We start from the raw sequence: 72,089 nt of genomic DNA, 5'->3' as shown, positions 1-72,089 counted from the left end.
ATTTTTAAAAAATCAACTATAATGATCACATTATCCTTTTATTAAAGTTCATTCACTTATCAGTCTACATTGGTCATCTCTTAAAACTATATCACCATTTTTGTTAGGAAATTATTTAGCATACCTGAAAGAGAGCAGAATGAAGGCACCAAATTTGAAAGGGGTAGGCAGACATGAGGAAGATTTTAAACAAAATTGAGGGTGGCAAAAAAAATGAGGCTTCCAGAAAAAAAAGAAAAATCCTCAAACTGCCATGAAAACACAAAATAGACTATTTGCATAACTATCATTGCCCTGAATCATCAAAAGAATTTTATTTATTTTTAATATCTTCAACTCATCTGGGGAACAATGAATTGCAATATTTAAATTTCCTATCAAAGTAATTTAGTAGGTGAATCACTTTGAAAATGGCTAAAAATATTTTCATGTGTGAGATTTCACTGAAAATGAAATGTCATTACATCAAAAGAAAGCAAAAATAAGTGATTACCATTTGCATGGGTAGACGCTCTCCTAAAACATAGATGACCATATGTGATATGGTTTTCTATAAGAAGGTACTGCTTTGATTCTCTACCAAATTTTTCCTGTGTTTGGTGACCTACAATTCTACTGCCTTTAAAGCTTTGTAAAACAGCCATTCTGAAAGAAAAGTGCCTGCTCCTCCCATTGAGAAATATAATGCATATCCACGAAAAGTATCTGGTTGTTTATACCATCAGCTATTCAAGAATGTGAGAGTCCATGCAGTTTACCAAGAGCTTACAAGTTACCCATAGATTTGTCAGTGTGTACATGATTAAGATACATGCAAACATAATTACATGTGAGCCTAATTAGAATTAAAATGAAAATTTGAGTTTAGCGTCTTTGACTTAACATAGATGAACAAATTTATAACAACAATCCTTCTTATAAATCTCTACTTTAAAAATACATAACTATGTAAAGTAGATATTGATCTGTTATTTTCTTCCAGTGAAAATATGGTATTTAATAAAAATTTACCTAAACTAACCTGCTGAGTGCTACAGAATATAGAATACAGTTGTTGAAGAAATCCTGGGATTCTCAATTTGGGGATGTAATTTTATTCAATGGACATAACTAAATAATATTGGCTAGACATCAGAATCTCAAATGCCATTGCAGCTGGACCTTTGGACTCTGATAAAGCTGGCATTTTAGCCAAGAGAACAGGGTTCATAAAGTTCAATCTTCTGGGTTGAGAATGAGATCCATCTTTTCCAGTGATTCAAATACAATGGAAAGGAGATCTTCCAATGTTTATTAACTTATCTCAAGCAAATGTTACAAAACATCTGTATGACTTTCATCTGAATAAAATATTTGTTCATTTCACATCCTATCCCCTATGATTGAACAATGACAGAGGATTCTTGTTTGGGGACAAAAAAAGAGGCTGAAAGCAGGACTGCACTCCTTGGTGTAGATTCTGTATAAGAGTTCGCAGATCATTTACCCCTGAATTTGTTTCCTCATCAATAAGAAGAGTAGTTGTTAAGACAAAGTCTATATCAACATCTCCAAGTTTTAAACCACTGTGTGACTTTGAAGAATTATTTTATTGTTTTTTTATTAATTTATAATATAGTTTCTGAATTTGCTCTCTGATTGACTTGAATTCTCCCCAAAGGAGCGAGTAGTCTCAACCAGAGATATAAATGGGAAAGCAGCTGAGAGCATGTGCTGCTCAAGATGAGGGGGAAAAGCAGGTTTGTTCCTGGCTGTCACAGAACTGATCACATTCAAAACAAAATGCAGAAACTTTAGCTTTTATTTCAAGAAGCAGAGAGATCAAGAGATTTCTGAGGTGCCTACAGTGACACTGGAAAAATTATCAAAATTTTTTTTAGCATTTTGCAGACCATGAACAGCATGACATTATGATTTATGATTTAAGAAGGAGCTGTTTCTGCTGTTGGGACATCTATGGCAGTAAGCTGCTCTGAAAAGCACTGAGAACAAAAGGAGAAAGAATTGAATGTTGTCAGCTTGGCCAGGCTTGTGGACCTTCCACCTCTAAATAATCCCAACAGTGTCTTGAACATTATAGTGATAGTTAAGAGCCCAGTCACAACTCAAGATTGATAATTGAGCATCAGGGTTGCAACTGTGCCTTTGCTAGAACATAATTTAAATAATAAAAGCCTTCAAACCAAAAAAGAACTTACAGGTAGCCTAATGTAACCAATTTTAGGGCAGCAGGACATTATAATACTGGGCTCTGCAAGAATTGTTTCACTCACTTGTGGTTCTGAAAGGAATACTAACACTGAAATGCAGATAATGGGAAATTAAATTATCCATGGTACATATGGACAAAAAATAAGCAAATGAGTATATGTGGAATTGTACAATAGTTGGTCTTTTTTGCAATGTATGTTTTGGAGTCATATGAAAAAAATAAGTGAATACAATCTAAAAAAATAAATGAATATAATAACATAGTGCTACAAGTTTTAAAGCCACTCTATAGCCAGAATAGTCAGAATTGAATGACTTTCCTACTTAACAGTTGGGTGACTTTAGGAAAATGATGTTACCTGTGACTTAATATCCTCAACTATAAATCTTATCGGATAGGATTTATTTTGAGAATAAAATGAGTCACTAAAAGTTGAAAAAAATTAAATGACCAGTACATGTGAAGTATGGTGCATTATCTTGAAGAACCAAATATTAATTACAGCATTAAAATACACAATTCAAACACCTTATAAGACTTGTATGACCTGGTGAGAAATTGATATTCACTTACCTTAAGGTTTTTTCTATCAGAAACCAGAATCCTGTATTATATGTAAGTGTTGCAATGGGGCTTAGAAATATACAATTAATTCCCAAAGAGTTACAAAATCTCCCAAGATTTGGCTTCACATGCAATAACACAATTAACAAAAATAAATAAATAAATAAGTTAGAGCACCACATGATCTCAAAAACATTTTGTTACCCAAAGGATTGATCTATGTTAATAGATATCAATCATAAAATAGATTTTGTTCTTCAGTAACACTTTAGAACTTACAAAGTGTTTTACCAAGCACTGTGTCCTTCCTAACAATTTTTTTGGGGGTCTGAGCCTCTATTCTAGTTGATCTCAGACAGCTCCAAAGGATTTGTAGTCTTGGGAAAGTTCCCATTTTTTTCCCTATTTCAGACACTATCTGTCTGTCATTAAATTAGTAAGGGAACACAGGGTCTTAATTACAGTTATTACTGGAACAAATTCCTATGAAGAATGACTTTAGTATTGTAATTAGTTTAGGAAACTTCAAGTCTCAACTTTCTCCTTTGTTACCTAATACAAGATAATTTACATATTTCAGTAGTATAATGATGTGAATAAATCGTTGGACTTTTCAAACACCTCATTTCATTGAGATATAAGTGCTATTCATTAATTGAGATGGGATCTTCCTATGTTGCCCAGGCTGCACATGAACTTGCAATTCTCATGTTTCCATCTCCCTAGCAACTAGGATTACAGGCTGCACTGCCATCTCCAGATTTTACAAGTGAAATTTTAACAATTCAAGGGAGCTATTTCTACTACATACAAGTATTCACATAAGTTACAAATAATCTCTTTTTTTAGTTTCACTAGAATTTACATGTAAAAATATCACAAGCATTTTTTGGGGAAGAAGGATTTCAAACTAACAATTTGATTTTTTTATTGATTATAAGTTTATTCAGAACATTTTCAACCAGTTTTTTATTTATATAGATTTATATATGTTTATATATATATGTAATATTATTATATATTACATATATATAATATATATTTGGTGAAATATAGCACATTTTAGAGCAAGAACTCACCTTCACCCCAGGGAGAAGAAATAAAAATATTTCATGTAGTGACAAACTTAATGAAGTCATGATCCCTAAGCCAGCACTATAGAAAGTACTTAATAAGATTTTACACAGAGACCAGATCAAAAACAAAATCCCAGATCTCTGAAATGGTAAATATTCTACCCCTTTCCCTCTTCCCTCTCTCTCTCTCTTTCTCTCTCTCTCTCTCATCTCCTTCTTCTACTCTACTGATCTAGCTTATATTCTCCTTATATTCTCCTTATATTATCCTTCCCTGCAACCTTATTTCCCTTATTTCACTCTAGCTTCCACACAGAAGAAAAAATATTGGGGTATTAATTTTCTGAGTCTGGCTTATTTCACATAGCATGATTTTCTCCATTTCCATCCATTTACCACAAATGTTATTATTTCATTTTTCTGTTTGAAACTCCACATGTATGTATTTCTTTAAGACTGTTTAAAACTTTACATGTATACCATGTGTTCTTGATCCATTCATCTATTCATGGGCATCTGAGTTGATTCCATAAGTTAACTATTGTAACTTGTGCTATTATAAATATTAAAGTATACATATCATGGTATATATATTTATTTTAGTTCTTTTGGATAAATACCAAAGAGTGGTAAAGCTAGATCAAATGAAAGTACCATTCCTGATTTTTTGATGAGCCTCTTCACTGCTTTCCTAGTGATTGTACTAATTTGCAGTCCACCAGCAATGCATGAGTGTACCTTTTTCCCCACATTCTCTCCAGCATTTATTATTGTCCATATTCTTGATAATTACCATTCTGATTGGAGTAAGATAAGATCTTAGTGTAGCTTTGATTTGCATTTTCTTGATAGCTAGAGAAGCTGAACATTTTCTTCATGTTTGTTGGTCATTTGCATTTCTCCTTTTAAGAAATTTCTATTTAGTTCTTTATCCCATATGTTAATTGAGTTATTTGGGTTTTTCCCATTGGGTTTTTTTTTTTGGTTCTTTGTATATTCTGGATATTAATCCCCTATCAGAGGAGTGGCTGGCAAAGATATTTTTCCATTCTGTAGACTCTCTCTTCATTTTCTTATTTATTTTCTTTGATGTGCAGAAGTTTTTCATTTGATGGCATCACAATTATTGATCCTTGGTTCTATTTCTGGAGCTTTAGGGGACTTGTTGTGGAAATCAGTGTCTGTACCAGTATAACATAGTGTTGGCCCCATGTTTTCTTCTAACAGTTGCAAGTTTTCTTGTCTAATTTCTAAGTATTTGATTCATTTTGATATAACTTTTGTGCAGGGTGAATGATATAGATCTAATTTTATTCTTCAACAAATGTATATCTAGTTTTCTCTATGCCATTTGTTAACATGGACAATAATAAATGCTGGGGAGGATGTGGGGAAAAGAGGTACACTCATGCATTTCTGGTGGGGCTGCATTTGTTGTCTTTTGTGCAATAAATTTTTTTGCCCCCTTTATCAAGTATCAGTTGTCTGTAAGTATTTGGATTTGTCTCAGTGTCTTCAATTCTATACCACTGGTCTTCATATCAATACTGATACCAGTACCATGCTGTTTTTGTTACTATAGCTTTGTAATAAATTTTCAGTTTTGATATTTTGATGCCTCTCCTGCATCATTCTTCTTGATTAGAATTGCTTTGGCTATTCTAGGTCTCTCATTCTTCGAAATGAATTTAAGCCCTTCTATGCCTAGTTATGTGAATAATTTAATGAGTATTTTGATGATGATTGCCTTGAATGTGTATGTGGCTTTTGGTAGCATGGTCATTTTTACAATATTAAATTTGCCTGTTCAAGAACTTGGGAGGTCTTTCCATCTTCTAAGGACTTCTTCAATTTCCTTCTGCAATGACCAAAAGTTTTCATTGTATAGTTCTTTCACTTCCTTGCTTGGATTTATTTCCAGATTCTTTTTTCGAGGTTATTGTGAAAGGGATGGATTTCCTGTTTTCCTTCTCAACTGAATTGCTTTTATAATATAGAAACCCTATAGATTTATGAGTGTTGATCTCGTATTCTACTAATTTGTCAAATTTATTTATAAGCTGTAGAAATCTTCTGGCTCTGGATTAATGGAAAATTTGTATTTCATCTGATTAAGGTGAGGATCTACTATAAGGAAATCCCAAAAACATCAACAGAATTATCTAGCTCTAAACTGTCTTTGTACAAATTCAATTTTTCTCCTCAAGAAAATACTTTTCTCCTCAGAGGTTTTTCTAAAGCAAATTTGACATTTTTATTCCTTAAGCTGTGGATCCAGGGGTTCAGGATAGACTCAACATTTGTATAAGAGTGAGGCCACTTTTCTCTGGCCCATATACTCTACATCAGAAGGTTGGAGGTACATCTAGTCATTATAAGGGAACACAAGCACGGAAGGCTTAAGCCCTTCCTTCTATGGTCGTGAGGTGGAAGGTTATGGAAATGATAAAAGCACAGGAAATTAAAGTGGTTCTGGTAGACACAAAAATGATCATGCCAACAAGAACAAGATCTACAATCTCAATTAGGTAATAATGCAGTAAAGCTGGACGATAGGGAGCATGTCACAGAGATTATTGACACTTTTGGCATCACAGGTCTCAATATCTAAAGTATGGACTTGGGAACCCTAAAAATCTCATCATTTGTGTCCAAAACACAAAGAAAGTTCAGATATGTGGGTATAATATAGTATTTTTATAGCAGTGATTAGCAAATAGCAAAAGCAATCATATACCATTGCTGTCAATATTATAGTATTTAATAATGAACAAAAAAAGGACAAAATAGACCTGAGTCAGGCACCCTATATAGAAGACGCTATTTTTTTTGTAGTACAAAGATCATTAGTATTTGGAGGGTGCGATATAACAGTGGAAGTATATATCCACAAAAGATAGATTAAAGATAAAATATAGGGTTGTGAAGGTGAAAATTTAATGAACTTAGCATAATTAAGACCAGATTGGCCACCATAATAATCAGATATATATAGAACTAGAAATAAAAGTGGGAGCTAAGAGTTCTGGCCTGTTAGTTAAACCCTCCAGGATAAACTCTGTCATTAATTTCTATCTGTCATTCTTCTGTAGGAGTTGATTTATGGAGAGCCAGTTACAGGAAAACTGTAAGTTCTATGTTATACAGCTGATCTCTGGAACTTACTCATTCTGTATAGTAGTAACTTTTTCCTTATTAAACAAGATCCACATCACCCACTTCGCTCACCCTCTTGTAGCCACCATTTTATTGTCTACTTCTATACATTTAACTATTTTAGATGCCTCATAAAAGTGGAATCATGCAATATTTATCCTTCTTCAACTGACTTATTTTACTTAGCATAGTGACTTCCATGTCCATCCATGTGATGAATAGGTTTTCCTTTCTTTGTAAGGCTGAATTATACTCCATTTTTGGTATGTGTTACATTTTGTTTATCTACTTCTCTGTGGTTGGACGCTAGGATTACTTCTACCTTGTGGCCATTGTGAATCATGCTGTAATTAACATGGGAATTTAAATTTCTCTTTAAGATTGTGGTCTTAGTTATTTTGAATATATTCCAAGAAGCAGGATTGCCGAATCATGTGGCACCTTTATTTTTAATATTTTTACAAGCTTCCTTGCAGTTTTCCATATTTTATATCTAGCAAAGGCCTATGTCATTCAAATCCCTACCCAGGCATTGTCATGCTGTGCTCTGAGAATACAAAGCATATCTTAGCTTTGAGACAGAAATTTACAAGTGAATTGTAAATTGTAGATTTGATCAGTCACATTGGATGGGACTACTATGATAGACAACAAGACATAGTCTCTCACTTCACTTTCCTCATATGTTATTCTCACAACCCATTTCTCTTCTTCATACATCACCTTATCAGTTGGGTGGTGTCAAGATCTGCTTTAGCAAGTAGCTACTTGATGTCATGTTTAATCGATGGAAAGAGACACTTAACAAGGAAAACAAACCAATAATAAGAATCTACTATAAATTAAACAAGATAGGCAAATATGTACTCACATGATCAAGTTCCTGATTAGATAGTAAGAGTAGCATGAGTTACCAATAAAATATGTACAGTTTGAAATAAATATTCAGTAGTTTTATTGTTTACAAAAATATTGAATCCCGTATCTGTATTTTAATTTTTTGATTTTTAAAATTTAAAATTTTTTAAACTTTATATTTTTCTCTCTTAAATTCTATATGCAGAAGAACTTAAAACATTTTAAGGGGCATAGCTTTGAAAAGGTTGAGCAACAACGGCTACCTGGAAAACTCTGGGAAGGCCAGGATAACATAGCTTCTTTTTTTACCTTTATATCACAGTACCTATCCCCTCAGACATTACTACAGAGACACACAGCAAGAGGTCCTGCAGGACAGTGCAGCACATTTCTAATCCCAACTGTTCCAGAAACTGAGGCAGGAAGACCTTAAGTTTAAAGCAAGACTGGGCATCTCAGTGAAACCTTGCCTCAAAATAAATAAACAAAAAGGTCAGTGCTTGCCTAGCATGTGGGAAACCCTTGGTTTAATCCTAAGTAAAGCAAGTCCTGAAGAACTTATTTTTGACTAAATAAATGATACATTTTGGAATGCTAAATTTATTGAGATTTTTTTTCCTGAATCTTCTTTTGTAAGTATACTGATGATTTAATTGTTCCTTATGTTTATTTTGGGGTAAAGTATTCTTTTTCTATTTTATGTAGGTAGAGAGTCATAGTCATAAATTTCAGGAATAAATATGCAGCCAGGTTACATCTTGTGACAGCTCAGGTTCACTAAATAAGAGGGGGAAAAAATGAACACCTTTGAAATACGAACTATGCATCAGGAAATAATAGGGTTTCAAAATATTTGGCGACAGATGGGCAAATGGAGCAGTATGCTGTTTCACACCCAGTTCGTAATTGCATACTTTGGTTTACTATCCTCTGAAAACTATAGTCGGTCTAATTAGATTCCCCATGATTCACAACCCCCTTGCCACCATAGCAGAGCCATAATTCATCAGCATATAAACACAAGGCATCCCACAAGATAAGACTTCTTTGTGTCCTAAAGGAAATAAATACTTTATGGATTTATTAAAACTTTTTGTTTCCTTTGGGAATTTTTGAAGGTTTTTCTCTAAATGATACCAGATATAGAGAAAATTCATTTTCAATCACCACTTCCAAAGGGATTTCATCTGTAAGGAATTATACACAGATTGTAAAATTGCTACTTCTAGTTCTCAAAAGAAACAAGTTCAAGAACTACTCTATTTTTTACTTCCAATGAACAATCTCTTTTGATCAGATTTTTTAGTTGTTTTATTTTTAATTTTCAAAATACCTAGAAGAGAAGTTCCTGAATATTTTCAAATATTAGTGATCAGTCATCTGAGGTTAGAGATGTATCAATTAGGCTGATTTGATTATTACAAATAATAAACATGTATCTTTTTTGAAATTATTTTCTTTCCTGAATTCTTCCTCTGTCTCTCTTTTGATGTTTGAAAGATACTACTGTGGTTGGGTGAAAGCCAGAGAAGCAGGAAAAACATTCTATGTTTAAGAGGCATCTATGTGAAGTGCTCTCTGAAGGGTTATGGAAAATAATATTCCTACAAGACAGCCCCCAGGAGACACAGAAAGACAGTATGGCTCAGGAGGAGGCAGGGGAACTAGCCAAACTTTAAACCTCTCCCAGTAAATGCTTTTCCAGAAACAATGGGTCCTGAAGGCAGGAAGTAGATACTTAAATGCTGAGCCCTGGACTTTTACCCTTCCCCATTGCTGATGAGTCCTGGAAAGAGAAAAGCAAATAGTGAGGCTCTGGGTAACAGTGGGTACCAGAGAAAGTGGATAAGAAGTGAACACAGAGTTCTGAGCTTTTCTTGGTGACAATGAGTTTCAAACTTTATACAACTGCCTTCCTGAGTTAAAATTTTAACCTACACAACTAGGTCCCAGACTGTCCAAACTACATGTCCACAGTCTCCAATGATTAATTCACCCTCATTGTAAACTATAAAACAGACTCCTTCTATAACCCAAGGGCCATTTCATACCCAGAAGATGAGCCCTTCCAGTGCCTGATTGATTGATCCTGCTGTGGAATAAAGAAAAGCTTGCTGATCTGTCTGAGATCTGCTTCCACCCCAGTTATTTGTGTTTTCATAATGGTGCCAAAACCATGTTGGTTATGTTTGCCTTCGCTCTCATGTTAAATAAGATATCAGCGTCTGTTCCTTAATTTTCAGGACTAATATATTCTTTTTTTTTTTTTTTTTTTTGGCAATGCACCAAAAACAGAAAAGAAGCTCACAGTTACTTGGATCATAAGAGACTAATAGACTAAAATGAGTAGTAATTTAACATTTTTATTGAGAAATATAGCTGACATGCTATAGAATTCATGCTATAAATGGTGATAATAATGCAACCCAGAGAAGTAAAATAAATATCCAAGTCCACTCACAGATAATTAGGCTGCAGATGGACTTCGGGTTCAGATTATACAGCATTTTTTTCCCACTGTAGAAAATAATGTTCTCCCTGCCATGATTCCCTTATTCCCCACCCCCTTTTTTCAGTTTGCTGTTGACTGGAAAATGAAATGTAAAATTTAGCATTTAGAATAATCATGCAAAAATGGCTAATGTTGCTCTGAAATAAAGTACCGGTGTGTTATACCAAACACTAGTTATAATATCATGAAGTTGCTTTAAGTGCTTTAGTACATAGTCCATTGAACACTGACTGATGTCTTTTGTGCACTGAGCTTATTTTAGATATTTGAACACAGTCTTTATATCTGAAGTGGCTGGGGAAATGCATAATAGCTAAGTATTTTATTTTATGATATGTTGCTTATATAATTTTTTATTTTTACTTTTATCAAATATATTTTTCTCACAAAATAGAAAATTCTCTTGGAGACATAATTATTAGGTGTGACATGCTGGGAAAATGTTGAGACGTGTGTGGGTGTGCGTGTATGAGAGAGTAGGAGACAGAGACAATCCAAATACATGGTTAAACAATTAAATTTACATTTTATAGTTACATTTTGTCAATGCACAAAATGGATTTAAAATAAACTTTTATTAACTATAACCAGTAATTAGAAAACATTTACTGCCAACCAATATCACACAAACATGGAAAATCATTTAAGTAATTTAGGAAAAACAAACATTGCATCATGAAAAAGTCCCAAATTAATTTCTTATTGAGTTGTATTATTACTATATGAATGGAATTTAAGTTGCACAGAGATACAGTTCTACCTTCAGCTTCCTGACTCTATTCCTCTCTTCATTCACACTCCATGAATTCTCAGTGACTTGCTTACTATTTTTGAGAAGCCAAGAGTCCCTTTGCTAAATGAACATCCTCCTGAAAATCAATTTCTTAGATTTCTCTTATAATTGAATAAATTGAATCAAATTATAAATATAATATGTATTAACTGCTTGTTTTGTCAGGGATTTGATACCCTGCTAGGTTATAGAGATAAAATAGTGAATGGGATACATTCTACCCATAGACTAGTAGGGAACACATTCAAGAGAAAATGGAATTTTGGATCTGGCTTTGCTCATATAAGGAAGAAAGGCTCATGGGAGTTTAGTGATCATATCTGGAAATATCTGGAAACTGCTCAAGATAGGAGTTCCTGTAACAGTAGCACCAAGTGCTGGGCAAAAGGGTGTGAGCAGTGATAAGTAGCATGAGAAGGATGAAGGTGACACCCACCTGGGGTCTAAACAATTAGGTAGGAGGTGATGCCTTCACTGTGATGATGATAGTGGGAAAAGCAGGGAGCCAGGCAATATTGGGGCTGCTGCTGTGATAAAGGTTAATTTTGATGTTTTGAGTTCAGGTGCATATGGAGAATTCAAATGCAAATATGAGGCAATTAAATGCATAATCTGAAGTTCATATGTTAATTCTGAGGTTATCTAGGAAGGGATTCTTTATATAATCAGAATATTTGAATCTGCAATAAATTAGTAAACCTATTTTTAAAATGCATGGAAATTATCTCTAAAATATAAGTGGGAAACAGTAGGGGAGAAGACAGAGCAAGAGTAAGAAAAGGAAGAAGGAAAGGAGATAAAGAGAGAATAAGGTCCCAGTGTTGAGCTACATATTAAATTGCATTAACTTTTTTTTTCTAACAATCCTATGAAATAAAATGATGTCCTTATATTTCAGAGGTTTCAATCCAGGCTTTCTGATTCCAAATCCAATGCTATTTCGGTTATGCTTCATTTCTTTGGATATGAAAAAGCTCTAGGGTTATGTGGGAGTGAGAGAGTGACCACCATAGGGACAAAGGTCCAGTGCCTCCTGGGCCTAAAGGATAGGATCTGTGTTTTCTTTGCTCTCCCGCCTTAACTTATAGCCTGTTAGTATTAAAAGCTTGCCATGACTGTCCCAGGACAAACTACACAAAGGATAAAAATTATTGAGGAGACATCAAAAGGGAAAATTCCCAGGTCTTCAAGAGCTCCTTGCCCAGGTTTGTGTTCTCTTCCATTTCCCACCCTGTGTTCTCTTCCCAGGTACAACTCATCCTAATCACAAGATAGAGATGTTGCTACAGAACGCAGCATCCCTATGAAAAGCCAACATTTGGATCCAGAATGACCAACCTTGGTCCATGAAACTTCCTGAGTTCAAGTGCCCTCAAGGAAAAAAAAATCTTTAAAATATATCTAAAGCTAATTAACATAACCTAGTCCCCCCTCTCCCAAGAATATCCCTTTTACCTGGATAAAACCAACTCTCTCCTCTTGATGAGGGAGACAACCTAACACTCCCATGTGGGTGCTGTGTCTCTCTTCTTTAGGAGCAGCCCTGAGAAAAGCCTGCCCTGTAGGTTCTCACCTGACTTGTTTTTAATAAGTACTGCCATCACTCAAAGTCCTTGTATCTATCCTAGAAAAAGGGATGATTTAAAGGGAAATCTGGTTTCTCCCATAGTAAGTAATACTGCTCAGAGCTCAAGAAAATATTTTCCTGCTCAAGGTTTTTTTCAGGGCAACCTTGACCTCCTTGTTCCTGAAGCTGTAGATGAGAGGATTGAGCATGGGTACCACAATGGTGTAGAACACGGTAGACACCTTCCCCTGGTCCATGGACAAAAGAGAAGAAGGATGGAGGTACATGAACGCCCCTGACCCAAAGAAAACAGACACCACAATTATATGAGAACTACAAGTGCTGAAGGCCTTGGATCTTCCTTCAGTGGAACGAATGCGAAGAATGCTGGTGAGGATGAATGTGTAAGAGACAGCGATGGTGACAGTGGGCACAGCAACATCAAAGCCCACAACAATAAACACCACCAGTTCATTGATGTGAGTGCTGGTGCAGGAGAGCTCTAGGAGGGGAAAGATCTCACACATATAGTGGTTGATGGTGTTGGCCTTACAGAAGGTCAACTTCAGCATGCACCCTGTATGGGCCCAAGCACCTATGAAGGCTCCCACATATATGACCACAGCCAGTTGAGTGCAGAACTGAGGGGACATAGTAACCATGTACAGAAGGGGTTTACAGATGGCCACGTAGCGATCATAGGCCATGGCCGTCAACACATAGCACTCTGCACTGACGAAGAGGCAGTAGAAAAAGAGTTGAGTCATGCATCCTGCATAGGAGATGGTGTTCCTTTCTGACACGAAGTTTACCAACAGCTTTGGGGTAATGACAGAAGAGTAACAGAGATCAATACAGGAAAGATTGAAGAGGAAGTAGTACATGGGAGTGTGAAGGTGAGAATTCAGTCCAATTAGAGTAAACAAGCCCAGGTTTCCTGCCACTGTGACCACATAGATTCCCAAGAAGATAAAGAAAAGGGGGAGCTGGATCCCTGAATATTCTGTTAAACCCACCAGGATAAACTCAGTGACGAAGGAACTGTTTCCAATGTCCATTCTCTTCCAGCAGGTTCTGAAAGATAGGAGAGCAGAGTCTCAGTTGATATAGACCCAGATTTGCTAAAGCAATGCCAAGCCCATTCCTTCTGCAGCCAGGGAGTCCAAAGACTCTGCTGAGGTTCAGCTATTTGAGAGAAAGTGGAATACTATGTAGGTTGGAGACCGTGCACACTACATCTATGGCAGAGTTAGGGGAACAGAGACTCACAGCCGTTCATAAGGGTTCCTGAGTATGCACAGCAACAAAGTCAGTAAATCTGTCATGGAACCTGGGTCTCCTTCGTAAGAAAATCTCTATGAGACAGAAAGGTTGGAGGCATGGCAAACACTGTCATCTCAGCACCATTTGTGATCTCTACTTACCTCCCACACAGACACTTTCATCACCAGCACCTCAGACCAGAACTGAGAAAAGCAGAAACTGCCATGGAAAAGCCAGTCCCGGCAGCCCATGACTTTAATCCCAGCCACTTAGGGCGCTTAGTCAGGAGGACAGCAAGCTTAAAGCCAGCCTTAGTGTCACTAAGGCAACTTAGTGACACCCTGTCTCAAAATAAAAATAAAAAGAGCTCAAAATAAAAATAAAACGTTCAGTGGTAGAGTGCCCCTAGCTTCAATCTCCAGGACTGAAAAAAGGAAAGATGATAAAGAAACTGAAGATAAAGGAAAAAACGAAGGAAGGAGGGAAGATAGGTAGGGAGGGAAGGGAGGAAGCCAGCCGCGGAAGGCTGTAAAACAGAAGATTCAATTCTCACCTTCTAGAGGCAACCAAACTGTCCTTGTGGTCTCCTCTCCACTGTTGTTTTCCAAACAGAAATGGCTCCCCTGTAGAGGTAATAGATCTGAACTAAAGCCTTTCTCTTCCTCCTGTGTGGAAAGGCTCAGGGCATTTATGAATCTATCTTTGACTTTCTCTGAAAGTTAGTCAGAGGAAGATCATAATTTTTTATTATATTTTTTCCACTGGTAATTATTAGACTACAAAATATCATAAGTGCACACTTTTTTTCTTCAACATAATAACTGGTAGTGTTGTGTAAATTATTTTATTTTGAGCAAAGGTCTTTGGGATTTGATACTGAGGCTTTCCCAGGAGCCCCTCCATTATTCAAATCCTTTAGGAAAGGTGGATTTAAGAACTTGTTTATACAGTGAAGATGCTTTTACCGCAGTGTCTTTGAAGGTGATATTCAACTCTATTTTTACACTAGGGATTGTACAATCCCCAGGGTAGATGAGGTAGAAAATTTTCCACTCCTTTCCACTTTTTTCTTATGCTTTGATATAATTGCTAACCAAGCTAATGGCATTTAAAAATACCTCTCACAACTATTCCAGGTGCATACACATCCTCCCACACATATAATTTTATGTTGACATATAATGAGCATATAATGACTGTATAATACATAATGCTGAATATTATCAAATCACCTTCTTTTCCTTTTTCTTAGGACTGCTTTTCCCTTGTCAGCTTCTCTTGTATCCCCCAGTCATTCTTGTCTTTAACCTAAGACACACATTCCCAGATTTTCTTAGTAGTTTATATAATCAAATGCATTTATTGGGACTTTGCATTTAAATTATAAAGTGCATACTTTTTTCTATCTAATGCTTTTGTTATTTAAAAACACTTCATTGAAATACCTATCATCTTCTGGGTTGTGGATATAGCATAACTTGCCCTCCCAGTCCATATTAATGGATTTACTTTTTCTAGTTTACACAAAAAACAATCCTCAGATAATCATCATTGTACACACATTGTGATATCCCAGTTCTTTTATTTCAGTGGGATAAATTCCCAGGATGTCTTTCAGTTTCCTATCAGATGGGTTTTACAAAGGTAATATCATATCGCCACATGCAAAGTATAAAACTCCTTTTTCTTCTCTCAGCACTCCTACCAGCAAAAATGACATTGGTGTTTATTAAATGGGACAGTCTGATGGGTATAAAGTGAAATACCACTGTTACTTTAAGTTGTGTTCCCCTTTCTATTACTCATTTGAATATCTTTTCATTAACTTGTAATCCTTTTGCATTGTTTTTTGGTGACTTGCAGGTTTATGTCCTTACCCAATCCCCATGGGGTTGTTCTCTGTCTTCGTATCCAACAGAACAATATAATGGAGGTTAATCTTGTTATCTATCATCTGCATTTGAACTGTATTTTTCCTAACCTATTGATTTATATAATATTTCTTTTGGTAAGCAAAAGTTTTAAAGCTTTATGTTCAAATATCTTCTTCAATATATGTAAGTCGCAACCTTAACTTGACAGATCATTGTCTCTTACTTGCATTACTACCAGGCCCTCATAACTAAATTATTTCTGCACTCATTGCCCCCTACAATTTTCTCCCAGAACAGCAGCCATGACTCTTTCAGAAACACCAGTCAGATTGTGGTTTAATCTCCTATACTCCATTTCACTTAGAGAAAAAGCCCAAGTTTCACAAATGTCCACAGGATTCAATATGAACTTGTCCCTGTCTCTATCTCCTCTCTCTCCCTCACTACTTTCATTTACTACGAGTCCTTATTATATTTCCAACATGTACAATGCATCACCAGACCTGTGGGGACAAGAGCATAGAGTACTGCATGCATGGCATACGTTAAGGGCATCAGAGTGACAGGCCACTCCCCTTGTGCTAGGCGTGTGAGTGGCAAACCACTTACCTCCGTGAAGCACAGCTCTGGGTATGAGGCCACATATTGCAGTCTCTGTGCTTGCTCCATGGCCTGCTCCTTGATTGGTCGCTAGAAATTGTTTTGGTGGCTACCTGTAATCTGCTTAGCTACTGTCCAAGTATATATACATGGTAACTGCACAATAAAATCAGACCTGCTTCCTGGTCTTGATTAGCGACTCTGCAGCCACGCTCTCCTCTACCCTGTTCTGTGGACCTCCTCGCTGGACGAGAGAGAACCCATGCACAGTCCCAGTTCTACTTCTTGTAAATTGTGATTTGGAACAAGTCATGAACATCTCTGAGCATTAGACCCATCATGTGTGAAGTAGGAACTAAGATTCCCTTCCCTATTCACCTCCTAGTTCTTCCCTTAAGATCACAGAGTCTGGCAGAGAGTACAGAGGAAAGTGTTCATGACACTCCTCCTGTGGGCAATGGTAACATTTGACTGTGTCTCTACACTGACGTTGAAGTTGGCTAAATCTACTCTATGACTGAGACTTTAAACAGAACAGCTTCATACTCTCGGAGAAAGACAGAGGCTCTGCCCTCAGAGAGTAAAACTTCCTCATACTGGTAAGATTTTAAAGTTTAAAGCAACATACTTTATGCAAAAAAGCACAAAAAATAAACCACTTCCTTCATCTAGTGCTCAGCTTAATTAAGAGTGAAGTATCCCAATGCTAGAGACCAAAACCAGCTGTGCCAGACTTATGGAAATAATCTGTCAGTCCCTAAGATGGGCATTATGCCAATATAATAATTTTTCAGAGTAATTTTGGCTAAAGACCATTTGGAATTTATCCCACAGAGGATGTACCTCTACACTATGGCATTCTGGGAATTTGCCTATATATCTTTCTCTTACTGTGCCACATTTATGTTGGTGACATATAGCACATTGTCACAAAATGCTATCCACTTAATTATTGCAAAATGTTTGCTTGAGAGAAATATGTGTGTTTATATAAATAGGTGAATAATTCAATCAAACATTTCCTCTTGCTAGATTGAGCAAGTACATCCTGATGAGCCCTATCTCTCTGGAATTAAAAATTAGGAATCATCTCCCCAAATGTGCTGGCAGAAGGAAGAACTGGGATCCTGTACCATTTAACTGATATCAAGCAATGTTAAGCAATCCTTTCATAAAACCTAAATCTTGAAGTCATTGCATGTGTGTATGTGTATGTGTATTTGTGTACAGAAATTCAGTATAGAAGTGGGTAGAGAGAGGGGTTCAATAAGATTGGGTTTGAAGAAGTAAAAGATCTAGAGCTCAAAGCCCATTTTATTTCTGACTTCATTAGCCTTCAACCAAAATTAATCCTGAGCAGATTGTTTAGGGGAAACTTACAGTAATAAATTCAGGGTATCATCAGGAAACTTTCTTTCTGATCTTCAACTAAAAGGACTATTTTCTGTTATAGACCAAAACATATACGCTTTTTCTCTAATGTAGAGAATATTCCTTTTCTAGTACATTGGTACAGGTGAATCTTATAGTTTCCAGTTTAACATTCAGCTGTGAGAACTTCAGTCAAATTTTATTTTTCTCATAATTTTTTTAGCATCATCACATAATGAAAAACAAAAGATAACTCTATGTAGTGCAGGTAAATATCCAGACTTGGTTGCCTTCTTTTGGAAAAAAATCCAAATAAATGGAGCTTAAATTGCTAACTAAAGCAACTAAATTGCCTCTTTTCAAACTTTGCTGCCCTTAAATTTACAAAGTGTATTTAAGCTTTTAAAATTAATTTTATAAGAAAATAGAAAATATGGGACTAAATTACAAAGAAAGTTTATATTAGGTATGGAAAATGACTAACTCCAAAATAGTGTGGCCTGGGAACAGAGAGTTAGGGAGAAGTTAAATCATTGATAACATTGATCCTTTGCCAATATATTCTTTCCCAGTGAGGAGACAGACAATCCCTAGAATGGAAGTAAAAATCACACAGTAGCAAGACAATCCCTGGGGATGATATATCCATCAAAGCCTAGAAGAGCCATCTCTGGGAAGAAGCCAAAGCAGTAATCCTTCCCAAAATAAATTCTTTCCCAGTGACAGTACAATAGGACCCTAGAGGGAAAGAGATAAATACTGACCGTTGTCCCTCCATCTGGCCCACCGACCACTGACCTGAGACCATCCATCTGGCCCAGTAAAAACAGACGTATAGCCCAAACGGACACTCTCATTCATCAAGTCACCTCTCAGTGTAACCTATATAAAACAGACTCTCCCTTTGGCCATTGACTCATTTTTCACCAGGAAAGCGGGTCCTTCAGAGGCGTGAATCCACTGCTGAATAAAGGCTCTGCTGATTCATGAAGTTTGCACCCGGCTTGGTCTTTTGTACTAACAGTTTATCTTTTTTAAAAAATGAAACAGACTTTGTTTTCTGAGGTTTTTCAAATGAAGGATTAGTGATCTGGTTTAATCTATTCTTGGTCAGTTCAAACAATAATCAAAGGGTTGGACACATCTCTCCAATTCTACAAAGAGTACCAAATAACACAGATATTATTTTATTATTCAACTACACTTTTTTTCAGTAAGATAAACAATTTTATTAAGAGGGACTATAAGTAAAAGAAAAAAAATAAAAGGAAGCATCCAACCAAGTTCAAATATTTCATACAGGTAGAAATTATTGGGTAAGAATTAAGCAGTTACTGTTGGAGACATCAAGTGAGGAATTGATATCAATCTTATAGAGACCAGGACTGGGCTCTTGTTCCTCAGTGTTGAAGAATAAACACCTGAGAAACACTGAGGCAAGTATAGAGAGTAAGTTTTATTTTAAAAAGTGAGAGACAGACTCCCCTGAAAAGAAGGGGACCTGAAAGACAAAAGCCTATGGGAGGGAATACAACTTTCTTTCTTTATATACATATGTATATATTTGATATCTTTTTTGGAAGACAGAACTGATTAAACACTGAATTTTTGATATATTAACATATTCTCTCTTGACAGTTCAGTTTTTAGTCTAAAGTTTTTCTTTGCTATCTCTTATTTAGTTTCTTCTCAGTACAGTGCATATGGTTTCAGAACTCCTGAATACAGTATATTAGATAAGAAAATGGAAATGCACCATTGTAGAGGATAATCCATGTTTAAGAGATAATTATAATTGTATAAACTGAAATTAGGAATGGGCCCGGGAAATTCCACAACTACTTATGATATTTTACAAGACTCTCTTTTTCACCTTTTATTTTTATTTTTACTAATATGTATCAATTGTACATATTAATGGAATTCAGTGTACTATTCCCACACATATCTTAGCATCCATTGATTAAATCCAGCTTCCCTTTATCCACCTTTCCCTGAACCTGTAGAGATCACTATTCTACCTTTATTTCTACCTTCATGTCAATATTTTAAGTTCTACATAAAGAGAGAACATACAATACTTGTCTTTCAGTGTCTGCCTTATTTCATTTAACATAATGTCCTCCATGTTCATCCATTTTGCTGCGAATTGCAGGATTGCATTCTTTTTTGTAGCTGAATAATATTCCATTGTGTGTACATACCACATTTATTCATTTATCCATTATTGGGCACCCAAAAGATTCACTAGTGGGCTCTCTTCAGGAGCACTCATATACCAACACCTACTCCCTCTTGTAAAGTATTACTACAGAAAATAAAGCCTTTAAATGGAAATTAGGAAATATTAAGAGCTATCTAATCTAACTACTTCTCTCCAAGTCCCTGAATAAACATGGAAAAGCACAAATAAAATAACCAATCTAGCCAGGTGTGGTGGTGCACACCTGTAATCCCAGCGGCTCAGAAGGCTTAGACAGGAGGATCACGAGTTCAGCTTGCTAAGCAATTCAATGAGACCCTGTCTCTAAATAAAATATAAAATAGAGCTGGGGATGTAGCCCAGTGGTGGGGTTTCCCTGAATTCAATCCCCGGTACCAACCTCTCCCCCAAAAAATTATAAAAAAATAAAACCTCCAATCCATAATTTATGTGATTAGTGTTTTCAGTGTCCACCTCTCATCAAAAATATGTGGCCACAGTTGAGTGTTTTTCTTTCCTCAAAGTGTGCACTGTTTCAAGTTTCTGAACAGATGAAAAATACGGAGGTTCTGTGGTAAAAGGTAATAAATAATAATATTTCTGAACATCACAACTCAGAAACACCCACTAACAATTCCCACAATGTGGTAGCAGATGTATTCAAATAAAAGCAGCGCACCAGTCTAGGCTGTATACATAAGAAAAATGGCTTGTCTCTGACAATTTGCCACACCATAAATTCTCTACACATTTTAGAACATAACTCATAGCAAAGTATATAGGAACATTGGAGTCTTTGTGGCAAAGCCTTCTTACAAATTTCAGTTGTTCAAAACTAAAAATTATCTTCTGTACCAAAACTACTAAGGTGTGAAAAATAAACCTATATTAACTCTGTATAAATTAAGAAATACAGATGTGTGATCTAAGTAAGTCCTTGTTGTAGATGGAAATCTCATTTAAAAATTAATGTTTCATGGAATTTGCAGGGAAATGGATGGCATTAGAGCAGATTATGCTAAGTGAAGCTAGCCAATCCCTAAAAAAAAAAAAAAAACAAATGCCAAATGTCTTCTTTGATATAAGGGAAACAACTAAGAACAGAGCAGGAAGGAAGAGCATGAGGAGAAGATTAACATTAAACAGGGACGAGAGGTGGGAGGAAAAGGGAGAGAGAAGGGAAATTGCGTGGAAATGGAAGGAGACCCTCATTGTTATAAAAATTACATATAAGAGGAAGTGAGGGGAAAGGGAAAAAATAAGAGAGAGAAATGAATTACAGTAGATGGGGTAGTGAGAGAAGATGGGAGGGGAGGAGAGGGGAGGGGGGATAGGAAGGGGATAGGAAAGGCAACAGAATACAACAGACACTAGTATGGCAGTATGTAAAAAAGTGGATGTGTAACCGATGTGATTCTGCAATCTGTATACAGGGTAAAAATGGGAGTTCATAACTCACTTGAATCAAATGTATGAAATATGATATGTCAAGAACTATGCAATGTTTTGAACAACTAATAATAAAAATTTAAAAAATAGCCTCAAAAACAATAATAAAATAAAATACTTGGAAATCAACCTAAAAAAAAATTAATGTTTCAGTGGTCATCTAGATCACCATCTCTTTCTGATGGGAATTTTTGAGATAGCCAATATTTGAACTTTGAAATTTGCTCTAGAGAATATGCCAAATGAAAGCTTTGAAGAGAAGATTGCAAAATCGGATTGAAATCCTTAATATATCTTAGTATAATTTTTATAACTGCATAAAGTTCCAATGATAATGTGGTAATTATTTTGCACTCTTATTTCATTTCCCATTAACTCAACTATGAGAGTCTAGAAGAATGTTAAGAGCTAAGAGAAGCAATTGTTTCAAGCAGTAGTTCAGGAGAGAAAATGTTAAAAGATTTTTCTCCCCTTTCCAGTCCATTTTCAATTTTCTTGCAGGATCACAATCCTATAAGAAGTAACATGAAAGCATTCAATGCCATCTCCACCTTTGCTTTTAACCCTTAAAAAAGATTCATAAAAAAGTGATGTTTTAAAGAACTTATATAAATGATATGTGGAAAAAAAGTGTGAGTGCATAGAGACAAATCAATCACATTTAAATACATGACAGATATAAAAAATAAACGTATTTTTCAAATGAACTAGAATTGGAAATTGAAAACAAACCCTCACATTATGGTCACTTGATTTTCAACAATAATATGATGATGATTCAAGGAGAGAAAATAAGCTTCTTAACAAACAATGCCATAACAACTAGAAGGCCACATTCAAAAAATAAATTGCCCCTCTGCAATGCAGTATGGAGTTTCCTCCAAAAAGTAGGAATGGAACTACCATTTGACACAGTTATCCCAAGGGATTTAAAATCAGCATACTACAGTGATGCAGCCACATCAATGTTTATAGCAGCTCAATTTACAATAACTAAGCTATGGAACCAACTTAGATGCCCATCAACAGATGAATGGATAAAGAAATTATGGTGTATATATGCGATGGAATATTACTCAGCCATAAAGAAAAATAACTTTATGACATTTTTCAGTAAATGGATGGATCTGGAAACGATCATGCTAAGTGAAATAAGCCAATCCCCAAAAATCAAAGTAGAATATTTTAGTTAATATGTGGAAGCTAAATCATAATAAAGGTGAGGAAGGAAAAAAGATAATACAGAGCACTAGATAAAAGGGAATAAAAGGAAGTGAGTGAGGATAGAAATAGGAAAGACAGTAGAATAATCTAACATAATCTTCCTATGTACACATATGAAAACACCTAATTGAATCCCACCATCATGCCCACCCACAAGAATTGGGGTCCTAATTAGAATAAGATATATCCCATTCTTGTAAAATTTTATCAAAATCGATGCTACTGTCATGTATAACTAAGAAGAACCAATAAAAAAAGTAAAATAAAATAGGCAAACAATTTGAACACTCATTTCTCCAAAGAAGACATGCAAAAGGCCAAAAGACACTGTGAGGGAGCTAAAAATCATTAACAATCATGTAAATACAAATCAAAACCATAAAATTACCTCAGACTCACTAAGATAGCTATAATTAAAAAGACATTTAAATACCAAATGTTAGTGAGGGTGTTAAAAAAATTGGAATGCTCATACGGTACTGCAAAAATGTCAAGTCACTGCAGCCACTTTGAAAAACTGTATGGAGTTTTATCAGAGGTTAACTAGAGAATTACTGTGTGCCTCAGCATTCTTCTCTGAGATACAAGCCTAAGAAAAATGAAAACATATCTCCCCACATAAAAACCTGAACTTGAATGTTTATAATATTATTTATAATAGCCAAGAAATAGAAAAGTCCAAATGCCCATCAACTGATGAATGGGTAAGTTGAATCTGTTATATTCACACGATAAATGTCATGCAGCCAAACCATTAAGAATGAAGCACATTTAGATTTAACAAAGTGGATGAGTCTTGAACATCTGCCATGGAAGAAAGGCCAGTCACAAAGAATGGGTCTCATATTAATTTTACATGAAATGTCCAAGAGAGGCAAATCTATGGATAGAAAGGAGACCCGTGGTTGAAATTTGTGAACTTTATGTCAATAAAGATATTATCATCAAGAAAAAAAAGAAGTTTTTCTATAGTTTTAAGTTTGAAATAATAAGTAAGTTAGAAAACACTTGAAGTATGTAAAATATAAAGACAATATGTTAAAATGTGTGTAATATAGATAAATACAGTGCTTATTGGCAATTAATGGCACTTAAGTGCTTATGACTTTTTTAAAAAGAGAGGCCTCAAATCAAAGACTTCGCCATATTATAAAATTATATAAGAAAAATCAAAGTAAACATAAACAGAAAAAATTGTCTACAGATAACAGAAAAAGTAGTAAAATATATATAATCAGTTATATATATTTAATATATAATCAGTTAATCTAAAAAGTTGCTTTGAGATCAATAAAAATGATGGTTCTCTAAACAGACTGGTTAGGCCAAAAAAATGGAGACACAAATTATCAATAAAAACTAGCAAGAAAAATGCCACATGATCTCACATACTGAATATAAAAAATGGTAAAGTTAAAAAAGCATAGGGTAGCATCATGGTTACAAGAAACTAAAGAGCTGTTGAGATATGTTAGTCAAAGTGTACAAAACTTCAGTTAGAGGAGTAAATTTAAGAGGCCTAGTGGAAAACATGGTACTCTCTTCATGACAACGTATTATTAAAGATTGCTAAGAATACATTTCAAGTATTTTCATCACAAAAAATGGTAAATATGTGATTTTATGTTATAATCATAATAGAATTTATAACATATTTTAGTAATACCACAGAATTTAAGGTCAACATTGATTTTTGATTAACAATTAAGAATAGGAAATTGAAAGTTTTAAAAAGTACTACTATTTAAAACAGCACCAAAAAAATCAAAAACCTTTAAGCATAAGCAATAAAATATGTACATATGAATTAAACAGACAAATTAAACAGGTGGAAGACATATAAAAATAAATAGACTATTTTTATGAATTGGAAGCTTCATGATAGGACGCCCATCATTTCTAAACTGATGTATATATTTAATGGCTTTATTTACATGGCAATCTTCACTTCAGAGCTAATAGCAATAATTGCACTATTCAGGTTTCTGTGACTTGTAAATTTTTACTGTATAAATTATAACTGTTTTAGCCTAGGAAACTCAGAGTTCAAAATCAATAATTACTTTTAGACAAATGCATCAAAATAAAATATTTTCCTTAACTTTATTAAGAACTATGATTTCTTCTGCTCTAATATATGAATTTAATGTTACAAAATTCAATATTTTTGCCAGATAAAATGCATGATTTTATTCACATTTTAAGTAAAAATAAAAAGGAAAAAAGATAAATAAATTGCTCAGTATAACAGAAGAGAGTCCAGAAAAAGGCTATCTTCAGATAACAAAAAATTTGATCATAAATATAAAAAATAGTTGTTAGATATTAGCAAAACAAAAAACATTACTCTGAGAAAAAACAATATTTATAATATGTGGTGAGAAAACAAACATTGGGAAGTATATTTAATGAGCATTTATCTAATAAGTAACTAGTCTTGTATATATAATAAAAATTTAAAACTCAAAAATAAGTACATAAACAGTGAACTAAATAAATGAGAATGTGATGTGAACAGACACATCTGCAAAGAAGATACATGAATGAAAAGCAATTCAGGAACAACAGAAAATCTGAACAGACTAAAAAGTCAACAAGCTTTCTTTCATCTGTAGAGAAAAGCGGGGACACAAGGAAATCTTCTGCTACCAAGCTTACACAGTCAATTACAAGGAGTCCTGACTTACATGAGTGGAAAATGATGAGCAGAAAACATGCTGGCATCTGTTTCCAGTGCAGACTCAGCATGAACAATTAAGAGATTTAAAATCTCTTAGGGATTGAGTTACAGAATGCCCCAACACCTCTGTGAAGTTTATATCCAAGAGATCAATCATGTTCTTACAGTAAATATCAAAAAGTCACACTGACCTTTAGCAATGCAGGGAGAGGGAAAAGCAATTCTACAATTTTGTACTTTGCTCTTCTAACAGGTTCTGCTTCAGGATGAAACTGTTTTACCCAAAATTATTATTAATAATTTTAATAATGTGTGACTGTTACTAAAGCCTAACTCACCAGAGTGAAGGAAAATTGCAGGCTGTAGTCAACTCTAGCCATCTTGCTCCACCAAAGGGGAGTAGGAGTAGCCCATGCCTGTCTCACTATAGCCACGCCCCTGTGAACCACTTCCTCTAGCCTCACCACACCTGCCTCCAGTTACCATCCAGTTAATCGCATCAGAGATCTATTCACTGATTAGTTTAAGGCTATAACCCAATGATTTCTCCTCCAAAACTTCTTGCATCATCACACACGAGATTTTGGGGGACATCACATCTAAACCATAACAAACATCTACAAAACAAAGGCAAACAGATCATCTATGCCAAATTTCAAAATGTGTAAGTATTGAGTAGAATTTATAAAAATGGCGTAATAATAAAAATATTTAGGTATCTTAGAAAATGTGTAAACTGTTATTCAATTTAATAGACTGAGAATTTTTAGAGTAATCAGTTTTTGCATGTTTCCCAAAAGAAAAATAATTCAACATCCTACTCAAAAAAAAAAAAAGATATTGTTACAATTTGGCTTATTTCCTCAAAAGTTTCTTTCAAAATTTAAATTCCCTATTGTAGCAAATCATCTCACAATCATACTGACCCCAAATGCCTACATTTTCTCAATGAAAAGACACATCAAATCATTTTCCTTAAACAAATGAACAATGAAAAGGTAATTAACTATTCTAAAAGAAACTCATGTTAAACTGAAACAAAGCATAGCCAACTTGAAAAGGAGGAATTTATTGTCATATCCTATGTTTACTAAAACCAAAAAAAAAAAAAAAAGGTAAAGTATTGTAGAAAAGTTGTAGACATGAAATCAGAAGGCCAAGTGTTAAATCTGGAGTTTTTCTTTAAGATGTCACGTAACTTTAAGTAAATCATTAAGTAAATCACTCTGAGGTTCGATTTAGCATTCATGCAATAAATACATACTGATGTTCTGTTATATGTTGTATTAACTTAACAAATAAATAAGAAAACTCTTCATCAAAAGAATGCATAGTGTTTCCACATGCAAAATGTGCACTAGTTGACCATCTGTAGGACCTTATATTTCTGGTATTGAAAGGAGATCTTTCCCAGAGGAATAAATAATTATGATAATAGAAACATGCTGCCTGATGCATGCTTCCAATGGCAAGTGAAAAGGTCCACCTCCCACAATGACATGATGTAACCCTTGCATTACTTGATCTGACATTATTACATCATTGACATCTTTACATAAGAAAAAAATAGTTGAAAATAATATTTAAAAAGCACAAATTTCTTCCCTAAAGTAGTTATTCAGGGAAAAAAGTGAGAATAAAGGAATTATGCAAATGCTATGAAAAGGAAGACATTCTTTATAAAAAGTGGAAATAAATTATTGAGAGAAAACTCAAAATTTTTTCACCATGGTAAGACTATAATGGGATAACCTGCCCCATGTATGCCTTGTCCAGTCACTTGCCGTCTCCCAGTGTGGACCTCTGGACTGCTCCAATGCTGAATACCCATAACTGTCCAAGCCCTACCTGAAAGAGAACATGGATTTTGGATTACTTCTCCCAACTTCACTCCTGCTCCAGCAGGAAGCTGCTTGGAAATGTTATCTCCCATTTGTCCATAGAAATAGAATGTAGGAATTGACAGCGGGAAAATGTAACAGTGGTCCACTTTGTGCTTTGAATATAGCCCTTGCTGCTCTGCCACTGCAACTTATTTTTAAAATGGGCATGTATCTTTCTCTTCCTCTCTCCCTGTTCCTCCTTAATCTCTCCCCTCCCTAATCTCAGGGGAACAGGATTACCTTTCTTCCCCATTTTAGGCAGATTTTTCTGTTCTTTAATACACATCCACCATGGGAACAAAGTAATCCAGACCTTGGAAATGGTACCATAAGATCTCAGAAATGACAAAAACTCCCAAATTACCAAGTGAATTACAACTCCAACAGAAAACATGTGGAATATGGCCTTTGAATCACCTCTTTAAAGCCTACTGTTCCTGTTCATGGGGAGAATCAAAGCTTTTAGGTCAGAAGTCCTTTGTGTTTCTCCTTTGCTAGCCAAAAAAAGAAAAGGATGAAAAAAGAAAGTAATGGGATAAGAAGTCTACCATTAAAATTTTTGTAATTCAGTATAATGAACTATTGTAAAACTACATGCAGACAAAGATGGTGTTTCTGGTCATCAATTTCTCCTCATCAGGGTTTTCTTCAGGGCAACTTGAACATCTTTGTTCCTCAAGCTGTAGATCAAAGGGTTCATCAAAGGAACTGTATTGGTGTAAAAGACAGAAGAGATTTTGCCCTCATCCATTGACCCAGCAGAAGAAGGCTTAAGATACATAAATGCGCCTGATCCAAAGAACAGAGAGACAGCAGTTATGTGGGAACTGCAGGTGCTGAAGGCTTTGGACCTGCCCTCAGTGGAGCTTATTCGGAGGATGCTGGAAATGATAAAGCCATAGGAAATAATGATGGTGAGACTGGGCGCAATGATGTTGATGCCCACCACAATGAAAACCTCCAGCTCATTGATGTAGGTGCTGGTGCAGGAGAGCTGCATCACAGGCAGGATGTCACAGAAATAGTGGTTGATGATGTTCACATCACAGAAGGTCAGTCTCAGCATGCATCCAGTGTGGGCCATGGCACCAGAAAATGCCATCAAGTAAGAACCAAGCATTAGGTTGAAACACACCTTAGGGGACATGGATAAGTTGTACAAAAGTGGATTACAGATGGCTACATAGCGGTCATAGGCCATTGATGTCAGCACATAGCACTCAGAAATAGAAAAAAAACTGAAAAAGTAAAGCTGGGTCATACATCCTCTGTAGGAGATAATATTCTTCTTTAATACAAAGTTCATCAGCATTTTGGGTGTAAAGACAGAAGAGTAACAGAGGTCAATGAAGGACAAGTTAAAGAGGAAAAAGTACATGGGGGTGTGAAGATGTGAATTCAGCCCAATTAGAGTTATCAAACTCAAGTTTCCCAACACAGTGACCATATATATTATTAGAAAGAGGATGAATAGGGGGACTTGGAGGTCTGGCTGGTCTGTAAGCCCCACCAGAATAAACTCAGTCACAAAAGAGCCATTTCCATGAGCCATTCTTCTTTATAGGAATCTGTGGATACAGGGAAAATGGGTTACATGAGAGGACAACCTAACTCTTTCCAGAATGTTTTTTACACAATTTGGGACATCACTGGAATTGACTGAAACTAGCCTAAGGTGGATGCACAGAATCAGCCTTTATTACTATCATGACGCTGAATGACACTTTCTTCCCCTTATTAGAATCTGAACAAAGTCAATATAGCAGAAACATCTCCCCTACAGAGTGAATGCAAGTGCTGCCATGTGCAAATGTGAGGGCTGAAAAATCAGGTTCTAAGGAAGGAAATAGATGACTCAGGACAGAATTATCTTTCTCTCAGATCATCATTTCTCCCTCACCAAGAAAGTTGGAGGAAGACAACTTTGCAACCTGTTGCTGGCCTCTCACACAGATTGAACTCTCATGCAGTGGGAACTTAAATGTTATTTCTAATCAAAATCAAAAGAGAGGTATAGAAATGATTTAGTTACTGTCCCATATCTCTCTCTCTCTCTCTCTCTCTCTCTCTCTCTCTCTCTCTCTCTCACACACACACACACACACACAAGAAAAGAAAAAGTCATAAATCTAGAAGAAGAAGAAAGAAATACTGAATGAAGTCTGCATTCCCTGAGCTTCCTCATGTCTCTGAGCACTCTCTGCTCCCCCTTTGAACAGATTATTGTACAACATTTACAGGAATCTCAAGTCCATGCAATAATGGAAAATAAAGGGGACTATTTTATATTTTAGAAAGACATTAGTATAAATAGAACTCAGAAACTCACACTTCTAAGGTCAGAAAACCTTGGTTCTTCTTTATTGTTTTACTTACCTTACCTTGGTGGTTCCCCAAGGGAAATTGCAACCAGGACTTTATTTCCAATATGTCCTGGAGATCTTTCTAAACTACACAATTGAAGTTATGATTATAACTTTAAGTCCTCTCAAGCAGCAGAGAAAAAAGTTATCATTATCACTTTTACCCTTTGATAAGACATACATTTAAGGTGAGTTTAATGATGTAAGGGAACTGGTTATAAGCACAGTTGAAGATTGCTCAGTGTCTTCTCCAGGGAACATGAATGTAATAGGAAAATAAGATGATTGTAGTTACACCCTGGGCCATAATGTATCCTTAGGGACTCAATGTTTTACTCAAGCATCCCTTTCACTCTAGCAATTGCACATAAGCCTCAGACAGAGCCTTTCATTTCTCAGTCAGCAAAATGGTAGAATAGTAAGTCCTCCTTCCTCCACAGACACAATAATTCAAAAGCATTTCTGGACAGATTCCATTTGGGAGAATATAAAAAACTAGTTATGTTGCTCCTACACACCATTCTAGCATGAAATCAATCCCATTGAATCTTGAAGGAATACAAGTTACCCTCTTGCCATCACCCCTATTCCTGGCATAGCACCATAGAATTGGGGCAAAACTTTTCTCTGAGAAGGGAATTAGGTGTAGCATACATTCGTGTCTCCATCTTTTTTGCAAGTTATGCAGAGAACTTGATTTTCTCTAGCTGGTCTCATAGCGCTCACTGGGCACAGGACATGACATACTCTGCTCACTGTGTGCCAGTGAGAATAGACAGAGTGGTTTAGTGGTTTTCCTCAGCTCTGCACAAAGATAGGAGTTGAAAACTCCCAGCTCCTCCCTAAGGAAGGAAGAGGTGCACTACACTTTCAATGCCACACATTTTCTGGGCGCTACCCAGAGGTCTGGCTACTTGAAGTGCTTAAGGGACACAGGTCTCCTGCTGCTCAGGTCCTTTAGAACAGAGATAGTGGATTAGACTGGTCATCATCAAAGCTCCTCCTCAAGATTCATCAAAACTGTAGCACATGAAAATCCCAGATCCCAGCATTTCCCTAATGAGGAAAAGTCATGTATCCTAAGTCCAATGACCCAGTTTATCTCTAGGCGACCAGAAAAATTAGCACTGTGTGGCTTGTTTCAGAGAACTGAAGGCCTAGCATATTCTGACCAGGGGAAACCATGAAAAAGAAAGAAATCTGATGAATTCCACCACACATTTAAAGAATAACTAATACCAATCCTTCTCAGAGTCTTGCAAATAGCTAAAGTAGAGGGAACAAATTTCAGTCAGCTGTTTCACTGCTGTGACTAAGGGACCCTACCAGAACAACTGTAGTGGAGGAAAAGTTTATTTGAGGGCTCATGGCTTCAGAGGTGTTAGTCCATAGAAGGCAGGCTCCATTCCTTGAGGCTCCTGAGGCAAGGCTGCATGTCAGGGTGCCAGAGTATGGCAGAGGGAAGCGGGTAACATCCTGAGCAGGAAGCAGAGAGAGAGACTCCACTGGCTAGAGAGGTATATCCCTCCAGCAACATCCCTTTCCCACCTCCTGCAGCCACACCCCACCACTTCAGTTACCACTCAATGAATCCCTATCAGGGGATTAAATCACAGATTGTGTTAAGACTCTTATAATCCTCCCCTGAAACTTCTTGTACATGAGATTTTGGCAGATGCCTCCCATCCAAACCATAACAGAACACTTCTGAATTCATTTTATGAGGGCAGCATTATCTTGCTTTCAAAGCCAAATCAAAACATCATAAGGACAGAAGACTTCTCTCTCTCTAGTCTTTCTTCCACCCTTCTTAGTCTAAGGGTTTCTCAATTTAGCTTTTGTTCTACAAAAATACACACTTTTCTTCTATTGCTTTTATACTCTGTATTTGACTTAAATCATTATTTCCTTCCTTTTGCTGACTTTGGGTTTAATAAACACATTATTTTTGTCTTTTTTAGCTCCTTGACTTGGAAGTTTAAGTTGTTTTGAGATCCTTCTTTTCAAACATAGCGCTACTATGAATTCCTTCCTAGGAGTTTTTAGTTCATTATATAAGTTTGGGTATGATGTATTTTCATTTTTGTTTGTCTAGAGGTTTATTTTAGTATTTTTCATTTTTAACCAACACATAATGATTATATAAATTTATGGGGTATGATGTGATATTTTGATACATGAATTGTTAATGATCAAACCAAAGTAATTATCATGTCCATCACTTCAAACATTTGTTGTTTCTTTTTGGTGAAACATTGATAATCCTCTCTTCTAGTTATTTTGAAGTGTGCAATACATTATTATTGATACTTTGTATAGTAGAACACCAACACATTTTCTTCCTTCTGCTTATCTTTGCACCTGTTGACAGACTTCTCATCATTCCTCTTCCTTCATATACTGTTCATTCTTTCCTCCCCACTACTATTAGATCTGCTTCTTTAAATTACACATATGGGTGAAATCATCTATCATTTATCCTTCCATATCTGTATTATTTCACTTAACATGATGTCCTCCACTTTCATATATGTTACCACAAAATATAAGATATCAGCTTTTTTATTGTTGAATGATATTCTACCATGCATGTGTGCCATACTTTCTGTACTCATTCTTCCATTGATGGACACATACATTGATTCTATATCTTGGTTATTGTGAACAGTACATTAACAAACATAGGAAGGCAGATGTAGAGATACATTTTAAATTCTGTTTTGATTTCCCAATATTTATCCAAGAATATATTAGAATATATTGATTCATTTCCATGAATCTGAATTTCTAATTTTTTGATGTTGAAAGTCATATTAATCTTAATTTGTTAAAACATGATTGGTGAACTAGCATGCAGTCTATTCTGGAGAGTGTTCTATTCAAGCTTTAGAAAAACATGAATTCTGTTGTTTGGTGGAAAGTTCTCCTTATGTCTATTGGACACATTAGTTCTATAATGTTGCTCAACTGAGTTGTTCTTTATTAACTTTTGGTATGAATAATATATACATTGGAGAGACTGGAAAATGAAGTGTTCTGTTATTATATTGGTGTCCATGTCTCCTTTCAGATCTGACAATATTTGCTTTATATACATAGGTGACTTGGTGTTGGATGCATATATTTGCAATTATTACATATTCCTGTTGACTTAACATTTTTGTCATTATATAATGGCCTTCTTTAACTTTTGTGACAATTCCTGACTAAAGTGTGTTTTGTCTCATGTAAGTATAACCACCCCTGTTCTCTTTTAGTTTTCATTTGTATGGAATTGTTTTCTCTACCACTTCACTTTTGGCCTATGTATGTCCTAAAATCTAAAGTGACTTTATTGTAGATAGTATGTAATTGTATCTTGATTTTATTTTTGTCCATTTAGTCATTGTATGTCTTTTCATTAGGAGTTTAATTTATTTACATTAAATTAATTATTGATAAATAAGGATTTACTCAACATTTTGCTAATTTTTTTGGTCAGTTTTTGTATTTTTCTTGTTTCTTTCATGTCTTATAGATGACTTGATGATTTTTATAGTGATACAATTTAATTCATTCCTCTTAATACTTTTGTACATATTATATGTTTTTGTAGTTACTATGGGGATCTCAGCAAAGAGATCTCTTTCATCTTCCACAAAACTTACTAATTTGGAATTCTGAACAGATCAAGTGCATGGAAATTCTGTACAGGAAATAAATAATTATATGTAATTATATTAAATAATTATATTGAATAAAGCAATTTATTCAATATTGCATCTATTTTTATACTGTGGGAGTTCCAGGACTATTTCTGTGTCCTAATGTCTATACATATAATTATTTCTTACAAGAGAAATCTGTGGCCTATGACAACTTTTTAGATCATAAATTCTCTACATGTTTTAGAATATAATTTGTGATAAATAACAAAGGGAACATTGGGTCTTCAGGGAAAAATAACCTTTTAAAAATCCCAATTTCTATCAAAATAAGAATTATCTTCTGTGCCTAAACTATTGCAATGTGAAAAGGAAATTTATGTTAATCATCTTATGAATTAAGAAATATAGTTGTGTAATCTAAATAGGTCTCTATCATGGAATGGAAATTTTCTCATTTGAAAATGAATGTTTCTGTGGTAATCTAGGTCAAGAGCTCCCTCTGATGGGAACTTTTAACTTTACCAATCGAGATTTAATTAAATTAACAGATAAAAATTACAGAATATACCAAATGAAAGCTCTTTAAGATATTTTTTGATGAAATTGAGTTCCCCAAATATATTTTTATATATATGCCTAAATTTAAAAGCTACAGAAAAATATTATGAATTAAAACCTCATGGTAATTATTTTGCTATTTATTTTTATTTCCTCTTCTCTCACTATGAGAATCACTGTAGTGTTTGAATGTTAAGATATAATGGAAGCAATTCTTTCAAAGAGTAGTTCAGAGAAGATGAAAAGACTTTTCCTCTTTCCTCCCCACCTTTACTCTTTGTGCTCTGAATGATCACAAAAGGAAAATAACAGTTTATAAGCATTTCAATACCACTTTATTTTTTCTCAACAATTAACAAGCAAGAATTAAAAGTCTTTTAAGTGATACTCATGAGAATGGCAATGAAGCTGGAACATAAAGATATACTGATTGCTTTTAAATACTATACATAAAGGTAAATAAATAATGAATCTTTATGTGAACTTTTAAAAAGGCAAGAATTTCCACTTTTACTATTTTCTTTGATACAGTACTAGAAATCTTATATAATGTAATAGGTAATAAAAATCAATAAATAAACAAACAAACAAATAAATAAATAAATGGCAGGTCTTTGGAACAGAAAGATAACACTTTAAAATTTATAAGTGGCATGATAACACAATGTCAACATAAAAATATCCTAACGTATAAGAAGATAACACTCCTAGAACTTATAAGGAATTTTATCAAAACCACAGATATGAGTTCAATATTACACTATGAAAATTAGAAGACATAAAGACAGACACACTGATTTATTGATTAAAAGATTCAGTATTACTAAGGTGTTCATCATCTCTAAAATGATGCAGACTTTTTAAGCAATTACACTAAGTTTAAAGCAGGATGTTTTATAGAAAGCTGATTCTGAGAAATCCTAAGAAAAAAGAATAATCAAAATAATTTTTCAAATGATAATTCATGTTAATTTATTTTATGACTCATTGTGATGCTACAATAATGATATTGTGTGGTATTGCTAAAAGCATAAACCAATAAATTAGTATAGATTCCAAGACGTACACACACACATATATATATTGAGTCAGTCGATTTTTACAGAAGTACAAAGGCAATTTATTCAAGGAATTTCAGGCTCTTCAAAAATGAGGCTGGAACAATTAGATATTCATAACCAAAGGGAAAAAATTCAATACTTAATTGACTTACACTACTTAAGTAAATATATTGTAAAGCAAGTGCTTTCCTTGGCTCTTTTTACATCATTCACTCTTTCTAGTTCTAGTATTTTCTTTCATTTGTTCTTTGTCATTCCTAGAAGTAATTATGAAAATATTCATTTTCACCACATTTTAGGTCATCATATTCATCATTTTTGTAAATCAAACTATTTTTTCTTAACCCATTCAACGTTATATATTGTGACATATTATAGAAATTGAAAACCCATGATCATGTTATAAATAAATGCATATGAAGACCAAGGGTCAACCAATTGTTCTCTCTCACTTTCACTAACTGAATATATTTGACTTTCCACCTTCAGTTTTATGTGTACGTTGGTCTCCCAGGAACAAATCTTACCCAGGAAAATAAAACCTAAAACGCTCTAGCCAAATATTCTGTGGCTCAAAACAAAGTTACTAATTGCACAATCACCTATGAACTTAAAATACAGCATTACACCTGATTCTGATTTTTTTATTATGTTCTATAACAGTTCTGGTCATTGAAGCAGTCTTTTCACTATGCCTAAATATTTCTATATTCCTAAAATAATAAAAGATATATCAAAATAACATCTGAAGAAGGTCATTGAGAAAATACTTTATCAAGATAGAAGAAATGATTCAGAAAATAAAATTGTGGATATAGAATGAGAAATATACAATACTGTAAATATAAAAATAAGGATATATAACACTACAAATCTATACAAGGTGACTTTCCACCTATGATAGACATTGATGTCTTTTTACCTTCTTAAGGAAAAAGAATTGTCTTTGCACTGGATCGATCAGTCTAGATTATTTTGAAATTTTACCTGTCTCTGCTGTTTCTTCCGAACCATTCTGTTAGATTGTTTTCATATACTTGGGCCTTTATTCTTAAAGTTTGCATAATATGTGCTTATTGTTCAATATAAGTAGAGTGCTAATAAAAGTTTTATACTCTTATTTTATTATAAAATTTAGCATGAATACATATATAAATACATAAATACATATAAAAATTATGCACTTCAGTAAATTTTCATGAAATGAGCAGCTTATAAACACCATGCAGATCTGTAATTAATTGCCAGCACCCCAGACCCTTATACATATTCTTACTGGTAACTCCATCCATTCTTTCCTTTTCAATCATGATTCTGTTGCAAACACTTCCTGGGTTTTCCTTACATCTTTATGATCTAAGTGAGGTTCCATTATTATCTCCATCCAGTTCACAGAAAGATAAAGAGAATGTGAAAAGGGCACAAAATCTTGGCCCTGGGAGGCTGTTCACCATTTTTGGAACTGTCATATGCCACACTCTACTGCAAGATTCTCAGAAATACATATTTTGGGAAAAGAAGTGAACAGAAGCAATCTACTATGAGTGGATCTATAATATTGGATCTATAATCTACTCATATTGGTATCTACAAAGGTCACTTGTGAGATTAGATAAGATATTGAATATAATAACTTACTGCTGACCTGGGATTTAGGAAGAATCATTTAACAATAATTCTAACAATAATGCTAATTCCTCTTAGCATTCCTTTTGATAAAATTGTTTTCCTTTTTAAAATAAAATTCAGCTAAATAGATAAATAACATTTGTGTTATTTAGTATCCTTTGTAAACATATCAGAAATATATTTATTCTTATGTATTTTATCACTACATGAGATAACTTGACAGAGTCACTAACTAATCTTTCATTTGATGAGCCTTAGAATATATATGAAATGTTTCGATCTCAGAAAAATAAACTTTATAATAGGCAACATTCTTTTTTAACCCACGTGATTCTGCAATCTGAATTTGGGGTAAAATTGGGAGTTCATAACCCACTTCAATCTAATGTATGAAATATGATATGTCAAGAGCTTTGTAATGTTGTGAAAAACCAATAAAAAAATAAAATAAAATATTTTTTAGTTAAAGGTGGAACAATACCTTTATTTTATTTTTATGTGGAGCTGAGGATCAAACCCAGTGGCTCACCTGTGCTAGGCAAGTGCTCTACCGATGAACCACAACCAGCCAGCAACATTCTTTCATGTTATTTGTGGGGAAATAATCAGAGAAAAAAAAGATGTAAAGAAGGGCTGTCAAAGGTAAGAGTATGTGGGATAATTTTAAGAGTCAGCTTATGGCAAGTTGAAATATATAAGCATATGTGCCTATTGTGACTCCTGTTAAAAGGAGAAATGGGGGCTTTGAGAAGCAGATCCCTCTGTTTCAGATCCTGTTCTCTGAATACAATATCCTGAAGTCATTTTATTAAAAAAATTAAATACATCTAATGCTCTATTCTAAAATGTCTTCTCTGTTCCAATGTCACCACAACAATAAATGATCCTAAAGAAACTGAAACATAAAGCACCAAGAAAAAAATTTCTGTAAAATCCAGGAACAAAGCACAATTAATTCTGAAAATACAAATATTTTCTCATATTCATATTTTCTAAAATAAAAATAAATGAAGCAGACAGAAAGTATACTAGAGGGAATAATATACTTAAAATCAGAAACTAATAAGAAATTCTAGGCTTTTCACAAGGAAGCTATGAGATTTTTAGTAAATATTAACCTCTCTGAGCATTCATATCATGTACATATGATAAATGTTTGTTAGCAATCTACTAAGTACCAGTTATGAAATCTGTATCAATAAGGCTTAATGAAAAACACAGATAAAGCTATAAAATGGGTTACAATTGAAAGAATTTATGGAGTCTCCAATGTCAATGACTATGACATTTCTGCCTGTCAGAGGATGCCCAGGGAGAAGAGTCAGATTTTCTGGTTCAGTTTCCTAATGGCATGTTACAAGTGGAAGATTAAAAAGTCAACACACAATGAAAAAATCCCAGTGTTACTTTTTTTATCATCTGTAGACCATTTATCATCTTTTAGCAATAAAAAGGGAAGTAAAAAAAAAGACAATATTGAGCTTGTGTCACAGAATACATATTTGTTGTTGTTGTTTTATTTGTTTGATTTTCTTGTGCTGAGGATTGAACCCAGGGCCTTGTGCACTCTACCAACTGAGCTATATCCTCAGCCCTCATACATGTTTTTAAGGGTATCAAGAAAACAAAAAGAAAGAAAGTCCATAGTAACAATGAAAAAATAAAAATCAAAGATGAATTTCTTTCTTAACATCATTATGCTTAAGTAATAAGCATGGTGAATAGCAAAAGGAATAGTGAAAATGGGAAAAACACACTCAAAAAAATAAACTGAGAGAATATAAATTTACTTTACCTTGATTAAAAAGAAAGAGGACTAGATTTAATCTTTATGTCACCTATATAGATTTCAAACCATTATGCTATACATGTTAAAATTGCATAGTGTTTTCTGTCAATTAAATAAATTAAACTACTTTAGATTTTAAAAAGTACAATAAAAATTATCTAAGTAAAAATAAACAGATTAAAAAGGCTGACACTAAAATAGTATAATTAATTACACAGAATCTCCCTACTCTGCAACTACATGGACGAAGACACAGTACCTGATCAAAACTCTCTCCTGCTCAGTGTTTTCCACAGAGCAATTTTGACATCTTTGTTTCTCAAACTGTAGATCAAAGGGTTCATCATGGGAACAACATTGGTATAAAAGACAGAGGAGATTTTGCCCTCATCCATTGACCCAGCAGAAGATGGTTTAAGATACGTAAATGCACCTGATCCAAAGAACAGAGAGACAGCAATTATGTGGGAACTGCAGGTGCTGAAGGCTTTGGACCTGCCCTCAGTGGAGCTTATTCGGAGGATGCTGGAAATGATAAAGCCATAGGAAATAATGATGGTGAGACTGGGCACAATGATGTTGATGCCCGCCACAATGAAAACCTCCAGCTCATTGATGTAGGTGCTGGTGCAGGAGAGCTGCATCACAGGCAGGATGTCACAGAAATAGTGGTTGATGATGTTCACATCACAGAAGGTCAGTCTCAGCATGCATCCAGTGTGGGCCATGGCACCACAAAATGCCATCAAGTAAGAACCAAGCATAAGGTTGGAGCACACCTTAGGGGACATGGCTAAATTGTACAACAGTGGATTGCAGATGGCTACATAGCGATCATAGGCCATTGATGTCAGCACATAGCACTCAGAAATAGAAAAAAAACTGAAAAAGTAAAGCTGGGTCATGCATCCTCTGTAGGAGATAATATTCTTCTTTAATACAAAGTTCATCAGCATTTTGGGTGTAAAGACAGAAGAGTAACAGAGGCCAATGAAGGACAAGTTAAAGAGGAAAAGGTACATGGGGGTGTGAAGATGTGAATTCAGCCCAATTAGAGTTATCAAACTCAAGTTTCCCAACACAGTGACCATATACATTACCAGAAATAGGAAGAAGAGAGGGAGTTGGAGGTCTGGCCAGTCTGTTAGCCCCGCCAGAATGAATTCAGTCACAAAAGAGCCATTTCCAGGAGACATTCTTCCAGAGAGCCTATAGACACTGGACAAAGAGCTACGTTAGAGGACAAGCCAGCTCTTCAAACATTGTTCCTTCCCCCAAGTGTCAGATACACACTGGGGATGTCAGAAACTAACCCAACCTAACATATAGGATCAGCCCTTGCAGAGCACAACTAACTGACCCTATAACAAGAAAAGCAATGATATCAAGTACAAACATGAATTTGGGGGTTGGGGGAACGGTGGAGAAGAGTAGACCTGGAAAGAAGAATTTATGTCTTTTCTTATCATTTCTCTCCTCACCGGCACCTTCTCTCACCAGATGAATTGGAGGCAGAAGCCTAAAGCAACCTGGTGCTGACCTCTAATGAACATTAAATGCTGGTGGGGTAGAATTCAAAGCATTGTTTCTAATCAAAAAACTGGAGAGATTATTTAATAACCCATGTGAGAAAAAGAAGAGATACACATATACATAAAGATAGACATAGAGATAGAGATAGGAAGGGAGGGACAGAGGGAGGGAAGGAAGGAATCTAGAAGAGTGAGAGAGCTGTCCATGGAGAGGGAACTACTGATAGAGATGCTCAAGCCTCCTCAGGAACTTCCTTCTACCTATTTCACTTGAATCTTAGGAATGTGCAAAATTGGGAGGAAATGGTATGATTTAGAGTGTGGGCCTTCTATTTTCTCATTGTTATTTTTTTTAGTCATACATGACAATAGAATCCATTTTGACATAATTATAAATATGTTGTTAAGGACAGTATCAACATACCAGGAATTCAGGAACTCACCTTTCTTAATCCAGACCTCAGCACTTCCTTATCCTTGTTATTTGTCCCTGTATTCTTGGAAAAGTAATTTCCAAGATTTGAGGTCCTTTGATTCTAGGAGGATAAGATCCAGGTTTAATTTCTTATATGTCCTTGAACTATGTCTGAGCTTCAGATCATAATTTATGGTTATGACTTTCAATCTTTTCCAGCAACCATTAAGTCTTTATTGTTACCCTGATTGCTACCTGATAAGACATAGAAGACTACATCTTAGTTTCATGATATAATGTACTTGGTTATAAACAAAGTAGAACTGTGCTCAGTCACTTTGCCAAAGAACAGATTCTAGATGTACAAGGGAAATAAGGGAATTGTATTCACATTGTGGATGATGATCTATCTTTAGTTCCTGGAGGACTTGCTATTTTAGTCATTTTCTTTTCACTCTAGAGATCATACATCCCCAAGACAGAGGCAAAAATGAACTCCTATCTCTTCACCATCCTGAATTCTGTAGGGAAATATATTGCTTGTGTTCTTACTCTCCTTTTTCCCCATCCTAAGTAGAATTTCCCACAGGGTCTGCCTCCAGACTTCTTTATTTCTTTATCTGAAAAATTTCAAGGATTTCATTAAGTCACTTAAAGTGTTAGATCACCAGGAATAGCATCAAAATATCTTTTAATAGCTAACATTCCTATTAAATGTTTTTGCTTCTGTATACTTCCTGGAAAATTCTACCTAAGTGGTCCACTAAATCTTAAAATGTAACATTTCAGTGATGAGGCTCATCAATATTTTCTCATTATAGAGAAGAGTGGGGACTGTGAGAGCCTGTGTTTTAATCTCCCTCACTATTACTAACTATAATACCTTAACCTCTCTGCATTTCAGACACATGATTTATAAAATATGATAATAACAACTAATTCAACAGGTTGTTTCAATTAAATGAGCTATCTTAAGCCAAATGGTTAGCATAGTAACTGGCACAAGTAAATAGTAAACAAATATCAGCATTTATGATGCATGATCTCATAAATTCTAGTACATTCTCTATGTTAACCCTCATCAGAGATTTTACCCCTTTACCTCCTCCTGTTCTTCCCTAAACTATATATGTTCTGTAAGGAAAATATGATTTTACCTTACTTACCACTTATCTCTTGGTGCTAAGTACAGTGCAGAACATGTAGAAGAAACTCCTAAAATATTTGTGGAAATTATATTCTTGACTGAAATCCTTTATAATCTTTCCTATACTTATCACATGCTTAGGAAGAGAGTTCTTAATTGCAACGACCTCTGACCCTTTACACCAGTCACCACACATGCTCAGAAATACTTTATGTGAAATGTTCAGAATAGGCAAATCTACAGTTTTCTTGGGCCTGGGATAATGTTTTAACTGTGCTACTTAACTTATATATAAATATAGAATTGTCTATTGATTTTTGACAATAGTGCATAGGCAAGTTAATGAGGAAATTACAAGCTTTTCGAGCAATAAGACATTTTGTATAAAATGTTCACATAGCCACACAAAGAATAAATAAATAAAACCAACCTTAATCCCTGCCTTAGACTGTTAACAAAACTGCCACAGAATGAATGAATCATAGATATAAATGTAAACATTAAACTTTCAACACTTTTAAAAGACAATAAAAAATAAAAGCTTTATGACCCAGGAGTAGTCAAAGATAAGATATAGCATGATTCCACTTACATGCCATTCTGAAAAAGGCAAAACCAGAGCAACAGAAAGCAGATCAGTGGGTTCCCATAGTTAAGGGTTGGGAAGTTTTACTTACAAAGGAGGATGGAGAATTATCTTGTATGTTTCTTCATGTGTTTGTCATGTCCAGACTGTGTACTAACTAATGTGAACTTTTGCTCTATTTAAAGTATTTCTTAATGAAAAAAAATTAAACTTATATACCAAATGAGTTTTCACTTCATAAATTTGCATGACTATATGGTTTTATTTATTATTTTTTATTTTGTATGACAATATAGTTATTCTATTGGTAAAAATTGGCAGAAAACAAAAAACACCTAACACCCAAAACTGGGAAAGCTGTGAAACAATTCCAGGTCACATACATTTCTACAAGAAAAATAAAATAGCAAGGAATTATAGAAGGACCGATACTAGCTGGGAGTTAATGAAACCCACCCCCACACAGAGAGAACAAGGAAAGCAGAGTGTGGCAGACCCACAGTGGGAAGTGCTTAGCTCACTGCTATTAACAACTTTCATGGGAACCCAGGCAGGGACAGAGCAGACTCCTGCAATCATAGTAGTAAGAAGTGAGAGCTCAATCCACATGAGGGCGGGGGCAGTTTGGTCCTGACCAAAAGATAAAATTGAAGAGAGATCAGTGTAGTTGAGGAAGGGGAATGAAGGTTAAGAAGGAGGGATGGGGAAAGAATGGTGAACTGAATCTAACCTAACTTTCCTATGTACATATATGAATATACCACAGTGAATCTCATCTTCATGCATATACACAAGACACTAATTTAAAAAAATATAAACTATAAATAGAAAAATCAGCAGAGTGGGGAACAGAACAGGGGAGGGAGAAAGAGAGAGAAAGGGAAAGTATTTGGGACTGAATTACAGCAAATTACATTCCTTGTATAATTATATTAAAATCCCTAATATTATGTATAACTAAAAGGAACTAATAAAAAAATTTTATATATTACATTTTTTATAAGAAACACATCAAGCTGGGTATGGCAGTGCACACATATAATTCCAGTGACTCAGGAGGCTTAGGAAGAAGGATCACAAGTTCAAAGCCAGACTTGGCAATTTAGTGAGGCCCCAAGCAACTTAGTAAAACTGTGTCTCAAAATAAAAATTATAAAGGGTGTGGGATGTGGCTCAGTAGTTAAGTGCCCCTGGGTTCAATCCCTGGCACACACATCCCCACCAGAACAAAAGCAAAGAAAAGAAAAATGTCAAATTTAAAATCTGAAAATTTTGTGTACCCCCAAATTTTGAACAGTATGCTATTCAGAAGTTTTGCTGGGATATGTTATAGAAAACAACTGTTCTTATCAAACTGTTTTTATCAAATTTATTGAAGCTCTAATATTGATGATAGTAGAGATACCCAAACCCTCACACAGTACAATCAGAGGCATAATTCTGGGCTGGATGGATGGTTTTACACTTGAGTGGGACTATAATGTGTCCATAAAAGAAAGTCTGAATTTTATTCAACCTATTTTTTCTAAAACCTCAAAAAAATTAAAGTTGGGGTGAATACATAGTACTAACAAGACAACAGTCATGCACAATTGCAGGAAGTCTTCACTCCTCATGTAGGTCTTATGCCTTGAGTGTCACCAATTATTACCACAAGTGATTGTATTTTGATTTTTTTGCTTGTTTGTTTTGTTTTGGTTTTTGTTTTTTATATTGAGGATTGAACCCAGGGACACTTGTTTCATATACTTCAAAATAACACAGATGCCCTAATTTGTAGAAGATGTGATATGAGTATCAGCTTACTATGAGATCACACCAGCTAGAAATGGAGAGAAGTGTCTGATTTCATGGGGCACAGGCTAAACTGTAGACCACACAGCACCTGAGGCTCAGCCTGGTGCTTCCTGGGCACCTGAAAACACAAACTCTACCAGCAGCCCAAAGGCCTCTTGCACACAATGGGCTCTGTCCTGTGACTGCTGTAGTTCTCTCTGGGTAGTGGGGCACCTCTTTGTTTAGCTATTTGAATGGAGCACGAATACTAACTTATCTTATGGTTCTTGCTCCTGCCAAAGCCATGTTATGCTCTCACACCAGAACTCCTTACTCTTGACCTCCAAGGGGCCCCTTTCTGAGCCTAAATCTGCCAGCACAACCAGATACTAGTTCCAGCTGTACCACATCAAACCTGACTGGCCTAGGATCAATACCTTCACCTGTTCCCCATTTTCCATTTTGTCTGCTTTGTGATGGTTAGAAAGCTCTTTCCCAATCTTTATTCATGAGGGAGAAAAGAAAGAAAATTTTGGAGAGAAACATCTAAAAACCTTCCATTAATTAATAAACGTGAGTGCTATGTAAAAAGAGCCACCTGAAAACATTTCAATTCCTTTGGGTGATGGAATAAAATTGATGGGTAAGCAAGCACCATTTTATGAGCACCAAATACTAAGTTTCTGAATTTTTTTAATGTCATTTTCCCTGAAAGGTAAATCTTAGGACAGTACCCTTTCAAGTAAATGTTATTTAATATATTAAAGCCTTTTATACTTAATGTAACAAAGCTTTTGTGTTAAAAAAAAAAAAAGACTTAATGTGCTTTTTAACATGTTAATATGTGGTAAGAGAAAAAATTCAAATTGTGCATATGGAGAAACTATGATAAAATAGAAGAATAAGATCTATGGAAAATATCCATATCTTTACCAAGTTACCCATATAATATTTCTAAACATTCGATAAAATGTAAAATGAGATTACATGTTCTAAATGTAATATCATATATTAATTCACATATAACTTACTTATTGTGTCAGTCAGCTTTTCATTGCTCTGACTAAAAGACACAACAGGAGCCATGTATATGAATGGGAGTTTATTTTGGCTCATGGTTCCAGAGGTTCTGTTTGTGCTTGACCAAGCTCTTTGCTCTGGGCCAAGGTGAGGCAGAACATCATGGCAGAAGGGCAAGGTGGAGGAGTGTTATTCCATTCATTGTAGGAAACACAGGGAGGGGAGACTGGCATGCCCCAGTTACCCATCTCCTCCAGCCATGCCCCACCTGCCTACAGTTACCACCAAGTCAATCCATTCAAAGTAGGATGGGGTGATTGGGTTACAGCTCTCATAATCTAATCATTTTGCCTCTGAATATTTCTGCATTAACATAGGAGCTTTGAGGGGAACACCTCATATTCATACAATACTAACATTAAAATTCTACCCTTAAGTTTAAATAATGCTGTCTATAAATATTATTGAATCATTAAAATATTAAATTAACCATATGTGTGAAGTCAAAACTAGAAATTAGACTCATAAAATGAGCCTATTGATGTCAGAATTGAGCCTATTTGCTGATTCATTCTCCACCAGGCTGTGCTGCTGCCTACAATATTGTACTCAGACCACAGGTTATGTGCTGCCTATGACTCACATTTCACCTGTTAGTTAAGAACAAATGGTTTATAAATATGGATGTTAAACAACATCTCATTCTGTGTCTTTTTTTCCGATTATATTTTTTCTGTATCATCTTACATTACAATTCTTATTACGCATATAGAGCACAATTTTTCATACCTCTGGTTGTATACACAGTATATTCATACCAATTCATGGCTTCATTCATGTACTTTGGATAATAATGATCATCACATTCCACCATCATTAATAACCCCATGCCCCCTCCCTTCCCCTGCAACTCCTCTGCCCTATCTAGAGTTGTCTATTCCTCACATGCTCCCCCTCCCTACCCCACTATGAATCAGCCTCCTTACATCAAAGTAAGCATTGGGCATTTGGCTTTGAGGGATCCCTTAACTTCACTTAGCATTATCTTCTCTAACTCCACCCATTTACCAGCAAATGCCATGACTGTATTCTCTTTTATTGCTGAGTTCATTCTGTATCTTTATGGGATGATAATGTGTTTTTAATAAGAGATGTATTTTAAAGCAAAAAATCAAACCAAACAGTGTTAAGCTTTCTTTTTAATCAAGCACTGTGATATGTTGTCAAAAAAAAATAGAAGTAGACACTGGACTCTGATGAGGGAATAAAATTTTGAACACATTGTAATAATGAGATAAATATTATAATAAATGCAAATACTTTCTGAATTAATAGCAATAATCATGGTCAAATTAAAATAAAAGATCTTAACTGGAATCATTATCTTAGTATAAACACAAAATAACAATGGATGGGGGCATAGCTCAGCAATAGATTACATATTTAGCATGCATAAGATCCCAGGTTTAATTCTTATTCCACACACACACACACAGTTACAATGATAATGAGCCATTGTCCTCTTACTAGGATACATCTGCTGAAAGGTATTTGCCAAGACTCATTCAAGGTAGTGATAGTTCATTGTCTATATAAGAAAATTTTGTAGTGCATTATTTTCTTTTATTTAAAAAAACTTTTTGTCTACAAATGATGACATAATATCTATAAGCATGTTCTACTGGTACTGCCTGATACTGCCAGTTATTGGTGAAGAGTTCTGCTCCCTCACAAGTTGAAGTTTGAACATTAGAGAAGCATGCTGAGGCAAGCACATAAAGCAGGGTTTATTTTTAAAAAGGGGTAACAGACTTCTGGGAGGGAGAAGGAGGCTATAGCTGGTATCCTGGTATCATAAGAAGCTAGGCTTCTGCCCTTTTAATATGTCCTAGGCTTCCTTTGTTCTCCTGCTCTCTTCCTCTTATCTTTCTCCTTGCATACTGACTAGGCTCAGGAATGCTGTGGGATGGCCAAAAGGTGGGAAACTGTTGGGCTGAAGGGGGAAGGGCAGGATGGAGCAGCCAAGGACACATTAATTAACCTTATAGCTCCCTGTAGGAAGGGGAAATTCCTGGGACAGGTTACCTTAGCAACAGGCAGGAGCAGGGACAGATTCTTGTTAAGGGTAGAGGAAGGGCTCTGAAGGAATTAACATTTCAATCCCTTGGGGCCTCCTTGATCTGACCTGACTCCATTTACCAACCTATACTGACTCCCTGTCTAATGCTGGCTTCACTACTTTTTAAATCATTATATGTCTAACCAGAAGGATTGTACCAAACTCTTCAGCCTCACCATTCTTAAAAAAAAATTTCACTAATATAAAAATATTGGGATAAAACATTTTTTATAGCTCAACCTATTTATATCACTTTAAAATCAGACTCCCCAAGGGTCATGCACATTTTTCTAGTTAATCATCAAAGACTTAGTTAAATCAACATTGAGACCAAAAGATCTCTGAGATAAAAGGATTTATTTAGGTATTACAGATGCTAACCAAAAATAAAAGAACCAGTCTGAAGACAGATTTTCTAAACTAACAGAAGCATAGCCAGAAAACAGTTGGGGAAATGTCCACCAATCTAAGAAGCCATGGTGTAATGCCAGATTTGTGGGACCCCAGTAGACCTCCAGGAGCCGAATCCAGTGCAATCACACAAGAGTCTTCATTGCAAGCTCGAGCCTGGACTCACAACCGTTTTCAATGCAGCAGTCCCAAGGAGTGAGCCCTGGTCCTTTGTTCAGTGAGATTTTATAGGTTTTGCGGGGATACTCTATGTGTCACAACATCACACAGCAAATCATTTCACACCACGGGAAAGTCAAATGACAACTCAACATTGATTAGCACATTCAGTGGCGGGAACAAATTGGGTAGGGGTGATTTGTTAGTACAAGAGGGGGATTTGTTTGAACTGATTGGTTTAAGCCAAGAGAGATGTATGTGCTAAACTACATGGTTTCCCAACATGTTATTAACCACCATAAACTAATGGGGGGGGGTCATCTGGCATCCCAGGTATTTTCCCTGTCTCATGCTGATTGGTGGTTGCTAGGAGTTGCTATGGGTCCTCACCTAGCCTAACTGAGTCAGGGACACCTGGCGCCACAGATCTCTCCTGTTATTTGCGGACAAACAACTCAGCAGGATGGGTATGTGCCTAGGAGTGCTCTGTGGGTTTTCCCAAGGACAAGGGTCATGTCCCCTTCCTTGGACAGGCTTTGCTCTGAGGTAGAGGCTGGTTTCTCAAAAATGGAGTCATATTAGTTTCTCAACACAAAAGAAGTTTTTGCTTATTTTTAGTTGGTTTGTTCTGAAAGCAGAATAGAAACTTGCCCTGATGGCTAATCTTCAACATGTGGGAAAGGGAAGTGAAGCGGGGTTATGTTTTGGTTTCTTTTGCTTCATTTATTTCAGTTGAAATTGCCAATTAAATTAATATCCTATTATCCATTCTTTTCTTTCATCTCTGGCCTGTAATTCAATTTAGGGCATCTCAGAAATCCCCTCTTATTGCCTTGTAGGTCATCTCTGTGCTATGGCTTCTTGGCTGAGGATATCAGCCTCATAGAACTCCCACTGTCAGGCTCATACTGAAACAACTCTACAGAAGATTTCTCTCTTCCTTCACAATTCTCTTTTCTTTCCTTCTGTATCTTCCTAGGGTGCGCAGTAAGTTCAAAAATTGGGTTCTGCATCTTTAGCTCTATGCCTAATGCAAGTCACATAGCCATTTCTCATCCAGAGAGCAGGGTAAGAAGAAATCAAGCATAATAGGACTTGTCAAGAATGTGGCCCATGATATGGACACTTGAGTCGAATTATTATTTTAAGAGACACAAAGGAGTAGTCATATTTATTTACACATTGAATGAATAAATCCCAATACAGCAAGATTCATCCCGCATATTTTTGTTTGTGTTTTTAAAAGAAAAAAATACTTCTTCCTTTGCAGAAACTAATCCTTAATATGCAGCTGGATAAAAAAGAACCTTGACATTAAACATGACTGTGTTCTACATCAGAAATATTGTGCAATTTTGAAACAAAATCCCAGGCCCAATCTACACATACATGAAATAAATAGGTGACAATTTCAGTTCTGTTGGTGACAAAATATTAAATAAGCAATCCATTCATACTGTAGGTGAAATTTGAAATAAGTGGGCAGTGGTATATCTCAATCATAACAATAAGAACAGAACCTTAGCCCAATAAAGTAAAGAATTCCATTATTGGTGGGAGACTAAAATCCCAGAATAAGAACCATTACCAAAAGAATGGTGAAAAAGATTTCAAAATTTTTACAACTTTGCCATGTTCACAATTTTTGTCATCACTTCTCTTTAAATGCTTGTGTAAGTAATAAAATATTTGAAACAGGAAAGAGTTTATATAATTGTTTTAGAAAAGGAATAAATAAGTTATGAGAAAGCATCCAACTTCTTCAATTTCTTTGGATGGAGATACAGGCAAGAAAACAATCAGAGGGGGGATTTTTTTTTAGATAGGAAAAGAAAACAGCCCAGTGCCTCCATCTAGTACTGAGAATATAGGACAGATGGGAGACACCTTGAGACTAGGGAAAAAATCTAGTCCAAAAATTATCCCACTTGGTTACATTTTATGCTTAAGGAAGAAAATATATTCTACATAATCTTTCCCAGACTATAGAATGAAGAAGAAAAATAGAAGAAGAATAAAAGGAAGGTGGTAAAGAATGGCAGGAAGAGAAGGAAAAAGGCCCAGCAATGGAGACAGAAACTAAAGCATCCCCAATGGTTCTTCTCTGTTTGTGATTCTCTTCAGGGTTCTCTTCAGAGCAAATTTGACTTCCTTGTTCTGAGGCTGTAAATGAGGGGGTTTAGCAAGGGAACCCCCAAAGTGTAAAACACTAAGAAATATTTCCCCTGGTCCACAGACCTAGGAGATGATGGTTTAACATACATGAGCAGTGCAGACCCAGGGAAGAAGCCAACAGTTACTATGTGAGAACCTCAGGTGCTCATGGCCTTGGATAAACCCTTAGCTGAGGACATATGAAGGATGTTATAAAGAATCAAAGCATATGAGATTAAGATAATGAAGCTAGATATCCTCTAAAACATCACTTCACCTAAATGAGAATCTATTTCCTGCCCCTTGGTTCTGGGAAACTTTATTAGTAGCACAGAGAATTATGCTGTCCTTTGTGATTTCTTCTCAAGTTGAATGAGCCACTTGAGAGAAGAAATTACTGAGACTGTTTACATCCTGAATAACAGAACATTAGATCTTTTGAGAATCAAAGTTCTATTCAAGTTACAATTTCCTACCAGTAATTCCTGATATCTAGGGCAAAGTACTGGCTGGCTCCCAGAGTCCCTCTTCTTGTCATGCCTTGCTCAGCTCTTCAAGAAGAAGGTCCAAGGCATAGTACTTGCTATTTCTATTCCTTTCCTACAAGCCTCTGGGATTGTGTTAATAATCATTGGGTCATAACTTTAACACTCAACATGCTTGGGCAATTCACCTTAATAAAGAGATGTTGCAGCAGAGGCTGAAAGAATAAAAGTAGGCTTTCAAGTCTGCATGAGTTTAAATAGACTTTTCAACTCAATGACTCTAAAACTTTTGACAAGTGATAAAACTTCACTGATCCTTGTTTATATTTGTTTCTACATATACATGTGCATATCTACAAAATGAGGCTCATAAATGACCTACCTAATTGAGTTGTGGGAATTAAGTTAGATGACCATATCAGATCCATGTCTGACATGTAAAAAATGACTGATAGGTGATATTACCTTTAACTCCTTCACTTGTTTTACATACACATTCATTATAAAGTAGGGCTTCTCAATCCTAACACTTTTGACTGATGAGGTAGGTTTTTGTGGGGCTAATTTTGTATAGTGTAGATTGCACAGAATTCCTGGCTTCTGCCCATTAGATGATAGTACTATCCTGTCCCAACTCCCACATAAAAACTCTTTAAAGAAAATAACTAGTTGTGACCATCAAAATTTTCCCCAGACATTGTGAAATGTCCCCTTGATAATTTTGGAACTCAGAGAATGATTTCCAATGTATAGCACTTTGGCATACTGGGTTTTTGAACTGAAGGACATTGGACATGTATTTAGGATAATAATTTCCATCTCATTCCACCATCTTTCCTACCCTCACACCTGCTCCCTTCCTCTACTTCCCCTTTGCCCTATCTAAAGTTTGTCTACTCTTCCCATGCTCCCCTGACATCGCCATTATGAATCAACATCCACATATCAGAGAGAACATTCAGTCTTTGGTTTTGGGGGATTGGCTTATTCACTTAGCATTATATTCCCCAACTTCATCCATTTATCTGCAAATGCCATGATTTTATTCTCTTTTAATGCTGAGTAATATTCCATTGTGTATATATATCACAGTTTCTTTATCCATTCATCTACTGAAGGGCATCTAGGTTGGTTCCACAATTTAGCTATTGTATATTGTGCTGTTATAAACATTGATGTGGTTGCATCCCTGTAGTATGCTGTTTTTAAATCATTTACATATAAACCAAGGAGTGGGATAGCTGGGTCAAATGGTGGCTCCATTCCATATTTTCTAAGGAATCTCCATACTGCTTTCCAGAGTGGTTGCACCAATTTGCAAACCCACCAGCAATGTAAGAGTGTACCTTTTTTGCCACATACTCACCAACACTTATTGTTGTTTGTATTCTTGATAGCTGCTATTCTGACTGGAGTAAGATAAAATTTTAGAGTAGTTTTGCATTATTGTAATTGCTAGAGATGTTGAACATTTCTTCATATATTTGTTGATTGATTGTATATCATCTTTTGAGAAGTGTTCAGGTCCTTGGCCCATTTATTGATTGGGTTATTCACTTTTTTGATGTTGAGTTTTGAGTTCTTTATATACCCTAGAGATTAGTGCTCTATCTGATGTGTGAGGGGTAAAAATTTGCTCCCATTTCTGTACACTCTCTATTCACCTCACAGATTGTTTCTTTTGCTGAGAATAATCTTTTTAGTTTGAATCCATCCCATTTATTAATTCTCGTTTTTAATTCTTGCCCTAGGGCAGTCTTATTAAAGAACTCAGGACCCAATCCGACATGATGGAGATTTGGGCCTACTTTTTCTTCTCTTCAGCACAGGGCCTCTGATTTAATTCCTAGGTCCTTGATCCACTTTAAGTTGAGTTTTGTGCATAGTGAGAGATAGGGGCTTAATTTCATTTTGTTGTATATGGATTTTCAGTTTTCCCAGCACCATTTGTTGAAAAGGCTTGCTTTTCTCCAATATATGTTTTTGGCACCTTTGTCTAATATGAGATAACTGTATTTATGTGAGTTTGTCTATGTGACCTCTATTTTGTACCATTGGTTTACAAGTCTATTTTGGTGCCAATACTATGCCATTTTGTATATAGAAGAAGATTTGTAGAATAATTTAAGTTCTGGTATAGTGATGCCAACTTCTTCACTCTTTTTGCTAAGACTTGCTTTAGCTATACTGGGTCTCTTATGTTTCCAGATGAATTTCATGACTGCTTTTTCTATTTCTATGAGAAATGTCATTGGGATATTGATTGAAAATGCATTAAATCTATATAGTGCTTTTGGTAATATGGTTGACTCCCCATTTTTCATCAAACCTAACTATAAAAATAGAACTTTTCCCTGTTCTTTGGATAATGGCTGTGGGTCCTGTATTTGACTAAATAAAGTTGTTAATATTTTCTTCTGTTACTCTGTATTTCGTTGTAAGAGTGTTGATCATGACCTCTATGATGAGAAAAAAAAAACAATCACACTTTTCCACCCCTACAATGACAAATTACACTTTTTGAGAATCATTAGTCTATCTGTATAGCCTGGATGCAAGGTATATCTACCTTACACATAGTAATATTCAATACCTACTTATGTGCCTTTAGATCATTTTATCCAAACTGATTACCCAAAGAAAATCTTGTAAAATTCCTGAATAATATAATCCTAGCTTCAACATTGTGTGACCTGAGTGAAGGAAGAAGACTTCTAATATTCATGAGTCAAAACTTCTACATTCTTGCTTTGTTTTAAATACGGTAAACAATTTTTACATGAACATATGGTCCTCTGGTAGAGAAACTCAGTTTTACTTTTTTAATGAATAAAATTTAGTTTTTTACTGAATGTAAATAGAGGTAGACATTTGGCTGCATGAGGAGGTTAAGGGATCTGATGATCTAATTTCTTCTGAAAGAAGGACTTTTCCACCTTCATTTCTTCCAAAGATACCTCATGCCAGGGAGTTCGGAGCATATGATCAAGGGTACAGTGTAAATCAGAAGTTTCCTTGGTTTTCCATTTCTATCTTAGCGCCAGAAGTTGTGAGAATGCCAAACCAAATATTGTCCACTCATTTACATTATAACTTCTTAAATTTGGAAATTGTGATTCTCCATGAATTTTTGTTATTATTGTTGTTCTTTGTTTTTTTTTTTTTTTTTTTTTTACTTTTCAGTTACTGCCATTTTTAATCACTTTTTGCCATGCTAATGAATTTGAAGGGGAATAGAGAAAACATGTCTACATTAATTACTCCACCTTTAACCAGAGTCCTTTGGCTATATCACCAGGACAACTTTGAGCACACTATAACTTGGACACCAATGCTTAATCTCCCATGTCTCAAACACCTCTGGTCTACTCAGAGCAGAAGGTACACGTGGTCTAAAACCAATAGTCGCTCTTGATTTCAGAGTTTTAATTCTTTATTTTATCCAATAACTTTTTTTTATTTGGTTGTTTTGATCAAGAAGTCACTGTGAAAGCAAACTGAGTGACACATAAGCCTTGCCCTGGGGCTCCTCAGTCTGACAAGAAAGATGGTCATGGTGCTAAACTCTTTATATACCATCCTTCATCTCATGCTTACAGTTGCCCTCTGAGCCAACCATCCCTGTCTCACACACAAGGAACCCAGACCTGGGAGATTAACTCATTGTTCCAAGTCATATTTAGACCCAAAAATCTAAAATTGCTTTCTTTAACCACTATACTATGCAGTACTGTGTTATACAGCACAGAAAAAACAAGTTTATACCATGCGCATTCAGGGATCTTTCAATTTAAGTAATGAATCTAAGTCAAACTTGCTTCTACAAAGCAGCCTATGCCAAAAAGATGTGAGCAACTGATAAATCAAGGATGTAAATGGCTTCCAGTAACATGGGCAGGGAAGAGTCATGCCATCAGTCTAGCTCTCTCTTCACACTTTTTTCCTGTTTGGTCCTGCTTGGTTTAAATTTCAGTTGACCATTAATTACCATGTGGTAAAAAGAGTACCAATAAATCCCTACATGTAATTGTAACTTCAGGGGAAAAAAGGAGGGGGGAGAGAGAGAGAGAGAGAGATAAAGAGGGAGAATGACTTTAAAAATATTTTTTAGCAGAAACAAACTATTATCAAGTTACTATGTTTAATGACTCCTTGTCATCAGGGTTTTGGCATGAACTAATTGGACAGGATTATATTATGTGATGTGGGAAGACTGTCTATTTGTATAAAGTATGTTTCCTGTATCAGAAAAGGTTAAGTTAAAAAAAAAAAGAAGCAAGCAATACATTTCCAAACAAAGTAAATTAAAATAGAGAAATAGTTACATAGGTATTGCAAGGAGAAAAGCAAGAGGTTAACAATGAGAAAATACAAATCTATTTAATCTGGAGAAAATAGCTATTATTTCCAGGACTGGTACAAATAGAAAAGAAAGCATAACCAAATTCTAGAATCAGAATAGATTGGTGTTTGGACTACTGAAGGCTGGAAGTGTTCCAGAGCTGGAATAGTTACAATTACCCTCTGAGCCAATCATGGACTTCTGAAGTAGAGACACCACCCAGAGGTTGCTGAGATGACCATGGATACTGGCATAAAAAGACACAGAGAGATAGAATAGAAATTAATCCATATTCATATTGTCAACTGAGTTTTGACAAAGTCACCAAGAACATACAGTGGAGAAAAGACAGTCTCTTCAACAAATGGTGCTGGCAAAATTGGATATACTTATGCAAAAGAATGAAAATAGATTCTTTCCTCACACATGCACAAAAATCAACTCAAAGACCTATCTACAAAACCTGAAAATATAAAATTACTACAAGAAAATATAGGAAGAAACCTTCAAGAATTTTGTGTAGGCATTGATATTTTTAGTTAGGACCCAAAAGATACAAAGTAACAAAAGTAAAAAATAGACAAATGAGAGATATTATCAAACTAAGAAGCTTCTACACAGCAAAGGAAATAACCAACAGAATTAAGAAACAATCTACAGAATGGAAGAAATGTTGCAAGATTGAGATCTCAAAATTCTTTAGCCCAGGGCAAATAAAAGCCATAAGATATCCTCACCTAGGTCAGACTGACATAGCACAATAGGTCTGAGGACTCACTAATCCATAAAGATAATAAGTAACCTCAGGACAGGTGTTTTCCTTCTTATCTCAATTCTTACCTAGAACATATAACATATATTACCAGTTACCAATAAATGCCCTGAGTTATTATTATTGGTGACTGATGCAATTGCAACAACAAATTTACTGTAAGCTGCTTCTTCTTCATTTTGTTGTTGTTGTTGTTGTTTTAACCTGTAAAACAACAAATCTGGTGACACAGACAAATGCCCAAAGTGACTGTCCTTGCTTCCCAAGATCTCTCTCTGGAATTGATTGAACCCACTGTGTTCTCTGGCTCCAGTGGCTCAACCAAGGCCCCCAGGGGGCAGAAGACTTCTCTTGGAACACCAAGTTTCCCAGATCCTTATTTAAAATATTAAATTATCAATTATTGAACATAAGCTTAAACTTTATATTCTTTAACATTTTTTATATGATTTTTAAATGTGAAGTATATTGGGTGCATTTCCACATTCAAGATTTATGTAATCAAAAAGCACATCTTTCTAGAAATTATAAATTTGTGTTCATCTACAAGGCATTGATTCACAATTTCTAAGGATTATATGTGTTAAATAAAACTAAAACTAAGAAGGAAAATAATTTATTTTTAAGCAAATTGAAATGTATTTGATCAAATTGTATATATGAAGATTTACTGCTTAGAATATCTAAAGCAATTCTAAGCAGGAAGAGTGAAACGGGTGGTATTGCTATTCAGATCTTAAAATATACTATAGAGCAATAGTACCAAAAACAGCTTGGTATGGGCAGCAAAACAGGCTGGTAGACCAATGGTACAGAACAGAGACCAACTCACAAAATTACAACTACCTTATATTAGACAAAGGTGCTAAAAGCATGCAATGGAGAAAGGAGAGCATTTCAACAAATGGTGCTGGGAGAACTGGAAATCCATATGCAACAAAATGAAATTGCACAAAAGTTAACTTAAAATGGATCAAACCAGGAATCAAACCAGAGACTCTGCAACTAATAGAAGAAAAAGTAGGCCCTAATCTTCATCATGTGGTGTTAGGCCCCAAGTCCCTTAATAAGATGCCTATAGTACAAGAATTAAAACCAAGAATCAACAAATGGGACGAATTCAAACTAAAAAGTTTTTTTCTCAACAAGAGAAATAATATGTGAAGTGAATAGGAAGCCTACATTCTGGGAACAAATTTTTACCCCTCACACATCAGATACAGCTCTAATCTCTAGGATATACAAAGAACTCAAAAAGTTAAACAACAAATAACCCAATCAACAAATGAGCCAAGGACCTGAACAGACACTTCTCAGAAGAGGATATACAATTAATCAACAAATACACAAAAAAAAATGCTCACCATCTCTAGCAATCAGAGAAATGCAAATTAAAAGTACTCTAAGACACCATCTCACTCCAGTAAGATTGGCAGCCATTATGAAGTCAAACAACAACAAGTGCTGGTGAGGATGTGGGGAAAAAGGTACACTCATACATTGCTGGTGGGACTGCAAATTGGTGCAGCCAATTTGGAAAGCAGTATGGAGATTCCTTGGAAAACTGGGAATGGAGCCACCATTTGACCCAGCTATTCCTCTTCTAGAACTAAACTCAAAAGACCTAAAAATGGCATACTACAGGAACACAGTCACATCAATGTGTATAGCAGCACAATTCACAATAGCTAAACTGTGGAGCCAACATAGATGTCCTTCAATGGATGAATGGATAAAAAAAAATGTGGCATTTATACACAATGGAATATTACTCAGCACGAAAAAATAACAAGATCATGGCATTTGCAGGGAAATGGATGGCATTAGAGCATATTATGCTAAGTGAAGCTAGCCAATCCCCCCCCCCAAAAAAAAAAAAAACAAATGCCAAATGGCTTTTCTGATATAAGGGAGGTGACTCAAAATGGGGTATGGAGGAAGAACATGAGAAGAAAATTACCTCTAGATAGGGAAGTGAGGTGGGAGGGAAAGGGAGGGAGAAGGGGAATTGCATGGAAGAGGGAAGGAGACCCCCCTTTGTTATACAGAATTCAGGTATGATGATGTGAGGGGAAAAAAAAAAAGAAGAAGTGGGTCACATTAGATTGGGTAGAGAGAAGTGATGGGAGGGGAGGGGAGGGGAAGGGGGGCAATGGAAGGACAGCAGAATAAAGTAGACATTATTATTGCTGTGGGTATATATGTGACTGAATGACCAATGTAATTCTGCAACCTGTACACTCAGAAAAATGAGAAATTATATCCCATCTGATTCAAATGTATGATATGTCAAGGTCATTGTACTGTCATGTGTAACTAATTAAAACAAATAAAAATACAGACAGAAAATTAAAATAAAATTTTAAAAAGCAAATTTTGTTTGAGAAAGAATTTGTTGTGGTCGAAATGATTAGAAAAAGAAGGGTAGGATAAAAATGAAGTTTAAGCAAATTGAAGTCAGAGCAAGTTGTAGGTTTTTTTGTTTATTTGTTTGTTTGTATCAATAGACCTTTATTTTATTTGTTTTTATCTGGTGTTGAGGATGGAACCCAGTGCCTCACATGTGCTAGGCAAGTGCTCTACCACTGAGCCACAACCCCAGCTCCAAGTTGTAGGTTTTTGGAAGATGAATCTCATGAAAGCAATTTTATGTGTCATCAATTTGGCCAAAAATTATAGGAAATTATATATAAATTAAATTTTATATCAAAAGTATACTAATTTAAATCTAAAATATAATCCTCTGTATTAAAAACAATAAGGGTTTTCAAGTGTATTTATTTATTCGTAATAGCAAATATTGAATTCTTTTTCATTTTTTAGGTAATTTACCTAGGACAGAAAGATTCTGTGTTTTAGCAAGATGATTTTTTGTAACATCTTTTATTAAGTTCTAATTCCTTGAGAAAAGTGAATCTTTTCAATCTTGAAAGAACTGTTTTTGTTAAAACTGCATAATCTAATTTTCTCTTACAATTTCTTTCACTTTGACTAAACAGATAACCAAGATCATTCTAGAACAAGTATCCTAATCTTCTTGATATTTTTAATATGCTTCCAAAAATTAAATTCTAAAATAAGTTCTTTGACCTAGAATTAGATTTGGGGTGTCCAAAGGCCCATGGAACCATGAGAGAATTATTAGAATTATGCTTATATAATGTATTATAAATATGTGTTCCAAAAATGTATGAGTTTCCTAAAAATCATATACATCTTGATGTCGAGAGCCAGCCATGGTCCGTGTGTGAGCTATGAGCATTTGAGCCCATGACTGGACTGAACTGATGTTGCTGCTCTGACTGGGCTATGTGACATATGTGTCCTTTTCCCTTGCTCTGCCTTTGATTGCACATGGTACCTGAGATGGGTGTGGCCTTCCAAGATGTCAGTCAATCTGCTGACTGCAAGACATCCCCAAGCAATCCCCTGAAACCAGATCCCTTGCCTTATTTGGCTTGAACTTTCTCAAATGTCTTTACCTCAATAAATAGGATGGTTTCAGGTGTGCTCTTTTTTTTTTTTTTTAGTTTTATTTATTTATTTGTTTTTTTAGCGTGCCTCTCTTGCCTCACTTGTGGGGGCTGGGGTAGCAAAGTCGTCACTGAACACCAAGAAAAAGGTACTTTCTATGTCTGTGTGATTATTTAGTGCCAGCTCAATTCACCTGGAATGACCGTGACTGATTTTGTCTCATGTTGTGGCATTTTGATATGTTATCAATCATAATTCTAATGATAAAACTATTAGATTCTACAGGAATAACTAAATTTCAATATCACTTTTATATAGTCATCAGATATCAACCATGGGTATTTTAAATATTGCCCATAGTTAAGTTGCTTTACCTAAATTAACACGAATTTGCAGAATTGCCTATCTAGAAACCGTGTCTTCAAGAAGTTTCGTGGAATAATTCTGCAAATTAATGTTTCTGATAACTTTAAAATCACGCCATTGGACTGTATAAGGTTATTCAGAACTCTAATGATAATAACCCAGGTTTATGGAATTGCTCACCTAAATCAGGCAGAACAAGAATTGCTCAAAAAGAGACAAGAGACTGAATGAAATGAAAGAATTGGAGGCAGGGTGAAGTGGGGTACTGGCAGTCCTGTGATCTTTTGTTTAAATTTGTATTCATAACTCAAATTTCCAAACATGAAATTGGACTATGCTCTCCACTATTATTGAAAAAATTTTTTAAAAAGACTACTTTACCTCACTCTTTAAATTCCTGAGAAGGATATTTATTCAAATCAAGACTAATTTTCAGCAAGTCCTCAGAGTAACACCAGTGTCTCCCTAAAACTCAGTACACGCCTCTCACCATACCACGTGATACTATAACAGTATTCCAGGTTAAGGGTACTCTTGTGATCAGTATTTCAAACTGTTATTTTCAAATATGTTCTTCTGGAAATATAGTTCAGTGTGAAGTACCCCTGTGTTCAATCCCCAATGCAGAAAAGAAGTAGAAAATGAAATGAAATGAAATAACAAAATTATACCCACTGCTCTTTTCACCATATACTTGCATGTATTTGATAGCTACATATTTCAATGCTGCATTAAATTTATAGTGAAGTTACAGTTATAAAAACTGTATAACTAAACTCATGTATATATACATATATTTGGGTATGTACATATATAGACATAAAAGAATATATATATATATATATATATATATATATATATATATATATAATGCACACACACACACACTTAAAAGAATCTTAAATGACAATGAACTACCTCCCTGCACAATGCTCCTGACACACTTGCAGTGACAGCAACATCGATACATATGATCACGTTTGCCAGACACAAGCAATGGCAGCTAGATCAGCCTTGCCAGAAAATCAGTAACAATGAGATGTCATTGAGTATAAGGTACAATATTGATTTGGGGTAAGTAATGTGAAAAGACAGGTGCTTCTTAGAATCACTTCAGTATAATTTTTAGAACACTAAGCACTTTGTAATGATGTAACATTTTATTTAATCTCACCACAGCACTTTTAATATTAGCCATGCAGAAAGTAAAACTGAGACAACAGAGAGCACAACACTTGCGGAATCTGCAACCAAAAGCAGATCCTGTAGTACCCATTCCAGTGTTCTTTCCATGTTGGACCATTTGTACTGAGGGTGAAAGCACAAAATCAGGGGAGCTTCACCTTCTATTCTTGTTTCAGTTGAGATTCTGTAGCTTCGGATGCATCTTCTGGTATGTGTAGAAAATTAGCAAAAGAAATCATTCTCTCTCCTGCAGGACATGACAGTTTGGTGTTAGACTATATTATTTCATGGATTTCACAAAAATCACTGACAGAACTGTTAACTTATTTTCAGGGTGGTTATAAAATGAACAAAAACAGGCCTTCCAAATAGAGGAGGAAGAAGAAAGCTAAATCTTCTGTGTGGTTAATATCACGTGGATTTTTATTATGCTTTCAAAACACCCACTCTTCCCTTATGAGAGTCTAATACTTCAACCTCCTCTCCTAATTCTTTTCCTACATAATACATATATATACTATTGTTTTCCCCTCTCCCATTATACCCCTGACACACCAACCTCTTTCCTATTGCTCATACTTAGATGTCAGCGCCTCTTAGATTTTGTATCAACTCTTTCCTCTTTTTGGAATGTCCATGTGGCTGTCTTCCTTTTGTCCCTGAGATCTCAGCTCCCATGCTCCTTCCTTAGTAGAGCCCGTCCTGACTCCACCCATTAAAGTAAATACACAGTTATTCTCTTTATTATCAGCTTAACTGAAAACTTTCTATAGATTTTTTTCTGATATATTCATGCATGTGCGCACACAGACACACAAACACACATGCATTTTCTATTTTTTCACCACTATATTTTTCTCATTAACAACAAATCCTTAATATTTTGATGTCTAAAATAGAATAGAGGCTCAGTTTACATTTTCCAGTTATTAAATAAGCTAGAGTTATATCATGTAAAACTCAGAAGACAAAAGAGAGTGAAATGTTAGCAGGAAAGATCTCACTACTAATGAATTAAGACTGTAAATATTATTTGAGGAAAAGACAAAAATATCTCAATGGTAAGATCTAGAAGTGTCCTAGTCAAAATCTCACAATCTTATCATTTGAGAGAATAACTGTGTACTTACTTCAGAAGTGAAGAGAATAACTGTATACCTATTTTAATGGATGATCAATATGGACTCTACTAAGGAGGTGACATGTCAACCGAGATCTCAGTGATAGGTGCCACAGGAACATTCCAGGCAGAGGAAACAGATGGTACAATAACTGAGAGACAGTGACATCTGAGAAGGAGGAACAGAAATGAATTTGGTGTGTTGGTGTGCAGAGGGAGAGAGGTGTTAGGAGATGTATACATTATGTGGGAAAAGAATTAGGAAAGGAGGTTGACGTGTTAGGATCTCGTAAGGGAAAAGAGTGGGTGAACAATAAAATTCCTTGTGATATTAACCACACAAAAGATTTAGCTTTCTTCTTACTCCTCTATTTTGAAGGCCTATGTTCATTTTACCCCACCCTGGAAATAGGTTAATGATTCCCTGAGTGATTTATAGTGAAATCCACGAAGCAACTGATTATTGATAAACATTTGCAGTAAACTTCTTCCCAGCGAAGAAATAGCATGTCCTCCTACACACAATCCTCTCATGGACTCCATGAGGTCAAACCCATGGAAGTCCCTTTATCCTGGTGGCCCTCAATGGTGATTTAGGAACTAAGATCACAAGAACATATTTGACCTCCCTATACCTAACTCCCCTCAGAATGAAGCAAAAAGAGAAAATGTAGTGAGAAGAGCACCCACAAGGCTTTCCTCAATTGTGGAAACAAAGGAATCTCCGAAATAAAAGCCACTTAACCACCCAAAAGAGGGTTATCAAGTGAAAGACTAAATGACTGCCTCCAAGTCCATAAAAGTCAAATATTTCCATGACACAGTTTCTCAAGAATTCCAGAGGTATTCTAGTCAGATCTCATCATCTTACCATTTCTTGATTTAGTATCATGAAACCTTATTCTACTTAACACTTTATAGTTTCTGAGAATACCCTAGAGAATATAAGATAGACTTACTCTCCCTTCTCACAGAAAGAATGAAGAAACTGACCATTCTTTTCCTTATGTTGCCTTAGCCAATGAACTGATTTGTATAGTTAACAATTATCTATATTATTACATTATTTACATTTTATTTCTATTTCCTATTATTCACTCCATGATTCATATCTCATTTGCCCTAATTAAGATCTGGCATCTATACCAAACACACTTTCTGTTTAGGAAAGCATCCTTTTCTTCAAAGTCTTTCTCAGAGCAACATGGACATCTTTGTTCCTCAAACTGTAGATGAAAGGGTTCATCATGGGTCCCACAATGGTATAAAAAACTGTGGAGACTTTATCTTGATCCAGAGACCCAGTAGGAGATGGTGTAAAGTACATGAAGGCTGATCTCCAAAGAAAAGAGAAACAGCAATAATATGAGAGCTGCAGGTGCTGAATGCTTTGGACCTGCCCTCTGTGGAACGGATGCTGGAAATGTTGGACAGGATCAAGGTGTAAGAAATGAAGATGATAATGCTAGGCCCTATAACATTGACACCCACCACAATGAAAACCACCAGCTCATTGACGGATGTGCTTGTGCAGGAGAGCTTCAGGAGAGGAGGTATGTCACACATGTAGTGATTGATGATGTTGCTGTCACAGAAACTGAGTCTCATCATTCATACAGTGTGGGCCATGGCACCCACAAGCCCCATAGCATACACATCCACCATTAGCAAGAGACAGACCTGATGGGACATGGTGACTCTGTAAAGCAGGGGCTTACAAATGGCCACATATCGATCATAGGCCATTGATGTCAAAATACAGCACTCATCAATTACAAAAAAAGCAAAGAAAAAGAGCTGAGCCATGCACTCTGCATAAGAGATGATGTTCTGATTTATAAAACTCATCAGCATTCGGGGGGTAATGATGGAGGAGTAGCAGAGAACAATGAAGGAAAGGTTGAAGAGGAAGTAGTACATGGGAGTGTGCAGGTGAGGATTCAGAACAATCAGAACAATCAAGCCCAGGTTCCCCACCACAGAGACCAAGTAGGTTCCTAAGAAGAGGAGGAAGAGAGGCAGCTGGAGCTCTGGCTGCTGTGGTAAACCCAGCAGGATAAACTGGGTCATTGAGGAGCCACTGCCTGAGGCCATTCCTTCCTGGAATGGGTCTGTGAGAAAAAGAGAAACAGTAACATTAAAAGGAGAAGCCAGCTCTCTCCACCCAGTCCCAATACAGTGAGATGTAGACTCAGAATAGAAGATAAATTAAATCTTTCCTTCATCCTTTTCTGTCTTTTCTCCATTTTATAAGTTTTAGAGAATCTTTAAAGTTTTGTTTTTGTTTTTTTGATTTTTTTCTTTAATTTTTATTGTTGGTTGTTCAAAACATTACATAGTTCTTGACATATCATATTTCACACTTTGAAATAGGCAATTTCTGAGGGGCAAAAGGTCAGGAAGGCAATGACTACTTCATCTCAGCTAAACTTCTTTCTTTACAATCCACCTCCCACCTCTACCTCAAAGTCAATGGTGGGCTCAGCAGACAGAAGATGAGGCTTTTCAAATACTCACCAGCTTCCAGAGATGAGGCCTAGAAGAATAGCATGATGGGTACAATTCAGCTCTCAACCCTCTGTGTCAGGTCGTCAGGAGAGGCTCTTTATAAAACTTCTGCTCCATTCTTATGAATGGCAGGTAGCTCTGATGAATTTACAGACCAGAAAACACACATTTTTTTTGTTGGTATTCCTTTTGTTTGCTATAAATTATGGACAGAGAGACCCAGAGCACAACCCTCCATACCTCAAACTCTGAAACACCCTAAGGTACAGATCATGATTTCTGATGGTGGCTTTACCTAATGTCTTCTTTATCCTATGAGGTTAGGTAAATAGCATCTACTGATGCCAAAAGATCCCAAGGGGATTTTGTGAGTTTGGAAATCCTAGGGACCTGATTAAAAATAAGAAGACCTGTGTTTCTCCAGTGTTCTCTCTACAAATTAGTTTTCACAACTAAAAGAAATTATCTACCAAAAAATAACTTATTGGTAGGATACCATTTTGCATATATTTTGATTCCCCACCAAATGGGACACATCCCCAGAAAAGAAATACAAGAAAAAATTTTCCATATCCAAATAGAATTTTCCCTTCACCTATCACTAGATGAAATACCATACATTCATTTTCTTATTGTTGTGTCTTCCCCCAATACATGCACCTACATATGTTAGAGTCTAAGCTCCCAAAAGGCAGGTATTTTGTCTATTTACTTCAGTGCTATTTTTGCATCACCTAGAGCAACACCTGGCATATCAGTAAATGCTCTATGTGTAGAATTGAAAAAATTAATGAAGATCTCTTTATTATTCTTGGAACTTGTCCTGGATACAACACAGATATTTTGCCCCATTGGCAAAGGCTTATACAGTGCCAATGGTTTTAGTAGTAGATAAGAATGAAGGACAGAAAAAAATATCAGTAAGATGTTTACATAAAAGCCAGTGCTAGACCCACAAAAGTCATCTAGGGGCACTCCAGATTCAAGTTACTGAGTTCAGAAAAAGACTGCAGTCTCCCCACTCCCTGAATGTCACCCTGAGGACTTGCATAGCCCCTCCTTGAACTCCCAACATCTCTCTTACAGGACTGCAGCTTGGACTCAGATCAGACCACGAATCAGTATAGTGTAGGAAGCTCCCAGGTACCCAAATGCAGGATTATTCCCTATGGGAGGCCACTTAGGTCTTTATTTATTTATTTTTGGCAAAGAACAGAAGTAACCACAGCACTGACTTATAAGGATTAATGTGGGGGCATTGGTTGGAATGACTAGTATTAGATAGACAAAGGTTAGATAAGCTGCAAAGGCAATTATACCAGTCAATGGATGATTTACACAAAAGAAGAGAAAAAAGGAGAAAGAGGAAGAGGAGGAGAAAAGAAAGAAGCCAGGCCTGGTGTCACATGCCCATAATGTCAGGGACTCAGAAGGCTGAGGAAGTTCTCAAATTCAGCTTAAGAGACCCTGTCTCAAAATAAAAAATAAAGTTGGGCAGGAGATTTGGTTCAGTGGTAGATTATTGCAGGGTTCAATCTGCAGCACTAAGAAAGCAAAAATAAAAACTAAATGCATCACACAACCCTTTGTGTTTTTTATTAATTAATTAATTAATTTTAATTAGGTATGTATGACAGCAGAATGCATTTTGATTCATTATACACAATTGCAATACAACTTTTCATTATGGATCAGCATCCACTTACCAGAGAGAACATTCAGCCTTTGGTTTGTGGGGATAGGCTTACATCACTTAGCATGATATTCTCCAACTCCATCCATTTACCTGCAAATGCCATGATTTCATTCTCTTTTAATGTTGAGTAATATTCCTTTGTGTATATATACCAGTTTCTTTATCCATTCATCTACTGAAGGGCATCTAGGTTGTTTCCACAGTTTAGCTGCTGTGAATTGAGCTGCTATAAACATTCATGTGGCTACATTACTATAGTATGCTTATTTTAAGCCCTTTGGGTATAAACCAAGGAGTGGGATGTCCCTACAGGCAGGACACATCAATGAGGGCTGCGAACCTAGGCGGGGAGGAATGAAGGGACAAGAGACACGAGGGATGACAGCAAGACAGGAGTTCTGATCAAGCTGCAAAATTTTATTGTTCACACAGAGGTATTTATATGCTGGGAATGGAGAAGCTCTCTTATGGGCAGTTGTTGGATGTCTGCACAAGGTGAGATAACCGAGGAAGACAGATGGCCGCAGGATGTCTCAGGGAGATAGATGGCTGCAGGATGTCTCCCAGGCAGGATGTCTCCCAGGGGGCTGTTTCCTGTGTCAGGCTATTCTTTGAAGGAGAACTTCCTTCTTGCCCCTGACAGTGGGATAGCTGGGTCAAATAGTGGCTCCATTCCAAGTTTTCTAAGGAATCTCCATACTGCTTTCCAGAGTGGTTGCACCAATTTCAGTTCCACCAGGAATGTATTCTACCAGGAGTGTATCTTTTTCCCCACATCCTCACCAACACTTATTGTTGTCTGTATTCTTGGTAACTGCCATTCTGACTGGCATGAGATGAAAATCTTAGAGTAGTTTTGATTTGCATTTCTCTAATTACTAGAAAAGTTGAACATTTTTTCATATATTTGTTAATTAAATGTATATCTTATTCTGAGAAGTGTCTATTCAGCTCCTTATCCCATTTGATAATTGGATTGTTTGGGTTTTGGGGTGTTAAGTTTTTTGAGTTCTTCATATATCCTGGAGATTAGTGCTCTATTTGATGTGCACATGACAAAAATTTGCTCCCCAAATGTAGGCTCTTTATTCACCTCAGTGATTGTTTATTTTTTGAAAAGAAATTTTTTAGTTTGAGTCCATCGCTGTGGGCACAAGTGAATGGAGTACTGCATACATGGCATACGTTAAGGGCATCTGAGGGGCAGGCCACTCCCCTCATGCTAGACACATGAGCTACAGGCCACTTACCCTGTAGGCATAGCCCTGGGCATGAGGCCATGTGTTCAGTCCCAGTGTTTCCTTCATGTCCCACTCCTCAATTGGTTACTTCAAGAACAGTTAGCAAGAAATTGTATTGATGGCTACCTGTAATCTGCTTAACTACTGCCTGAGTGTATATATATATATATATATATATATATATATATATATATATATATAGTAACTGCAATAAAATCAGACCTGCTCCCTGTGTGGTCTCTGGAGGTCTTGAATAGTGACTCCACTGCCACATTCTCCTCTGCCCTGTTGCATAGACCGCCTCGCTGGACAAGAGAGAGCCCACACACATCCCATTTATTAATTCTTAATTTTATTTCTTGCACTTTAGCAATCTTGTTAAGGAAGTCGGGGCCTAATTTAGGGTACAATTATAATTCCAAGAAACAAACAGGAGACATTGTAAGAGAAGATTCATCAGGATGTCTCACAAAGAGGATGGAAATAGACAATAAAATTTCCCAACATATTGCTCTAGGTGTTTGGGTAAATTAGAGTGTTAATACAGAGAGAACTCACAAAGACAGGAAATATTGCTATAATTATACATTCAGTTTTGAACAAATGGCATCCTAGTACAAGTATGGAGGAGGAGATATATAAATAAGGCTAAATGAAGCTCAGGAGAAAGATTAGAACATGAAAAAAAGTGTTTGTGGGTCATTGCCAATTAAGTCATGGGTTGGTACACTCAGTGAGGAAGTAAACTAAGAAACCAAAAGCAAGGGGGAAAAATTGGAGCTCCCCCGATTATTTTACCTTTAAGATTACACTTTATATTTTACTCAAGATAATAGAAAACCCAACTATTGCTGAAAAATGAGTCTCCATTATTATTCTCAGACTACCCAAAATTACTAAAGGAACAAAAATTCCTTGGGGTAAACTTGAAACATTCCACATGACAGACATTCCTTCAGTAACAACCTTAAAGAGGACCTTGGTGATTCATTAAAATGTGTATTTTCTATGGAAATGCTAAGAACTCTTGTTTAGGAGTTGCAAGAACATGAAATGCTCCAAGTTCACATTTTAGAAAATCATATTGTGAGAAGAGTTTTAAATCAGGCTGTAATTAGAAGTTAGGATGAAGATCATTCTTTGGCTTTTATTAGCTCCAGGGTATCTATGGACAAACATTGAATGAATGTGGAGAGTCTAAGCTTCTCCTTGTATTGAAATATTTATTCCTTCCTTTCTTCCATTTGCATAACAGTTACATCACACTGATTCAATTATAAGGAAGTACACCCGATGGTCATCCTTCTCACTGAGATGTGCCACAATATCTTTGTTCATTCCTTTTTTCAAACCCAGTATGTTCAGTTTCTCAAAGTCAATAGGAATTTAACTTTGAAAGCTTGATATTATGCTCCATTTTCATGAAGGTGAAGAAAAGAAAAACATAGTTTTAGAACATAGAAGAGGAAAACTTTATTTTGGCTCACAATTTCATAGGTCTCAGTCCATGTGTGGCCAACTCCATTGCATTGGACCTGAGGTGAGGCAGAACATCAGGTCAAAAGCACGTGTCAGGGAAAGAAGCTCAAGACATGGCCACCAAGCAGACAGAGAGCTCTGCTCAACAGGGACAAAATATAAGCCCCCATCAGCATGCTCCCAGTGACCTATGTCCCCTTGCCACATCCTACCTGCCTACAGTTACCACACAGCAAATCCATTTCAGTGAATTAATCCATTCATTAAATTATACCTTTTGTGATCTAATCATTTCACCTCTGAATATTCTTGTACTGTCTTACACATGAGCTCTTAGAGAATGCCTCATGTCTAAACTATAACATATCTAAAAACATGTCTGAGTGTTAAATCTTTTCCTTTAAATTCTTTTTTTCTTTCTTGCAATCCTGAGTGTTGAACCCCAGTGCTATACCACTAAGCAACATCCCCAGCCCCTTTTACTTTTTATTTTGAGATGGGTCTGACTAAGTTATTTAGGCTAGCCTTGAAATTTCAGTTCATCTACCTCAGTTTACCATGTGGCTTGGATTACTGGTTACAAGTTATGTGCCACCTCACCTGGCTAAATAATTTTTAAGACCATTTGAAAAATTTAAATTGAATTATATTTAAATAATGTAAGAGTTATTCTTTCACTGACTTATTTAATTTTGAACAAATATTTAGAATCACTTTCACTTTTTTTCCAAGTATTTCAAATAACTAAAGATCTCTAATCAGTAGAAGGTTGTGGATAGCTATAGTAAACATTCTGCAATTATATCAGATGCCATTAGACCTCTATCAGTTAATAATAGCTAGAAATGGCAGAAGTTATGTGCCCTTGAGATATGGAAGTGTGAGCTTCTTTCTGAAGAAGTGGTTGTCATGGATTCACTTCCTGGCCTCCAGCTACATTGCAGAACAGGTCCTGAGGATTAGCACTGTGTTCCTTGGACAACTGAATCATCACCTCCAACAGCAGCCCGAAGACCTCTTGCCAACTATAGGCTCTGTCCCCTCTGCCGATGACTGCTGCAGCATCACTTTGGTTATGAGAATGGAGCAAGGATGCCATTTTATCTCATTGTTCTTATGCCTACTAAAGATATGAAGCACTGTCACATAGAACCTATTGACTCTCGACTTCACAAGAGCCCCATTTGGGGCTACAATCTTCACAAAACTGAGTCAGATTATTTGTTGGTTCATTGTCTACCATGCTATGCTTCAGAATACAATATAGTGCTCAGACCAGCTTCCCAGGGCTTATAGACATGGATGGTACACATTTTATTCTGTCTTTATAAAAACATAAAAAGTTGTTACTAAAATATGTGCCACAAAACAAAATTCAAACCAGTGTTAAGCTTTTTGTTTCATAAATCATTGTTATGAATGTAGATAAAAAGTAGAATTGGATACTAAGCATTCAGAAACTGTTTGCAGAGTATTTTTTAAATTAAAATAGTGAAATTATTATAATGAATATAAATAAAACTCTTCTCTCATTGTAATGATTTTAATCATACTGAAGTTCTTAAAAGAGGCCTCACTTTCTTTTAAGGGCATTCTTTTATAACAAGGATTTTAGAATTTTTCAAAAATTATAATATCTTCATATAAATATAAAAATTACAGCGATAATGAACCATTTACGGAGACAAGGATATAGTCACTGAGGAGCATCTGTTCTAAACTGATTCAAGAAATTTATTCATTTTATCTTCAATTTATCTTCTTTCAACATAAGAAATCTTAAAATTTTATAGAGGACAGATTTCTATTATTTTTATTATGAATACCTATTTTAGTTACTCCGAATGTTAGCATACTATCTAAAAGACTTTCAGTACAATGGAAATATTGACAGTTCTCACCAAAAAAGGTTTGACCTAAACTCCTATCCCAGAAAAATAATCACTGTCATTAAAAGATCAAGATGAAATGTTCCTTCACACCTTACCCTTCTTAACCCACTTTAAACACATTAAAATCAGACTTCTGTAGATATCTGTACATTTTTCTAGTTGAACATTGACATCTTGTAGATCGTCTCTCTGGTATTGGCATCTTGGCTCAGGACATCATTTTCATACAACCTCTGCTTTTTGGCTCATTCTGAAGCAACTCTCTAGAAGTTATCCCTGGTCTTTCACAATTTTCCATTTTTCCTTCTATTTCTTCAGAAGATGTGCAATCAGTTTAAAAACTGGACTCTAGTTCTGATGCCTTAAATAACATAGCATTCCCTTATATAGAGAGCAGGAATATCCCCTTGGAAGAAGATGCCAGAAATAAGACATGCGAGGTATTTATTATGGTAAACACCTGTGAAGGATAAAACGGAAGAAAACAGAACCTATTGATGAGCAACTCAGACCAGGATGAAAGTGTCACCTTAGAAAGGACAAAGAAATGGAAGGACTGGGTAGAAAATATCACACTGCAGTACAGTACTAAAAGGTCATGGTGAGAATGATAGGAAGTCTACAAGCAAAGATTCCTATCAAAAGAGACCTGTGTTAGGCAGAAATCAGCCAGCCCCAGTACTTCCCACTCACCTTGCTGGACCATTGTGTGAGTCTTCTCAGAATAAGCATGGCCTCTGCCTGAGCACTATGGTTCACCCAAAGGAGTATTAGCTATAGATTTCTCAGCCAACTATGTTCCTCACCGCTGGTTCTCTTGACAGGAGCTAAGGAGGATTTTATAAAGCTGACATTCCACAAACAAAAAGGAAATTAAAATGCAAAATTTTTATGATTTATTTTTGTTGCCATCATTTATTACATTTTATATTCATTAATCATAATTGTAAATTTATAATTTTTGTTAACCAAACAACACTCTTCAAGTGAACATTTTTTAATGTCTGTATAGTAACAATCTAAATATGAAGATGACAAAAGTGTTGGAGGAATACAGAAATGACGTGAAACAGCCCCTATGTTACAGGTGTTTTATGTCTTATTCATGATACAAAGTTTAAGTAAGCTCACAAAATGTTGATAAGAATACAGTTTATTAATACTAACATATACTTATTTTTTCTAATGACCCTCATTGGATGACTAAAACTCTGGCTAACATACTTCTAGTAACTTAATGTATAGTACATTTGTGTTAGTGATCAAAAGAAAACACAAAGAATTATTATGAGAATGGTATGCTTCTTATGAAAATGTTGGAAGCCATTTTAGATTGTAATGTATGCAGGATAAATAATATGAACTACCATACCCCTTACTGGAATCTTGGGGTACACATATATTATGTCTCTAATCATCTTCTGTTAATGCTGCCTTTGTCAGTAAAAGGTGTAGGTGTGTATACACTCTTCAACAATAAATGAATGATATAGGTTCTCACAAATGAGTGTCCTGTGGTACAAGTTTTGCCATTCCATTCACAAGGGTAACAAAAAGCAACAATAATGAGGAAAGGAAATCCAAAAATGCCTTCTATTTTATCTATCTTATTTTATCAAGCTTTACAGAGATAAGAAATGAAGACTTTCCACCATATCCTCATGCCTATAACAATATTGATAACAATGAAAATGCTTAAAGCACTTTTAACAATTTTTAAAATAATTAATTACTGAGAGTCATCCATGGGCTCTGTGTGGACTACATCTGCATTGCAGCCTAGTGAATAGGAGAATCTGGTATTTGGGAACTTCCAGTGGAAATTTCCTCTGGATAAGACCACCCAGACACATTGTGAGCCTTATCAGCCTCTGCCTG

The 72,089-nt window shown here is 35.6% G+C and overlaps 2 protein-coding genes and 1 pseudogene across 4 annotated transcripts; all 3 read right to left on the bottom strand.

Moving 5' to 3' along the window:
- Positions 1 to 12,860: 12,860 nt before the first annotated feature.
- Positions 12,861 to 28,837, bottom strand: LOC308632879 (olfactory receptor 8B8-like; the record flags this gene model as incomplete). 2 transcript variants are annotated; one of them, XM_081265266.1, is made up of 2 exons in its annotated part: positions 12,861 to 13,724; positions 28,766 to 28,837. In XM_081265266.1, the coding sequence occupies 2 exons, from the start codon at positions 28,835 to 28,837 to the stop codon at positions 12,861 to 12,863; spliced, it is 936 nt and encodes a 311-aa protein (XP_081121392.1). The 2 variants fall into 2 exon arrangements, with proteins under 2 accessions (XP_081121392.1, XP_081121391.1); XM_081265265.1 differs by lacking the exon at positions 28,766 to 28,837 and having other exon boundaries at positions 12,861 to 13,796.
- A 9,758-nt stretch (positions 28,838 to 38,595) lies between these two features.
- On the bottom strand, positions 38,596 to 39,528 carry LOC308632917 (olfactory receptor 8B3-like; the record flags this gene model as incomplete). Its single annotated transcript, XM_081265332.1, has 1 exon — positions 38,596 to 39,528. One exon carries the CDS (start codon positions 39,526 to 39,528, stop codon positions 38,596 to 38,598), a length of 933 nt encoding a protein of 310 aa, XP_081121458.1.
- Positions 39,529 to 62,557: 23,029 nt separating this feature from the next.
- On the bottom strand, positions 62,558 to 63,489 carry LOC308632950 (olfactory receptor 8B3-like; annotated as a pseudogene). Its single transcript has one exon. The product of its transcript is annotated as an olfactory receptor 8B3-like (transcript).
- Positions 63,490 to 72,089: the final 8,600 nt, after the last annotated feature.

This window comes from Spermophilus citellus (assembly GCF_964194105.1).
Source record: "Spermophilus citellus genome assembly, chromosome: 2".
Lineage (NCBI taxonomy): Eukaryota > Metazoa > Chordata > Mammalia > Rodentia > Sciuridae > Spermophilus > Spermophilus citellus.
Note: the sequence above shows the minus strand (reverse complement) of the source record. Positions and strands in the feature narration are given on the sequence as shown.